This window comes from Carassius auratus, chromosome 3, assembly GCF_003368295.1.
Source record: "Carassius auratus strain Wakin chromosome 3, ASM336829v1, whole genome shotgun sequence".
Classification (NCBI taxonomy): domain Eukaryota; kingdom Metazoa; phylum Chordata; class Actinopteri; order Cypriniformes; family Cyprinidae; genus Carassius; species Carassius auratus.
In genome coordinates, this window is record NC_039245.1 from 15503128 (window position 1) to 15575006 (window position 71879).

The 71879-nt window shown below is 38.7% G+C and overlaps 5 protein-coding genes and 1 long non-coding RNA gene across 10 annotated transcripts in view; 4 read left to right on the plus strand and 2 right to left on the minus strand.

Moving 5' to 3' along the window:
• Window positions 1–3194: 3194 nt before the first annotated feature.
• LOC113054774 (ubinuclein-2-like) lies at window positions 3195–15719 on the minus strand. Of its 2 annotated transcripts, none has more exons than XM_026220585.1 (15): window positions 15154–15719; window positions 14030–14146; window positions 13809–13910; window positions 12258–12389; window positions 11733–11827; window positions 11066–11504; window positions 10553–10623; window positions 10239–10475; window positions 9175–9285; window positions 8867–9010; window positions 8740–8790; window positions 6076–7159; window positions 4962–5157; window positions 3973–4041; window positions 3195–3878 (listed from the first exon to the last, which is right to left on the minus strand). In XM_026220585.1, exons 1-15 carry the CDS (start codon window positions 15421–15423, stop codon window positions 3832–3834), a joined length of 3165 nt encoding a protein of 1054 aa, XP_026076370.1. In that variant the 5' UTR covers window positions 15424–15719; the 3' UTR covers window positions 3195–3831. The 2 variants fall into 2 exon arrangements, with proteins under 2 accessions (XP_026076370.1, XP_026076363.1); XM_026220578.1 differs by having other exon boundaries at window positions 11733–11830; window positions 15154–15718.
• Window positions 15720–17229: 1510 nt separating this feature from the next.
• On the minus strand, window positions 17230–21654 carry LOC113054992 (uncharacterized). Its single transcript, XM_026220882.1, has 2 exons — window positions 21564–21654; window positions 17230–20867 (listed from the first exon to the last, which is right to left on the minus strand). The coding sequence occupies exon 2, from the start codon at window positions 20739–20741 to the stop codon at window positions 19065–19067; it is 1677 nt and encodes a 558-aa protein (XP_026076667.1). The 5' UTR covers window positions 20742–20867; window positions 21564–21654; the 3' UTR covers window positions 17230–19064.
• A 5922-nt stretch (window positions 21655–27576) lies between these two features.
• LOC113055857 (uncharacterized) lies at window positions 27577–32662 on the plus strand. Of its 2 annotated transcripts, none has more exons than XR_003277588.1 (4): window positions 27577–27683; window positions 30425–30502; window positions 32088–32148; window positions 32235–32662. It is a non-coding gene; the product is annotated as an uncharacterized LOC113055857 (long non-coding RNA). The 2 variants fall into 2 exon arrangements; XR_003277591.1 differs by having other exon boundaries at window positions 32238–32662.
• A 258-nt stretch (window positions 32663–32920) lies between these two features.
• LOC113055676 (endonuclease G, mitochondrial-like) lies at window positions 32921–34614 on the plus strand (the record flags this gene model as incomplete). The annotated part of the gene is made up of 1 exon (XM_026222077.1): window positions 32921–34614. A coding segment is annotated over one exon (999 nt), but the record flags the coding sequence as incomplete, so codon positions are not given.
• Window positions 34615–35979: 1365 nt separating this feature from the next.
• Window positions 35980–52703, plus strand: LOC113054976 (mucolipin-1-like). The gene is made up of 13 exons (XM_026220843.1): window positions 35980–36726; window positions 37544–37794; window positions 38442–38609; window positions 38836–38992; window positions 40185–40266; window positions 40529–40625; window positions 40997–41096; window positions 41187–41293; window positions 42431–42580; window positions 42692–42793; window positions 43659–43781; window positions 48815–49021; window positions 50096–52703. Exons 1-13 carry the CDS (start codon window positions 36684–36686, stop codon window positions 50225–50227), a joined length of 1719 nt encoding a protein of 572 aa, XP_026076628.1. The 5' UTR covers window positions 35980–36683; the 3' UTR covers window positions 50228–52703.
• Window positions 52704–59715: 7012 nt separating this feature from the next.
• The window catches only part of LOC113055077 (mucin-5AC-like), a 16738-nt gene continuing 4574 nt past the window's right edge, over window positions 59716–71879 (plus strand). Inside the window, exons 1-4 of one of the 3 annotated variants that reach the window (XM_026221051.1) lie at window positions 59728–59864; window positions 59953–60026; window positions 69761–70409; window positions 70715–70796. In XM_026221051.1, the coding sequence (XP_026076836.1) occupies window positions 69863–70409; window positions 70715–70796 (629 nt within the window). In that variant the 5' untranslated portion in view covers window positions 59728–59864; window positions 59953–60026; window positions 69761–69862. Of the gene's footprint in view, window positions 60027–69760; window positions 70410–70714; window positions 70797–71879 lie in introns of all 3 variants that reach the window. The other 2 variants (XM_026221057.1, XM_026221043.1) reach the window with 2 other exon arrangements.

The following is a 71879-nucleotide window of genomic DNA, read 5'->3' on the forward strand; positions in this document are numbered from 1 at the left end:
ACTTAATACAAAAGCATGAGAAATGTTTCAGAACTTAAAATTAAACAAGAGACATTTCTATTTCTAGTTATTCTTATTTAAACATTTTTTTTTTTTTTACATTTCAATCTGCACTTTAGACAGCATTTGCTTTCTTTAAACAGGAAAATCTGGATTTAAACATGGTAAAAAGTTCAGGGTCAAGCACACATTACATTAACAGGGTTTATACAGAGATTCTTAAATTGAATTTATTACCTTTTTACCACCTATTTTACTACCATCACAATATTTTTACAACCAACACGGCTTCAAACTTCAACTGTAGCTGTGTTAAGTGTTAAGTAAAGTGACAAGTAAAGACATGAAATATCTTTCCAAAATGAATTAATAACATATTTAATCACAAATTAATGAGGCAATTATAACTTAATTTCAACGCTGGGAGGGAGAGATAGAGAAAGTCAGGAGAGGTTCTGTGTATGTGAGTGTGCATGTGTGTTTGGGCAAGTGAGTGAGCTACATTCGAGTAAGAGGGAACTCTACCATAGGACTTGGATTAATCAAGATATCACAACAGGCCTTGGTCCATAGGATTTACTCAATATGTCAAAGAGTAACAATTACATAAAAATTAGAAGACAGACTGGACCTTTAGAATGAACAGCTACACAATGTGTAATAATATAATATAAAATAATATAGTAAGTGCTGTAACAGTTTATAAAGACCTTGATGTTTGGACGCCAGAACCGTGTGTGTGTGTGTGTGTGTGTGTGTGTCCACCTGGATGTTCCCGTGTTTGGCTCCTGGGATGATCTGAATGCTCTCAAAGTGCCTCCCCAGGATGATGATGTCACAGCAGGGGTAGTACGCCTGTCCCACGAGCCCCGGACAAAACACACACAGTCTGACACTGATAATCACAGAGTTTTACATATCATCTGAATGTAATGTTTTGCTACATTTTCATTTATTTTTTTTAAATCGAGTAATCAGAGTTTTAAATGTTTTCATTTACGGTTAATAATCTCTGCTGCTGCTGTTACACTCACAGACACGAACAGCTTGAATCATCTGGACTTCTGAGTCAAATATTTTGGCAAAAATTTTTAGCATTTTTATTGTATATTATTTCTTAACATATCAGACAATATCTGCCTTCATTTTGCATGCATCTTGTTTATTCTCGCTTATAAACTTTTGTTTGCTCTTTTTGTTGTGTTGTTTTTTATCCTCATTTGTAAGTCGCTTTGGATAAAAGCGTCTGCTAAATGTTAATGTAAACTTTTCAAATTATGGCTTCGTTTCCTTACATGAATATCAAAATATTCAACTCAAATAAACACTTGTATGATGCAGTATATTAGAATTAGAATTTAATCGGGGGTCCTGAAATACCCTGAACAATGCACAGAGGTTAAGATGACCATTGCTACAAAAATAAAATAAAAATTGAAACTCTTCCTATTTTGTTTTAATTTTCCCTTACTAAATTATACAGTTACTGACTGTGGGATTACTAACAGGCTATTAACAAAAATCTGTCTCTAAACCTCTTTTCTCTTTATTAAAAGTTGATGTAGACAAGAACATGGTAGAATCAAATGCTTTGCAAATCCGCTCGAAAGACCTGATCTCAAATGATTCGGGGAACGCGCTTCGGAGTCCCGATCTGAATCAAATGTTTTGCAAACTCCGAAGCCCCGATCAAATGATTCCCGAAACGCGCTTCGGAGTCCCGATCTGAATCAAATGTTTAGCGGACTCGCTCCGAAGCCCCGATCAAATGATTCCCGAAACGCGCTTCGGAGTCCCGATCTGAATCAAATGTTTTGCAAACTCCGAAGCCCCGATCAAATGATTCAGGAAACGCGCTTCGGAGTCCCGATCTGAATCAAATGTTTTGCAAACTCCGAAGCCCCGATCAAATGATTCAGGAAACGCGCTTCGGAGTCCCGATCTGAATCAAATGTTTTGCGGACTCGCTCCGAAGCCCCGGTCAAATGATTCGCTAAACGCGCTTCGGAGTCCCGATCTGAATCAAATGTTTTGCAAACTCCAAAGCCCCGATCAAATGATTCACTAAACGCGCTTCGGAGTCCCGATCTGAATCAAATGTTTTGCGGACTCGCTCCGAAGCCCCGGTCAAATGATTCGCTAAACGCGCTTCGGAGTCCCGATCTGAATCAAATGTTTTGCGGACTCGCTCCGAAGCCCCGGTCAAATGATTCGCTAAACGCGCTTCGGAGTCCCGATCTGAATCAAATGTTTAGCGGACTCGCTCCGAAGCCCCGGTCAAATGATTCGCTAAACGCGCTTCGGAGTCCCGATCTGAATCAAATGTTTTGCAAACTCCGAAGCCCCGATCAAATGATTCGCTAAACGCGCTTCGGAGTCCCGATCTGAATCAAATGTTTTGCGGACTCGCTCCGAAGCCCCGGTCAAATGATTCGCTAAACGCGCTTCGGAGTCCCGATCTGAATCAAATGTTTTGCGGACTCGCTCCGAAGCCCCGGTCAAATGATTCGCTAAACGCGCTTCGGAGTCCCGATCTGAATCAAATGTTTTGCGGACTCGCTCCGAAGCCCCGGTCAAATGATTCGCTAAACGCGCTTCGGAGTCCCGATCTGAATCAAATGTTTTGCGGACTCGCTCCGAAGCCCCGGTCAAATGATTCACGAAACGCGCTTCGGAGTCCCGATCTGAATCAAATGTTTTGCAAACTCCGAAGCCCCGATCAAATGATTCGGGAAACGCGCTTCGGAGTCCCGATCTGAATCAAATGTTTTGCGGACTCGCTCCGAAGCCCCGGTCAAATGATTCACGAAACGCGCTTCGGAGTCCCGATCTGAATCAAATGTTTTGCAAACTCCGAAGCCCCGATCAAATGATTCGCTAAACGCGCTTCGGAGTCCCGAACTGAATCAAATGTGTTGCAAACTCCGAAGCCCCGATCAAATGATTCCCGAAACGACAATAACTTATATTAAAAGCTTATCGGCAACTATAGACATTAATCAAATATAGTATATTTTATTTGTATTGTTAGTATGTTATACATTTAATGTAGCACATGGTAGCAGTTATGCTACCAGTCGAGCAGGTTAGTGAAGTGGTGTTTTTAAACTTTAATCCAAACTAATAGTTACATTTAGGAGACATTTCAGAGGTCAAAACGCCAAATTCATAATAAGGTTATTAGTCAGCAAGTCTTCATGAGAGGTCATTTATTTAGATATTTTAAAGCAATATCAAACCCGTATAAAAAGTAAAACAAAATAAGAAATCTTTTTTTTTTTTTACTCATCACCAAAATAATTATAAAAAAAACTTTATGTAGGTCTGTGATCATGTCAGAAACCTTACAGACACACAAAGTTCGGACTAAGGCTTCTGCATTTTTATTTTGCTTTTGTCCTGCAAGTAAACAAATCCTGAAAATTCAAGTATATGACAATGCCCTTCAGCATTTGGTTTTCAGTTTGTTTGAAGGTTTTAAAGGGTGTTTTGTTGGTGAACAGTACCAGAGACACGGACCTACACCAGAGAGGGAGGAACACCGTCACTCACCCGCTCAGCAATATTAATACACACCCTACAAAACAAACACACCCTCACTTACAGAAGTCAAAACACACACACACACGTGTCTCCCTCTCCGTCACAGTGATCAGGTCTGTCTGTGTAAACATTGATTCATATGTACAACCCACGGATCATCATTCAGACAAACATAATTTATCAGCATCAATATTCAAATGCGTATAAAAATGGTTCAGTCTCATTGGCTGGCCAGCAGATCATGCATAAAAGTGGGTGGAGTCAGTCCTGGGTTAAGGTTCTGTGATGTCATAAGGTCTTCCTCTTCAAGTCTCCGCCCTGAGTTTGATTGACATCTGCACACAGATACAGAGAGAGAGAGAGTGATGAAGCACAGTGACTCGTCCCGACTGAAGACGAAGCAGCAGCAGACGCCCGCTCAGCGGTTACCTGAGAAAGCCAGCTGTAAGTGTGGAGGCAGAGCGGCCTGAGCCCCTGACATGAGACCCGTTAACACATCTGAGGAGAGACGGGACACAGACACACACCCCACGCATGAGACACAGATACAATGAGAGGAAACCGATGCATGATGAGCCACGTGATGAAGAGCACAACACACACACACACACACACACAACAGCAGCTAATGAGGACTCACTCGAGCCTGGCTAGCACATCAAAAGTAAATAATCAAAAGTAGTCTGAATTATGGACATCTGTGCAAGACTGAAGGAATGTTGCATTTACTGAGTCTTTATTTCATTAACGTACTGAGAGAGTGAATAAACTGTTGATAACTGGCAACTTTCTGTTAGTGGAAGCATATTATTCCTGATACACATTTGTCACTTAAAGACTACTAATGCACCATTAATTGATTTAATAATAAACAATTTTTATAAATAATATAATAATATATAAATTAATATAAAGTAAATTATTAAAAATATATATTTTTATACTATAATTATTTTCAATATAGATTACTAAAAGTCATAGCAGCAAAGGTTATTTTCATGGCAAACTCAAAACAGTAGAAATAATAATAATAATAATACAACTTCAATAAATAAATAAAGAATGGATATACAATAATTCAACAATATTTCCTTTAAATAATAAAATAAGTATAAAGTATATCAAATATTATATATATTTTTTTAAATAGATCTGTTCATTACATTTCTTAATAGATGTAATGCCTTATATAATTTAGTATGATTTATGATATAATATGACACTGGTTATTCTTCAGGGTTTAACACTGTATGAAGTCATGACACAAACGAGTCTCAGGAACATTACAGCACTGACACTGATCTCAGAGAAGTAAAGGATGTAAACAGCCTAAGATTATGTAGAATTCACCTTTCTGAGACTCATATATGACTAAAGATTAATAAGCGATCCCATGTTTACTGATGGGTTGGACTCACTCTGGGGAAGGGTGAACCCTGAGCTGCTGGGATTGGTTGAGCCTCCAGTGGTTGCTGTGGAAACCAGAGAGGAAGACAGATTCAGCAGGTTTGGAAACTGGAACGGGAGCGAGACGGGAACCAGACCTCCCAGCATCCCGAAGCCCATCGGCAGAGACGGACCGGCCGACCCGAGCAGAGCGCTGGAGGACGACACCTGCAGACGACGACGAGGAGGAGGAGGAGAGCATCAGCATCATCATCAGAACACACAGCAGACCTTCATCAAGACCCCCTCAAACATAACACTAAAAAACTAACTTAAAACACACCATGCCTATGGAGTCTGATGGGTTTAAGTGACAAAACTACATTTTAGCAATGGCTCGTATTAAAGAGATCAAGTAAATCATTACTAACTGAAGAAAATAATTCTAGGACTCTTCTATTAAAAAAAAATAAAAATGAAATAAAATGTAAATTAAATAAATTACTAATTAAAAATATCTTCAATGTTAATTAAAATAAAAAACAGCAATTAAACACAATTACAAAACTACTTATTCTACTAAAATGTAACCAAAAACTTTATTTTTTGGTTACACTTTATTTATCTTTATTTTAATTAGTCGTTTTAATTATTCGTGTAATTAATACAATTTCCATTAAATAATCAAAATTAATTTGATTGAATGAAAATTGAAAAATGTAAATGTTTAAACTAAAAAATTAAGCATGAAAAAAATATTAAATAATTGTTTTACATGTTTATTAAACATTAAAATTACTTATTTTATTTTAATGTACTATTTATTCTTTTTACAATAATTGGAAGATATTACAATTGTTATAATTAATATATAATATTAATAATTAATATAAATAATTGTATTGGTAAATTAAAATTATTTGATGTAAATCAGATTATATTTTAGTTATTTGTTACCAAGGATTAAGAGGTTCCTATAAGTACAATTATAATTATGCTAATAAACTTTCCTGAGAAAGAGATTTGGTGATGAAACAGACTTTGAGTTTGACAGAAGTAAATAATGTAATAAATAAATTATATATCTCATTTAAATTAAAAACTTAAAAGCCAAAAGGCTTTGTCTTTGATCATTAGGAGACAGACCTGTGAGAGTGGAGATGCTGTGGCTGAAGACACAGACGTGATTGTCTTCACCCCCTGATTAGCTCCTCCCACTTGTCTGTGTCGCTGACTGTGATTGGCTGTCCCTGCCACGGCTGACACACTGGTGGCCGGCTGCTTGGTGACCGCTGCGGCTGTTTTGGCGAGTCCAGAGACAGTGTTGCCCTGAGAGGAAGTCTTCTGCCCCGCGGGGGCGCTGTAACCACTGGAGACGAACCCCGCGTGGAAGCCCTTGGAGGCGTGCTGGTGCATGCTGGGTAATGTGGGCAGTCTGGAGACGACGGGCGAGGAGGTGGGTGTGAGTTTAAGGATGTTTGAGCTGGGGTTGTGGGGTGATTTGGTGAGCGTGGCTCGCATGGGCGTGATGAAGCCAGGTTTGGGCGACTCATGGTTTTTGGCTTGCGGCGTCATGTGGAAAGTCTGCATGGGTTTGACGTTTAAAAGCGACGCTGAAGAAGTGGCGGGAGCCGCACGCGATTGTGCCGGGGATGAGCTGGTATTGCTGGTTTTGATGAAGCCTGTCGGTAATGCGACCACAGTTTTTCCCGCCGGAATCTTCTGAGGGGCGTGAAGAGGTGATGCCGTTGGAGGGGGGCGGGGCTTCGCCGGAGACACACCCATCTTGGTGGGCGGGGTCACAGCTGGTCGCTGAGCGGGAATCACCGAATGTCTCTGAACCGGCGGCGGGACGCCTTTAACAGCTGGAGGTGCGGGCGAGGAGAGCACGCCGGGCGGAGGCAGAGGCGGAGGCGGGGTGCTGCACAGGTGCTGGGACGGTTTGGGCACCTCGGAGGACGGAGAGCTGTTGGACTGGACAAGGTTTTTAGCAGCGCTGCTCAGCATGGCCAGAGCGTGAGAGATGGAGTCCAGCGACGGGGACCTCAGGTCCTCATCCATAAAGTCTGACAGACAGATGGGGTCCGGCGGGGACCGCGCAGGAGGAACAGGGTCCACAGAGACGGGTGGAGGAGGGGTGGAGTCCACAGAGAGCGATGGGTGCTGGAGTACACCGCTGACCTGAGGCTTGGGCTTCACCTTCGGAGCCGCTAACATCCTCCTCTTTACTCTGAAACAGAGCGGTGCAATTCAATCAAGACCACCGTGATACACCATCACCTAGCTTACTTCTGTACTGGGACTATATTCTACATGAAACACTATTATTATTATTTTTTTAAAGGCAAGATATGTGTGTCATTCTTCAATTTGGAGAATTTCTTACAACATTATTACCTGTAAAGGCCTTTTTTTTTAATTGTAGGCCGATTTTCCAAACCTGAGAGACCCCACACACGGCGATAAAAAAATCACGGGTCTAACAGTTTTGTCCGTTCAGTGTGTGGTGTGCAGTCACACGGCAATATCAACACATCACACACGAACCGATTTGACTCCCGAGCATTCCCAGGTCAGACGGGGAATCTCGCAAAATCCCTCGAGATCAAACATGACTTCAGAGTAAACAATCATGACGGACGAAGAGGATGCAGTGGCCATAGTTTGTGCTTTGTTTTTAACGGAAAAAAAACATAAGAAAAACAAGAAAAGGCGATGGTCAAAGAGGTGGAGACAACGCGAGCATGGACTAAACTTGCTATATCATGATATGGAGGAAAGTTGTTGTTTTATCTCATAGAAATGTTGTTACGTACTACACAGATTAATAACCGTTGAAATAAACGTTCATATATTCGTTTCCATGTACTCTGGTGGACTGCAGTTGTGGATGTAGTTATGCCATCGACTTTATTTGTATTTGTTATATTATATACGCCGGCTGTTTTGATTTTGTTTCCCGGTACTATCACTGCCTCGTCACCTCGCTTTCTGATTGGCTACACGCCACAGTCCACAGGCTGCGTGATTGTTTGTCCTCGGGGGACACCACAAACGAGAAGAAATCGGGCAAAATAAATCCAACATGTTGGATATCCCCGATTTGAGATCGGAGCGGTCCCGACATTCTTCCGAGCAGAGGAGAGCAGTCTTAACACACCACACACGGCAGGAATATTTGTTCAGATTGTTTTACGATAATCGGAGCATCCTAAGATTGTCGGAAGGGGTGAATCGGGGCTAAAATCGGCCCAATTATCCTGCCGTGTGAACCAGCCTTAAAGTGATGTCCGCTTCACAAACAAATCAGTCTTTCAGGTGAACTAGTTAAACCAGTTCATCAAATCAGACCGAACCGTCTGAAACACTGATACACAAGTTACTCAATCAAAACTCACTTTGAGACGCCTGACAGTCACTGTGACTGCAAACCAGTCAACACATCAGCACACATTAGCCTATGATGAATGAACTCACTGTTTATATGTAAAACGGTGAGCTGATAAAACTAGTTTATTCACTTGATATGCTTTAGACATGTTAGTAGACATACAATCACGTATACGAGATGTGATTGTTCATTTGGATACATAAACTACTGAACTAATGAATCTGACAGAAATCCTATTTCCCTGTTGCCCGAGGCTCTGGATTACAGGTTATAATGCTGTAAATAATGTTTGATTTCTTGCATTGTGTGAACTATCCCTTTACCAAGCCGCTCACAATATATCTGCACAAAGTCGGTCGAAACAGCTCGTCTGTGTATAAAATAAGCAGTTCGTCAAAAGAACAGGACAAATGACTCACGTGTTTCCAGTGAGATGACTGTGAGCCATCCGGCTCTCTTTAATCAGCATCCTGAGACACACAGAGACCATCATGAGCCACATTCTCTACATTATCTGTGTTTGAGGGGCTTTGCACTGAAACCCACCTGGCCTGCATCCATCCTTTGGGCCAGAGCGGTTTGACCTCGGTCTCCATGAAGACCTTCAGGTAATCTTCAGGTGAGAGTGACCTCTGACCCTCCAGCTGGTAACAGCCCAGCTTCACCCGCACCAGACTACACAGCAGAGACCTGCACACACACACACACACACACACACACACACACACACACAGTTGTGAAGTAAGCGTCTTCACCTGATCCGCGGCGTCACACGAGCTTGAAGCGGTGTTTTGTCTGGAGTTGTTCCTGGAGGCTCTCTGTATTGACTGTTTCCTGATCTGTGTGAGCTTCACCTGAGTGTGTCGTCCCACACAAACTTCTTCCTGGGTCCCATCACTCTTTTACCGGGCTTCTCATCATCGTCGTCCTCGGAGCCGTTTCTGTCGCCGTCCTCCGTCTGCTGCCTGACAAACAAGCAATAAAAGAAGCCAAAATATTAAGATTTCTTCATTTAATTCATTTTTTTAGTCATTGAAGAACCAGGATTTCCAGAGCCTTGGATATTATATATATATATATCCGAGAATGAGTATATATCTAAATATTTAGTAAACAAACAAATAAATGAATACTAATTCTTCTCTTCATTTCCCCTTTTTTCTATCTGGCTTCCTAATCTAGTAGTTTAATAAACCTGGCATTGTATATTATGAATATTGTTTGTTTTTTGACATGGCTTTTGCAACTTTTTTTGTAGCGTCTGCTAAATACATAAATATATAATGTAAATCACAAACTGCGAAAGTCATTCAAAAATATTATTTCTAGTCTTAGAAAGTCCTTAAAAACAAGTGGGCATTTTTATAATTAATTTACTTTTTTCATTTTTTTTTTTTTTTTATAAACCATATTTCTAGTTACACCAACCTCTACAATATTTTAGCGGTAGAAATTAATGACAAATACATTCAATATATAATACATAAAATAAATATTTAAATTAAGCATTAAGACGTTCCTTTAAAATTTAAAGGAAAAAGTAATTAAAAAATAATAATAATAATTAGTTAACATGACCAATACTTTTACAGCATTTATTAATTTAATATTAATTAATGCATTATTTACTACTGCATTATTAAAATCAAAAGCTGTATTTGTTAACATTAGTGAATTAACATGAAGTAAAAATGAATATTGATCAGGTTAGTCCCTACATTAACTAATGGAGCCTCATGGTAAAGTGTTACCAGTGTTATTTTATCTTTGACTAATCACTTCTGTTCCTCTTTTGTAAGTCACTTCGGATAAAAGCATCTGCTAAACACATGAATATAAATCAAATGTAGATTGAGCAGAGCGTCTGCGCTCCTGAAATGTGAATGTGAATCGTGGTCAGGTGTGTCCAGGCTCTCACTTGGTGACTCTGGCCATGCAGTGCATGTTGTATCGGGCGATCTGCTCGGGCATGACGCTGCACACGGCCAGCTTCAGCTTGTGCAGCGGCGTCCGCAGACGGTCGTCCTGGATGTTCAGACTCAGCTTCTTCAGCCGCTTCAGCAGAGCCTCTTTATTACACGGCACGAAGGCCTCCAGATGAGTGTAGACGGAGGCTCGCACCGACACGGGCTGCTCCTGCACCTGCAGCTCGATGCTACACACACACACACACACAGTGAGACGCCAGATAAACACCAGAGAGAAACTACATCAGCGGCTGAATGAACTCACTCCAGCAGGATGTTGTTCATGTCCAGTGTGAAAAACTTCTTCCTGCCCTCCATATCAAACTGACGAGACGCCTGGGACAAAAACAAGCAGGGTTTTCAGGGTGACAAACAGGTTAAAAATGCATCAAAATATGGAAGGAGAAGACAAGGAAATGAAGAGTTGGTCTGTCAGCTAGGATCCTCCACTGTGTGAACAGATGGCACAGATACTGCAGCATGATCTGATCTACTGCTGTCCTTCATCTAACCTTTCCCTCTCGCTGTTCTCTCTATCAGGATGAGCTCTGCTCCTCCTACACCTCTATCTACCTCCAGACCTCCTCTCTCTGCTTCACAGTCTGCTGGAAAGAAAACACCACTCACACTCACACACACACTCACACACACACACACACACTCACTGCTGCTTTGGTGGCTCTGTGCACATGCAGACTACACTGTTTCTGAAAGCGTCACGGCTCATGATCTGAACACAGAGACTGATCCGTGCGTGTGAAGCTCAGCGCTCCCTCACCGTGCGCAGGTCCTCGATGCGTTTGAGGAGGGGAGCAGGAAGGCTGAGGGGAAGCGGAGGAGGCATCAGACCCGTCCTCTGCCCTCGACCCGCTCCTCCTGCTCTCTGACCGCTCTCACTCGCTCCAGGACTGGACGGCCCGGGAGAGTCCAGCAGGCTGAAGTCCAGGTCACCCATCAGCTCCTGCAGCACGTCGCTCTCTGTGGCTCCGCCCAGCAGTGACATCACCACCTGGTCAGAGGTCAGATCGGCCATGGTCAGGTCAGAGCTGGAGGCGGTGCTCGGTGGAGCGTGGATGAGCTTTACGGGGGCCGCAGGTGTCTTCCTTCGGATCTTATCTTTCTCACGCGTGAAGCGGCGGATCATGTCGGCCAGAGACAGAGTCTCCTTCATCAGCTTCTTCCTCTTCTTCTTCTCCGGACGGTTCAGAGCCGAAACACTGTCAGGAAGAGACACAAAAGGCTTTTATTTCATACATTCATAAAAAAAGACATGTATAATGTTACTGAAGATTTCAATTTCAATCGTACAAATGACAAATCTGCATCGTAAACAAACAAGTCAATGCATTATTGTAACACAGACTGAAAACATATTTCTCAAGACCTTCATGAACAAATGCAGAAAATGAAAATGTTTTAAAAGCACACGACTCATCCGAACTCACCCTGGTTTGGATACTTTGAATTTCCTGGGTTTCTTCTCCTCCAGACCGCCGTCCTGCTTCTTTTTCCGTCTCTTTATCATCCGCTCCTCTCCATCCTTCTGTCGATCAGAGCCCAGAACATCATCTCAGTCAAGCCGAGCGTCACAGATCACACAATAATCACCAGAGACAGACACTGAGAAGAACTGCATGACTCGATCAGACAGAGACACAACTAACACCGCAGTCTGAACTGTGATATTTAATGCACATCTTGTCAGTAAAGTGGTTCTGTAATCAGCCGTAATGTGCCTGCTTTCACATGCAGCAAGATGTGCATTAAATATAGCATGCCATTTATCGTGCCGCCCTAGTCACAGATGTGTATTTCATTATTTGATGCTTTAATAATCATACCAGGTCATGTTGCAGTTCAATGTTTTGATCACAGGTTCAACCCTATCATAAATTAGCACTGATGGACCATAGTTGTGTCTCTCTATATGATGTGTGTGAGGATGAGCAGCACGTGATGAAGAGGATCACCTTGAAGTGGCTGGCGTCTCTCCGTCCGTCCTCTCCCTCGGACTCAGACGCGGCTCTGAACTGCAGCGTGCCGGTGTTGATGTAGAAACCGCCCAGTTTAGTGGTCAGAGACGCAGGAACCAGCTCGTCGTACTGTACAGACATGACAAATGCTAAATTATTTGTAGTCCGGATTATTGTTCCTATGAGAAACAAACCATGGTGCACAATTGCACATTTGAAAGTGAACCTGCATCAGTGTGCAGAGTGAAATATATAATCCATACAGTCATAAATCTATCAGAAAAACACTTTAATACACATTTTCACATATGCATGTGGTCAGACTGGATTTCAAACACAAAGCAAGTGGACTAAGATGAGTGGCATCAAATTAGGGATGCTCGATTATGGCAAAAATCTCGATTATTTTGGTCAATATTGTAATCACAGTTATTTACCACTATTATGCGGGGGCCATATTACCAAAACTTTATATGAGTGATTTATTTAAAGACATTAATGCTTCTCAAATATGTATTTCCTGTAAATAAGGTTGCTATTACAACTACATTGTAGCGACCAGCAAACAAAGAAACTAATAATTAAACTGAAATTATTATCAATGTCTCGTTTCATTTTTAGTTTGGGTCTAGTTTTGTATTTATTGCAGTTTATATGAAAAGTTTTGTGTAGCGTAGTACAGAATACAGAAATGAATAATTAGGCCTTTCGCAATAATCAATATATTGACTTATTGCGCAATTTATGCACGTAACCTCAATAGTTTTTGGTACCACAATATATTGCCAATGAAATAGACTTGAAAAGGAAAAGAGACCAAGATAAGAAGGTCAGGGAAAATTTTGTAGATGGAAAATCTCCATACAAATTCTTTGTGCATTTTTTTTTTTGCACTTTTTGTTAGAACATTTACTATTTATTCAGGTTTTTTAAGGTATCTTAATATTTTGATACTTAATTTCCATGATATTAATATAAAAGATAAAAGTTGCATTATTATGCCGTTACATTATGATTATATATTCAGTGGCATATAATGGTCATTAAAATGACAATAATATCGCTTATCGCAATTATTTCTTGGGCAATATATCGCACAACAAAACGTTGTAATCGTGACAGGCTTATGAATAATCAAATGTAAAATAAAACCTAGCCCACTGTCACTTTAAGTGCCACACGGATCCAAATTACTGTTAAGGGTATTTTCATTCTCAACACTTGACGTTCGTTTATTACATGACCGACGAAGATATACATGAATAATCACCAAGCGCAGCATTTTGACATATTTTTGCATGTATTTTACCATTAAAGCAAAAGCGTTTTCAGCGTTGCAAAAATGGACAGATTGGTGCGCAATAATCGTTTTATCGCGATTATTGCATTTTCATAATCATTGGAGGCCAAAATATTTTTATTGCCCAATTTGGGGTTTTAAACACATGCATGATACTATCAGCACAACGCTGTGATTGAGAGCATTTCAGGAGACAGTCATTAGTGAATCTGTCCGTGAGGATCAACGAATCTCCCGCTCATACTCACCGCCTCAGAGTTGTCGATAAACGGATCCGTGTCATCGTAGCCGTAACCGATATCGATGAGATCCTGCATCCGGTCTCGTCTCTTCTTCTTAACAGTGCTTCCCTGAGACGATAACGCACGTGCCTCAATGTAAAGTCAGTAACACATCTCACACATTATAATATTTCTTTAACATGTCATGACTAGGATTGGGATTGGCCGTCATATGAAAGATTACATACATATTTGTTCTCAAATTTCCTGGCCAGTGCCTCGACTTCTTGCCGCTCTTTGTCTTCATCTGCAAACGGGTCGCTGGGGTCCAGAGCTGGAGTGAGACCCTGAGGAACCTTCCTCACCTTTAAGAGCAAACCAAAGGAACCCATGTATAGTTCCAAATACCAACAGATACTTTTATGGATATTTGTATAACTATAAGGATCTATCTGCATTCTGAGTACTTTTGAGATATTGAGCTTCAAGTTTTTTTTTTATTCCATATAGCAAAAGAGATATGGGGAGCAAGTCTCTTTCATACACGAATTATAAATGTACAATATCAAAATCCTCTCAGATTTGTTAATGGAGATTTGTGGAACAGGTAAAATGCAGACAGAACCTTCTAGTTCTAAAAACGTTCCGCTTGGAATTATAAAGTTCCATCTTGCAAAACATTAACTGAAGCATACATTTTCAAGAAATACAAACAGTTTACTTATAAATTGTAACTGTATAATAGTTTACTGTATAATTTTTAAAACATAAAATGAGTGCGGTTCAAGGTAGTACAATTGAACGCTTTCTATGACATTTATTTAATATTATTGGACAAATAATTTCGTTTTGTTTTTAATAAAGCATAAAAGGTGCTAATTATTTTGTCCACTGTAGATGTTAATTTTAGACATGGGTAAATGGTGGGTAATTAAACATCACTGCAGGAACAGACCAAGCAACTACTGTAAGAAATACTAAATTTGTCATTGTGCAAGACTGCAAGTGTGATGAATAAATGTATGTTCACATTTAGTCCAGATCTACAGTAAGATCATGTTTACACACACCTCTGCATTCAGTCCGGATTTCTCTCAACATGAGAACAGGAAGGCTGTCAGTCAACACACGACAAAACAAAGTAACCGGTGTTACTTGAAAAAGTAACGCAGATATTTTCTGGTAAAGGTTAAAATAATGCGTTACTTTACTAGTTACTTGAAAAAAAGTAATCTGATAACGTAACTCGTGTTTCTTGTAATGCGTTACCCCAAACACTGGTACTAAATAAATAAATAAGTTTTATCTAAAGTATGGCACAGTGCATGTAGGTCATGTTCGGCTCTCAGGGTTCGAGTTACCGCTAACCCACCTGCAGGCTGGACTGGACCAGCTCGCTGTAGTTGAACTCGGCTGATCGCTGCTCGCTCGGTTCTGACAGGTTCAGGTTCAGGCGGACGGTGGGTTTGGGTTCGCTGAGATCCGATGCCGGTTTCGCGGTACCGAACACCCCCCCTCCGGTGATACCGGCACTTGGTTGATTCTCCTCGTCCTCCCGTCGCCGCTTCTTTGACTCGGGCGCCGTCGGTGTGGTGCTGAATGAGGCGAGCGTGACGAACGGGACTTTTCTCGGGTCAGCCATTGGACCGACTCTCTCCGGTTCTGCGCGAGCCCGAACACACACAGGCGCGTGCGCGCTGCCGACTCTTAGCTTCAGCTAAAATTTAAAGCTTACACTGTTAAACAACACTCCACTGGCGGCACGGAACGAAATGAACTCCGTTTTGCGTCATACAATATTCTCTCACAGTGTTGGCGTTGCATCCGTCTCATTTAGTCGAGTGTGAAAGTAGTTTTTGTTTGTCTCTGTTGAATTTCGGCCATTTTCACTGGCAGTAAATATACAGGATGAGGCGGTGGGGTCACAGCGCATGCGCGATTCGAGCTCGACTGACACGCGACCAATCAGAAGTCTCGCAGCGCGCTAAGACCCGCCCACTGTTAATACTCCAGCGGAAGAGGGCGGGGCTGCTTCCGTGCGCGCTGACCGCGGGAGATTCAGAACCGCACAGCAGTGTGATTCATCCCAGTGAGTCGAGTCTTTTGATTCAGTTCACCAAAAGACTCGTTCGGAGACGCAGTTTATTGTTTGCTTATCGTTATCGTTATTTTATTATGATTTCTAACACCTTATTTTCTCTTTTCACGTCACTGCTTTTTATTGTGTTTATTGGAGGTTTAGCAATATTCTATGTTAACAAGTATGCAGTATGTAAAATACGTAGTCTTTCTTTATGTTACAACAGTAAGTGGCGACCAGTGACTGAGCGAGTCTATCTTCACTATGCAGCTATTAAACAATTAAAAGTGCATTTCTAACATGTAATTTTTTTTTCATCTATAGGTTTTTATTGCTATTCTTATATCAATCAGTAAAAAATTTAGGCCTGTATATAATTTATTATTTGTCTAAATTGCTCAGGTGGATTTATATTAAACATAGCTAACATTTAGTATTTTACATCAATGAACCCTTTTTCCATCTGAGATTTTATTTCTCAAATTTAAGACCTGCCATGGACCAGATTATTTTTTATGTTGTCCTGAAGTGGAAAACTGTGGAATTCAATAAGGTTTCCTTTTTTTCCCCTCATGACTGCAAATAGTCGCAGTAATTATTACCAGAGCTTCTCAGTGATTGTGCCATCTCAGTAATCATTATGGATTAATGATAATAAGTTAATGATTATAAGTGGTTCAGATCCTATTTAACTGATCGTAGTCATTATGTTTTTATGGATGGTCACAGATCTGAGGTCGGTCCTGTTAGTACTGGTGTCCCTCAGGGCTCACTACTTGGTCCCTTGCTTTTTAGCATTTATATGTTTCCTCTTGGGCAGTTGTTAAGATCTCTCGAACTGAACTACCATTTTGACGATATGCAGATTTGCATCCACTCTAATTCGGGCCAAAATGTGAATATTCCCATCTCTCACACCGTCTATACAAGATTAAGTTGTGGATGTCTGAAAATGTATTGTGTTTGAATGGTTCCAAAACAGAAGTTATGCTTCTTGTCTCTCTACCCATCACTGCTGAGCGCAGGCTTGGGAAGCCATACCATATCGATTCGAGTCGTTCAAACAGTAGGATGAAGTTACTCACTTATTAATTTTGGCATCACCGGACTGAAGAGTGTTGACTTCTTGTTTGGCCCCTCAATGGGAGTCTTCACAGCCCCCCGCGAGAGTGGCTAACAGAGCTAGACTGCTGATCTAAGTGCCCATAAACTGCCGTTTCAACCCACAGCACCATGCCCCCAGTCACGCTCAGGAGCTGTTACTAATAAACTGAATGTCATATACATTTTGTTGCTTTTACATGAAATAGTCCTACACATGAAGAACAAGACGGACATACAGGCATGTTTTCCATCCATTTTATTTATTATTACTTTACTTATTTTTACTTATATCAACAATCACCCAAACACATCATTTTATACTATACATTTAAAAACATGATATCAAAGATAAAATAAAAATAAAAATGTCACAACCAAAAGAATTTATAGATTTAAAGTGTAAATTATGATGTTTTTAAGCTTTCATCATTTACAGCTCAAAATACACAATAATTAGACTTACATTGCAAATATACAGACAGATGATAGAAGCTTTAATGTTGGGTGGAGAAAATCACTAAGTGCACAGTTTAAGAGTAATTGATGCAGAAGTACAGACATTTTCAAAGCCTTCACAAACCACTGTTCCTGCGCTGTGATCCACATACACTCCTACTCTACTGGACACCACAGGGAGTTTAGTCATGATGTTGCTGTGCCAGAATAAGCTATAGTCTGGACAGCAGTAAAGGCAAAATAACTAAAATAATAAGAGCACAATTATAGATCTGGAACTACTTTAAGTCTGTCTTCTGGTCCATATCCGTTGCTTAGGGAGGTGGGCTAAATATTGATTAATGTAACATAATAATACTGTACATAATCATATATGTTGCTATTGTATTGTGGAGTGACACTTTCATCAACTTTTCTATACCCCTCTAATTATATAATGGTAAATATTACAATAGCATAGCACAACAACAGTGATCAGCAATATGTATTAAGATTTGAAAAGCAAAGGTAAAAAAAAAATGGGCTGAACCTGAACTAGTCCTTGTATTGATTAAATGTGTGGTCAAAAACGTTATAAATCATCCTCCATTGTCTCCTCAGGCTGAAAGTATAAAGATCTGCCAGCAATAGGTGAAGCCGCTCCATCAAGACCCTCAATATACTTTTCAGCATCTTCTGGAGATTCAAACTAGTTTTTATGATCCTTTTAAGTGACATTCATTCAGCAATGCTGGGTAGATCAGAAAGTGTCCGTGCCTTCCTGGTGAAGCTTGGATCTTAAGGTTGAAAATGCCTTCCTTTTTTGTGCCGTCTTGTGACGGTAATCAGAATAAAGCTCCAGATTTATATGCTCCTTGAAGGATGGCTTACCTGTCAGGGTAGCAAAGAAGCCGAAATATCAATGATTATGGCCAAGGCGAGTTGGAGTTTGAGTATATGCGATGGGATCTCAATCGGGCATGAGTGCACCGAAAGATCGGGGATCCATTTAGGTAGCATTTTCTGTAGAAAACCATCAGGGTCATCTTCTTCTATTCCTGTTGGCAGATTGACCAGACGAACATTGGAGCAAAGTGACCAGTCTTCAAGGTCGAGTCTGCATTTTAATTGCATCTGCTCAAGTTGAGTCAAGCAGAAGTTTGTGTCTTTTTTTTTATTTGCGTAAAAACTGCCTCGAAGATTGTAAACTTTCGTTGTAATTGATGCCACACTTTTATTCAGGGAGTCCATTTCTTGTTTCAGTGATCGAAGAACAGAGCTGTTTTCATTAATAATATAGTCATTGAAGGGAGTAAGAGCCGTCTTTATTGCTTCTGTCAACATACAAGAAACCATTTGTTGATAGCCTCTTGCTGTGCTTTGATTGTGTGGATAACAGTTGAGGCAACATTTTCATAGATTATTTTGAGGCCTTTGCTTTCGGGAAGACTTAGATTTTTTGCTGGCCCCCTTCTCATATTAGAAGTGTCAAGTTGTCAAAAAGAGACAATATTTTCTTAGGTATGAAATAAATATCTTGAAATAGGAGGTTAAAACTAGTTTTGTGCAACCATTTTGCAGCTCGCGGCACCAGAAGTCCTCGAAAACAGGCCTTTGTCAACCAATACCATAATTATTAGTAATGAGCTTATTATCAGTATGAGTTAAACGCTTATGCAGACTTCTATGTCAGCATGTTGTTGTGTTTGATTCAGATCTTCTTCATTCAAGCTTATTTTTGTGTCTGTCTCTCTCAAAATGGGTCTGTGTTCTAAGAACACAAGTCTAGAGATATGTTCAATATCTTCAATGTCTACCCTGTGACCATCAAAGTCTCCAGTAGGTTCCTCATTGGGAATCATTGGCTCTCTTATTGTCCTATCCACATTCTCCACTATTATCACCTGAAAGAGGTGACTTGGCACTTCTTTTCCTCCCAACGTCCATCTATCACGTTGTAGGTAAAGAGGTCCAGTGTATACATGGACATTCTGGATCACAATATCCTTTGCCATACTTCGACATCTATTCTCCAGACTCTTCCAATTCCCTATGTTTAACGAATGATCCTGTGGTATAATGTTACTGTGCAAATAAGTGTCATTATATGCTTCCCAACACCACCTGTGATTGGCAGCTGCAGCCAGATGTCCTCTGTCATAGCCATTTCCAAAGGGTTCTTGCTTGCAGTTGTTATCTACAGTTTTCTTGTTCAGTATCTCATACACCCATTCAGCATTATTGGTGCTATTGTCAAAAGACATTCTTTTCCTTATAGATTTTCTTTTCCTTATATCAGTATTTTCTATATTTGAAGGAAATCCATCTATTAATCTATAGCGAGAACTGACTTCGTTACTATCTGTTGGTTCATCTTCAGCTATGACTGAGAGTGGGATACGTATGTAGATGGTTTCATCCAGCCTACTTTCTCCTTGACTTCCTAATGTTACACCAGTCCAGGACTGGCTGTAGGGAGCACCCGGATAAATCCCAGTGGCCTGAAACTGTGTCTGAGACAAGATATCATTGAATGTTTGCCGGTGATAGCTAGATGTTTGGTGATGTCCTCCAGAAATCTGCTGAGCTCCTCCAGCAGCTCCCTGTGTCTCAGGTTCAGCCTTTCTTTGACGTGGTATGTCTTCTGAGTCTCCTTTCATGCTTTGTGCTTTGCCACAAGTTGACCGAAGACCATTTTCTCTTCGCATATTCTCTTTATCACTCACATCTAAATACAACTGAACATTTTTTTGCTGCTGAGAAATGTTAACCAAAGTATCCCTGTGCTCATTCACCATTGCGTCATTCTTGTTTTCACTGTTATCTGGATTTACCTCAGTAGCTGAAGGAGCGACATCTGTGCCAGAAGCTGTACGTTTAGATACTTTAGATGTGTTTTCTCCTTCTCCAAGCGTCTCCGTAAGTCCTCCAGCAGCTCCCACTGTCTCCGGTTCAGCTTTGCTTTCAGATGATCGGTCTTCTGGGTTTGGTCTCGTTTCACAACCTCGTTCATTAGTTGTAACACGACGATTCTTCTGTGCTGCATTTCGTTTACACATATCACAAACAAAACTTTTTACCACCTGCAAAATTATTATACGAGCCCAGTGTTTTCTTCTGCTTGATTTTATATACATCTTTTTTGTTTCCTCCCAAGCTCGTTTGATATCATCTTCTGGCCAGCATTTATGTTTCTGCTCCTTTTTAATATCACATTTCTTTTCAATCGTTCTTTTAACTTCATGTAAGTGCTCAAACCCATTAAAAAATGATAACAAATCCTTAGCTATTTTATCTAAAGTGCCATCAGTTGGGTTTCTTTCCTTTTCCTTGAGATTCATCTTGATGCAATAGAGATTTAAGAACAAAGTTCAGGAATAAATCAGTCTTGACTCAGTCGGGAGTTATTATGTCTTCAGCACCTTTAACCAAGAGGTTTCTCTTTAGGTCTAATATAATGTGTACTTCTGGAAAGGAAAGAAAACATTTGTGTCATAATAGAAACAGAAGTATACTCACATTAACATAGCGAGATCTGTCATAAAAACTGATTTTATAATGTATTTTATAAATTGTTGTAGATTTTATAATTGTAATTATTATTATAACAGCTTTAAGACTTTTAAACACAAAAGCTAGTTGCTAATTGACTCCTACAAACTCCTTAAACTTATTAAGCACAAAATAATTTGACATTTCTAAAACAGATTTTTTTTTCTAGAACACTGTGTTAGTAAAAACAAAAGCCAGTTGTCAGTTGGTATCTACAATCCACCCAACTTTTTTATTATAAATTTATTGATAACTCTTAATCTATTAAGGGAGAAAGAATTGTAGTAATTATATGTGTAATTTTATAACGTCCTGCTGAAATGTGTGCTGTATGAGTGACTTTACAACAGTGAGCAGACACACTTTCACAGCCTGCGGTCTGAATGTGACGTTAGTGGAGTGTGGGAGAAACATGAATAACTTGTTTTGAGAGGCTAAGCTACGCTGTTCCTTGTTCTGTGTTTGAAAAAGTTTTATTTTGTTAATATGGAAATAGTATGTGGTCATGGAAATATTTAAGGATATTGAATTCTTATGACCATTTTGCTAGTTTTTCTTACTTCCTATTTAATGCTGTCAAAATAACATGGAGCATATGAAACATGTCTTACCTGTTATGTTGGAACAGCTTCCCCGATGGGTCTGAATGTGTGATTGATGTGTTTCTCTGAATCTCTGCACACTAAACACACCGGCTGTTTGTCCTCCAGCTATCTAAACTTCACTCTGGATTTCTGAACGATGGGTTTAAAAAATAAATCACCACAAAAATGACTCAGATCTGCGGTCTGTTCAGAAACGACCGTCTCAAAAATCTTTCTTGAAAGTGTTTCTGCTGCTTCTCTCTGATCGCTGACTCTTTGTGGAGACAAGGAGAAGAAAGTCCCTAAAACAAAAACTTCCTGAAAAGTGCTGAAAGAACGTAAAGCTTCCGCATCTTTGTCATCTTTCCTGTCTGTGTCTCGTGTTGTTCAAGTATTTGCTGCCTTATCTGGATCTGGATTAAAATATGAATTGACTGACAGTGAAAATATATGATATTCAAGCACAACGAAAATACAAGTAATTTAAAGTTTGTTCATCATTTAAACATAGTGGTCACGTTTGGCTCTCTGACAGTACGACACATTTTGAATTAAATATTATTTCCATGCATAAGATTGTTTGGTTATAAATGAACACAAGTCAGTTACAGATCGACTGCTGTGAACTGAATGCTGTTAGTTCACTTCAGTAAACCACCATTCAAATATTTTTTAGAAACAAAAACTCATTATAATTTTCTTTACACACTTTAGAATAATAGAAAAGTCAGTAAATGTTATATAATAATTCAAATTAGTTTATGTAAAGACATACATAAGCATACTACAGTAGGTGTGACCAGAAAGTAATGATAATTATATATATATAAAAAAATAATAATAATGATAATTATGAAGTATGAAGCGGTTAAGACATATATATCTTGTTTTGAGAGGCTTATTAAGAGTTTTTGTGCCATTTTGAATACAATTTTGACAACTTTGTATACCTTCTTTACAACAAATTATTTCTTTAATGTTTATTTTTACATTTATTTCTTCTGATTTTAGAAACCAAAATATTTTAACAAGCATTACATTTGAACTGCGTGTTTGTAGCATAGCGTACATGGACTTAACACTCTAGTATAGGGTCCAATCCCTTATGAATGAAAAAATATATTGCAGTATATTGGAAAATATCATGTAATATATTAGGCATATATTCTTATATATATTTATTTTTTTCCAATATATTGCAATATATTGAAAGTGGCAATCATTTGTATATTTTGCAATATATTATATAATATATGTATCCTGTTACATCCTAGGATGTATGTCATTGTTGCTGTTAATACTGTGTGTTAACTCTATGTAACTGTGCTTCATTGATGCTTGACATCCTGTTGGGAGTTGTAGTTTTTGTTGGTTTTCCTCTGTTCCTCCCTGTCCTCTCACAGAAGACCTAATTGATGTCACCTGTTCCTCGTCAGAGCTGTGGAGAGGAGTTTGTATTTAAACAGAGGGAACGGACACAACACCAGAGAGAGTTTGGCTTGTCTGTTTTCCCAGTTGGTGGTTTAAGCAGTGGTGCTGCTTTAAGAAAGCCTGTTGTATTTGATTACTATTGTGTGATCAGGGCCTGTAGTGTATCTTCAAGACAGCCTGTTGTACTGGCTGTAGTGATTAGAAATTGTTTTCTTTTTATTCTTTTGCCTGCAGACGCAGTAAGGAGGTGGGTGTCACTTTTATTTTATCAACTTATGCTTTTCTCCTGGTTTTGTGGAACAGTGAGGAAGTCAGGGAAGAGACATGTTGTTGATTTTGATGTTTTGTTTGCTAGGTAAGTTAGATTACTTCGTTTTCAGTTGTCATCCCCTTTTTGTTTGTTATTTTGGCCTTAACCCCCTCCTGAAGCTACAAGCGTCTTATTCATTCTTTTTGAATTACCCATATTGTTAAACCTCTAATTTTCCCTTACCTTTAATGCTGTACAAAGACTTTACATTGTAAATAAAATCTTGAAGAGTTTCCATGAGTTTGAGTGCTGGGATTACGGATAGTCAACTCTCTCTCACTATTTTGTTTGCAAGTTCACCGACACAATTGTTCATTTTTCATAAATAGCATATGTTACTCCCCTTGTCACCCCTAGACACAGAGGGGGACGTAACATATTTCTCCCGGACGAGCACCCAAATAGGTTACGTCCCCCTCTGTGTCTAGGTTACGTTCCCTCTGTTTAAATACAAGCTCCTCTCCACAGCTCTGACGAGGAACAGGTGACATCAATTAGGTCTTCTGTGAGAGGACAGGGAGGAACAGAGGAAAACCAACAAAAACTACAACTCCCAACAGGATGTCAAGCATCAATGAAGCACAGTTACATAGAGTTAACACACAGTATTAACAGCAACAATAACATACATCTTAGGATGTAACAGCAGTCCATCATTGCATGCTGTTATGTCAGAAATATATTTGAATTAAGCTGTCCGTATTTAAAGAATGTCTATGTGCAAATTAGATTGGATAAGTGGATCAAAGATATATATATATATATATATATATATATATATATATATATATATTTTTTTTAAATTTAGCTTAACTGTTTCTCTTCTCATATAAGCAAACACAAAACGCATAAAAAATACATGACTAAATTGTGTAAAAATACATTCATAAGAAACTGGTTAATAAATCTATAACTTCCAGTTAATTATTTTGCATTTCTATTGCACTCTTGTTCCAGGCCCCAGCTGTGCAATCTTCACGGGTCAATGTATAAACAACCCGCACCTGACCTATGTTTTCAACCCGCTTGCTACTCGGACCGCAAAAAAAAAAAAAAAAGATTCCTGACCCGCATTTTTTTTTTTTTTTAAGTAGTAAATGCGTAGCCCCTTTATATTAATTTAATTACTTAAAAAGGCTTTAGCCTACAGGTTAATAAGCGTTGACCGGTTGTTGAGCGCACACATAAGGCTTGCCACAAAGAAATTAGTAAAGTAATTACCGGTAAAGTAATGATTATGATGTGTCTAAATTAGCAAGGAGACATTTAATTGTTTAGTAACAAACTGGTGTTTTCTGTGTCGCTGCTAAGATGACGGACTCACCATGAACGCCAGAGAGAAATGCACACATTTCATATGGATTACATATTCAGAGAGTAGGCTATTTATTTTGATTTTAATATTTTCATTTAAAAGTAGAGATTTCTACGGCATGATAAATGCTCGTCACTTCTGCTGCCCAAACTTTGTCAGACAGTGGGTCATTTGGTTTATTGTAAAACGATTGCACTGATTTGCATGTTTCTTGATGATGTGTTTTTTTTTTTCTGTGGTCCTCAAATGTACCATGTCTCTTCACTTCGTATTCTCCACCATGTCCCACAGAAAAACTGCTTTTGCATAAAATGCAAAAAGCTTTCTCTGCTTTGCCATCTACAGGTCTTAACCAAGAGTATGTAGCGGTCCATTTGCTATTAAAAGTGCATCTTCTCTTTTTCGTGGCCACACTGGCCATGGCTGCTTAAAGGTACAGGTTGTAGGGTCACTAGAGGGCGCACTACCAAAACAATAACAATCGCGTGGTTTGATGATGCTAAGAAGGAGCGTGGAATGATGGGATTTGTTGTCTTCTACCCAACCGCTGAGGGCCATCAATCAGACAAAAAGATAAATCATGGATTTATCACTAGTTCAATGGTTTGCACGAGTAGATTACATACAAAGTCAATGCAAAGACACGATCAGATGATGGATCAGACGTGATGCCCCGCGTTTGGCGTATATGCCCCATAATATTAATCTTGTTGATCATTATAATAGCATGTGTTTTCAGTAAAGATATGAATCAAAACAACTCACCTGTCGAGTAAAACACAAGTGAGATCGGCATCTCTTTCTAGTTGAAGTTTGTCGCGAAGCTGCTTCCGCATTTGTCCACGACACTGTTGTCATGTGGTTTCTGCGTCAGTAAAGGCGGTAACAAAGGGTAACTAATGTCATTGACAGGCGACTGCACTGCCCTGTGTCACTGTTTAGAATGGGAATTTTCTCATGATTTACAAGTCGTTTGTTTGCACTTTATTTTACAGTACGTGTACTAACATGTACTTATAGTGTACTTACAGTGTATTTATCTAAGAAATTTCTGGTAATACAGGGTAACTACATTGGTTAGGGTTAGGTTTAGGGGGAGGTTCAGGGTCAGTACCTAGTTATTACATAGTTATTGTAATTACTATAATAAATACATAGTATGTACATGAAGAACAGGACTGTAAAATAAAGTGCTACCAGTAGTTGAAAACATTAGAGATATTGTTTGTAATCAAGCTGGACAATATATATAACACTAGACTAGTGTTTTTTTGATATTTTACTGAAAATATCTTACAAATTGTACCTTTAAGAGGCCGTTCACATATTGTGCCTAAAAACACGTGGAAAACGCTTGGCACACTGCTTTTTGATTTTTTTTCCCAAAGCCTTCGGGCGCCCCTGGGGCGTCTGCCGTTGCTAAGCAACCATGACGTGCTCTCTCCATGAAGACGCGGAAATTTCAGCAAAGGATAAATGGATTTGCAGCACTAAAATCGCTTGCAGTAGCTCTGCCACTAAATTAATAAAAAAATGGCAATCCATATACAGCTATGATCAGCTGTTCCTTCATCTTGGCAGAGTTTTCAACATTGTTACGGAAAAAGTGAGGAAGCTACATGACCTGCAGTGCGCTTGTGGCATTCTGAAAGTTGAGATGTTTTTAACTCGATGTGGTGCGGACGCGCCTGGAAAAAAACAGCGTATGGACGCATCCGTGTATTTATTAGGCAGGGTCGAATGAAAAAGCGGGACAGATGCTCAATTTGCGTGAGGCGGGACAAAGGGTAAAATTGCTGTACAGTACAATGTAAAGCGGGACAGGTGGTCACTCTATAATCGTGCCAGTTATTCAGCCAATAAAGTGTAGGCCTATGTATTTAAAAATTGTGTGTAGTACTATATAAATTACAAAGGTTTATTTGGCGTCTTTATTTCAAATGACTCGACCGACCACGACCCGAATATCATTAAAAATATTTTTGGATGACTCGTAACTGCGCATCACTTATAACTTACAGCAAGTCAACAAATTTTAAGTTTTACAGTACAGTTACGGTTGAGGTGATTATGTGGAAATAGTCTGCAGTCTTCTTCTGATTTCGCAGATCCAGACCAAGACACAGAATATGGGGTGATGTGTTTTAGGCACAGGAGCTGATGATGAAGAAAAAAAAATAAAGATCATGAATCATGAATGCAACCCTGTTAAAGACAAAGTTCTCCACCCCTACCCCGACCCTTCTTGAAAGTCACGTGATTTACTAGAAAGAGAGAGCAGAAATCTGATACACCCCCTGGGATACTAACATAGACAGTAAAAGAAATGGACACAGCGACCCCATTGGAACTCAATTGAGACAAATGAAGCCCAGTTTTAGCGTTTTTTAGCACTTCCGTTTCTGACGCGCAGACTCAAACGAAGCTTGACAACGTCAGCAACCTGTCTGACAGATGTAAATCTTCTAGTAGCTGTGTGTGCAAACTGCCATCGTTAATCTTGCAGAGACGGCGAGCTTGAGCGGGGAGTTCTTTGTCGTGAGTGAGCAGGAGTAAGTATTCTGATTAATTATTTTGTATAGTATTTTAAAATGTAACGCCAGTACGCCATATTAAGTTAATTGCCTACGAGCTTCTCCTCCTGTCTGTACGGTAATGCGACAGAGAGCCGAGTGGTTATGACGCAATCGTTAGCCTATTTTTTACAAAAACTGTTTATACGGGGCCATAATGTAACATAGAAGGTAATGGAGCCCTTTATATATTGTCGTGTATCTTTAGAAATAAATAATGGACAAACAGAGTCTTTAAACGCCTCAGATGTAAAGTTATTCGCTGTCAAAGTGACGCCAAAATGAATGGGAGTCAATGGGAATGCTAACGCAAGTGAAGTTCTGCTAAAAGATGGCAGCCCCCACCCGACCTCAACTTCCGGTCGAGTTCCTTGCCCCTTGGATACTAATGATTTCTGATTGGCTGCCATGCATCTTGCGAAACACCAGTAAAATGATTTAAGCCAACAATACAGTGGCAATACAGCAAAAGAATTCAAGAAAACAACTCACAACCTTCGGAATACATCGTTCCTCAGGTTTGACTTTTTTTCCCAATTTTATTTAGTTATTAAAACCCAACTATCCCTTTTTGATTAATGGGATATTCTGGGAATATTAGGTTTTTATCAGACCTCCCCAGAACAGAGCTTAGAGACTCTACAGGTTAGTCAGAATGTATGTTTTATGTCTAAGTAAGGAATAATTGACTCCGGGCCGTTGAATTATAAAAAAAATAATGCACACCCAGAGGCACACCACGACGTTTAAATTATTTTTCGTAAGGGTAAAAATAATTACACCTCGGGTGTGCATTATTGTTCTAATAATTCAACGGCCCGGAGTCATTTCGCTTATACTATGGTTACTACACCTTAAGACATCGATTCGATGATTTATTTAAAGGGATTCTTCCGGTTTTTGTATTTAAATCAGTATAGTAAACATTGCACTATATGTAAACATTGCAACGTCTCTGGGTGGGCGGGGCTTAGCTGGATGCAAAAAGAGGCGCGGACGCAATATTGACAAGCGTAAACTACTTATACGCAGGGCCGTGCACAGGGGGGTGGCCCGGTGGCCAGAGCCACTGCCCCTCTGCCCTCATCGACTGAGGTGCCCCTTTTCCCCACCGCTACGCTCAAAGCATTCCGTTGATTCTGCGAATCCGCTCCAGGTTTTCCCGCTCGCTCCGCACTCTGCAGCATCACTCTGCGGCGCTTGTGAACACGACAGTTCACGAAAGCTGTCGCTTTAACAGGTAGGCTATGCAAGACAGTGGTTGAATCTGCGAAATTAGTCATGTGTGGTTTTTTTTTTTTTTTTTTTTGTATTTATGTCGGTAATGTTTTGTGCTCTTGGTCTTCTACTAGTGCTAACAACTTGTACAACATATCTACGTTCTAAGAAGCTGCTTGTCTAATCAAATTATAATTGTACTCTCGATCAGATCAGATCTAATACAAATAACTACATTTTCTGTTGTTGGCACACTTTGTAGACAAGACAACCATAAAAAAACAACAATAAAGGATTCTGAATATGCAAGAGTTTTATAACAAGAAAGATAGACATTAAATTATTTGAATGGAAGAGTAATTATATTACAAGAACATACATTTAATTAGCACTAAAGCCTAACAATTGTATTTAAAATATGATTGTAACAGGTTTGTTATTCATTCTCTATTTTAAGATGAAAATGCCTCAGAATCAATTCAACGGAGTAAAAGTGAGGGTCTTGGAACTGAGCCAGAGACAGAAAAAGTTCAGAATGAGAAAGAAAGGCAATACAATGAGACAGAGAGGAAAGAGACAGATGCAGAACAGGAAGAAATGGAGAGTGAGGCAGCCAGAAGACTTTGAGCTTTTGCTTCAGTTACAAAATCCATCAGATCCTGCTCATGTAAAGAAATACAATGTAACATACAATGTGGCCTTCACAAAATTTTCAAATTCAGTAGGACCCTGTCGTCCAATTTTGCTGTTCCCAAAAAAATGATCAAGGACGTTCGTTTCAGGGACAGTGGTATGAAGAACACCCCTGGTTAGAGTATTCTCCTGAGAATGATGCTATGTACTCTTTCAGCTGTACACTGTAAGAAGAATACTGTGAAATTTACAGTAACTTGCTGGCAGCAATTAGCTAGTAAGTTGCTGTAGTTCATTTCACAGTATGCTTACTGTAAACTTAACTGCAGTAACTTTACAAATACTGTAAACTTTTTTATAGGCTTTTCATGAATGATGAAAAATGTATTTGAGCGTGTACTGTCTTCTTTTTTAATTGTACATTTTGTAATAACTGGATAATTTGTGTTAACAAGCAACCACCCCCTTAGTGCCCCTTTTTTTGGTTTAGGCCACTGCCCCTCAAAATGTCTGTGCACGGCCCTGCTTATACGGTATGGTAAACTAGCATGTTTTAGGGGGGATTTATTCATAACTTTGTCGAATTGTACTACCCACTGTTTTAGTGGGAGGTAGGAAAATCTGACAGAGTAGGACAAATCGACAGGACAAACATGGATGCAGAAGAAGGTTCTGAACTGTCTGAATATGTACAGTGAGTCACTGACTCTCTCTGAGGGACCGTGACAGCTATTTTTGGAAGCAGGCTACCTGACCCCTATGCCATACGTCCATATGAATTAGTTTCGGGTGGATTGGGGAATTTTGTCAAGGCTTATTGTGTAATGTATCCTATGGCTGGGCTAACCATGATTTGCAATGTGTATTATTTTAAGAGACCATTCAAAGGATGACACCCCTATCGCTGTATGTTTGTTAAACATTTAAACTAGATGCGCTGAAGGTTGGCGACTTTTCACCTATAAAACAGAAACTTGCGGATTTGTACTAGATAAAACCAACACACCAGTAACGTTACATAGATTATTTTACTGGATATGAAGTCTGCACTGCAAACACGAGCATTATTTATGACCGTCTCCGTCCAGTCTGTAAAGTGGTTTCTAGTTTTGAACCAAAAGTGCTGTTCCTTCAATCAGGCAGCTAAAAACAAAACAAGACGACAATTTAAAGTCAAAACCTCAAACTTTTAGCGCGTCTGCTATTAGTTCCTTGTGTTTTGCCTCCAGCTAGAGCGGTGACGTCAATGCGATGTGTTAGGTCTATTGTGAGTAGGACTATTTATTCCACATCTCATCCAATGCATCTTTTGCTAGTAACAAAACGTCGTTTTAAAGCTGGGTACGAGGCTTGAGTCCTTGATAGTATTCTAATGCAGTTATTAATGAAGTGCATTTCAATTCCACAGATTTCTCTGGATCATTTACTGGGCCCTATACCGAAGTTCACAACATTTTCTATGTATTTCAACAAGAAGACAAGCAAGGTAAGGACTTTAATTCAGTTCTGTTATGGAATAAAACTGCTTTTCTCTAATCCACTTTTTATATATAAAATCTATGGCTTAGTAGTTTCACATGGAATATTGCTTAAAATAAAATAAAAAAGTATGCTCTGCTACAAAAAGATTATTCTCTCTTCTATGTTTTGGTTTCCAAATACTTATTTGATTTTAAATGTAAAAATAAACAAGAGCATATAAATTAAAATTAAATTAAATGTATGCATTTAGCAGATGCTTTTATCCAAAGTGACTTACAGTGCATTCAGGCTATCAGTTTTTACCTATCATGTGTTCCCGGGGAATCGAACCCACAACCTTGGGTTTGATAACGCAATGCTCTACAAATTGAGCTACAGGAACACTTATTTATATATATATATATATATATATATATATATATATATATATATATATATATAATATAATTTTATTTAATTTTTTATTTTTTTGTAAACAAAACTCATTTACAGTCCCTCACAGTCACCCAGTTGTTTCAGTTTCAACAGATGTCAACAAAACAATCAGTTCTCAGTGGTTTTATAAATACACTTACTGTACCAGGCACACACATACACACACACACACACACACACACACACACACTCAGACTGATGGTGACAAGAACTTTGTTTCTGATTTGATTCTATACTAATAGAATGGACGGTTCGTAGATAAGGAGCCTGAGATCAAAATTATGAAGTTATTTTTTAAGGCAGGACACTTCATGTACTGTTGAATTTTAAGATTTTGCTCTAATGAAAAGGAAATTTCCAAAATACACACCAAGATGTGCTTAAGCCAACTACCTTCGTCTGTTTGCTTCTGTAGATTTCTTATAAATTAACCAAAACAAGCTGTCTGCACATTTCAGGGATTTCTTGAAGAAGAGTCTTTATAGCCTATATGAAAATAAATTGAATTATTTAATTTTTATACATTTTAAGAGTTGTGCATATTGTATGAGCCAAAAAGTAAAGTCTTATGATGCTGCTAAAAATAACATTATTTGGTGTAATGAAATGTGTTTATGTGGTTTAAAGTAAAACAAAACAAAAAACACATTATTTTCCACACCCTGTACATCATTGTTTCTTCTCTATGCCCCGCCTTCTGAAACGCGTCGATTTGTACAAGGCTCATCGTTCTAAAAAGCGTGGTGTGCTGTGATTGGCCAGTTACCCAGTGCGTTGTGATTGGCTGAATACCTCAAGCGTGTGTGATCTGAGAAATGACAAGCAACAAACGGCTGGAGTGAGTGCTGACGGGCTGGATCAGCTCTAGGCATGACATGGCAACAGAGAGAATACAAGTCATGCCTTCTCTCTTTGTGTGAACATCTTGGTGGCATTATGCTAATTTTCCCACATAGTGACAGAGATGTGGGGGCCGTTTCGGAGGGCATGGACGAGCCTTAAACTTTACAGATCTTCTTTATGCTCCAAGAGCTTGTAACACTCTGAAGAGAAAGGAAAAATTGAAGTTGCATCATATGACCCCTTTGATAAAAGTTTTGAAGTTGTTTTGTTTGAAAATAACATTTTAAAATGTGTGTTTGTGTGTGTTGTAGAACAGAGGTGAAGTCCTATCAGAGCAGTAGCAGTTCCTGACAGATCACACAATCTGCTGATGTGAGTATCTTTTTGTTTCTAACACCTGTTCTAAGAATTGTATTGTTTAAGTCCTGGAAAATAAGGATTATTTTTCTTCCTCCCAGAAGTGTAGGCATTATATTAGCCAAGAAGAAGAGAAGATCCTTTATTGAAGACGTTGAAAAAGTAATATCAGATTGCTTCATATCTTATCTTTGCTTTTAAGACACTCTTATTGCACCAAAATGAAAGTTGATGAAATCAACCTGATGAAAACCACTCTTGAGAAAGGGGGGAGAAACCCACCAAATGAAACCTTAGATAACATATTTAATAAATTGTTAGTGTATATTGAAGGGTCTCCTCACTTAAATAAAACGAATAAAAATATTGAGAAGAAATATAACATTAAAAGGGAGCATGATGATTGCTGGCCAGAGGATGATATCAAACGAGCTTGGGGAAAAACGCAGAGAATGGATAAAACCTCATTAAAAAGAAAACGCTGGTCTCTTGCGATAATGATGCAGGTGATAAAAAGAAGACAGAATTTCAATGAATCTAAAGGAAAAGAGGCACAGTCTGATCAGAGCAATGTTGAAAATGTATCACGTACTTGTGTAGAGGAGAGTGTGGATGGCACACCTGACCCCATGAAAGACACTTTAAGACACAAAGGGTCAGTACCAAAAAATCTACTTCAAAGTGGCAATGAAAAAGCACATGAAACACAGATAAAGGAATGCGCAAACAAACCTAATTCTCAAAATGCCTACATACGCATCCCACTCTCAGTCATGTTTAAAAATGAGTCATCCTCCCGGGAAAGGTGAAAAGTGAAGCAAAAGACAGACCTACCTATAAATTAATCGACAGTATTCCTTTCCTTAGAGAAGTAAGGAAAAAGAAGTCTTACGTTATGTTATACAACAGTCAAACCAGAAATGCTACATGGGTGTATGAGATATTGAACAAAAGTACTTTAGCCGGTACTCAATCTCGTAAAAGGGATTTAAAATTTAAAGATGAACTATTTGAGCCACTTTACGAAGCAGCTAACATAGAAGAATGTGATGAAAGTGAATATGAACAGGGTCATCTTGCATCTGCTGCCAATCACAAATGGTGTCAGGAAGCCTATGAGGACACTTTTATTCTCAGCAACATAGCACCACAGGTTCCTTATTTAAACCAAAACTTATGGAAAGAGTTGGAGAATCATTGTCAAGCGAAAATAAACAATTCAAGTGATATCCGTAATGTCCATGTGTATTCTGGACCAATTTACCCACAATGTGATAAAAGAAAAAAGGCAGAGAGAGTGAAGAGTTGGAGAAAGAAAATAGTACCTACTCACTTCTTTAAAGTGATAATTATCGAGCATGAAAATGGGACGGTAGAGCTGGAATGCTATAAGATGCCCAATGAGGAACCAAAAAACAAAAACAAAAAAGAAAAAGACAAAAACAAACAAGAACAAGACAAAAACAAACAATCAAAAGACAAAAACAAACAAGAAAAAGACAAAAACAAACAATCAAAAGACAAAAACAGACATTCAAAAGACAAAAACAAACAAGAAAAAGACAAAAACAAAATTGTGCTAAAAGATTACATTGTGCCAATTAAAGAAATTGAAGCTGAATCCGGGCTGACGTTCACAGAAAGCAGCTGCACTGAGGGAGAGGTAGACATTACAAGGAAAGTGAAATTGGTGGGGGGAAATGGAAATGAAGGGTCATGTAGTGCTGAGATTAAGGTCACAATATGTACCCCGCTTACTAATCACAATGATTTTGTCTACATGTGACAAGTGTACAGTAATTTACTGCATTACCAAATGACACTGAAACACAGCGAGATGTTTGATTTACTCTTACGAGTGCGTCCATATGTGCTAATATGCTAATGCTTTCTCAAGATGTTCTTAAGGCTTATGCTTAAATGCTTACGATAAGTTTAGAGTAGAAATATATAATTATGCTTATGTATTTCTTTCTTTCTTCACAAAACTACATTCTGCATTATTATTGTTGTTATTATTTATATAAATGGATGAAATAGTTCAGAAAAGCAGTCAGCAACCAACTCTCTAATATTGTGTAAAATCATCCCATGTTTAAATATTATAAGGTTTTTGATGTGATGTACAGTGTTACTTTGGGGGCTCTGTTAAAGAAACTAAAATATAATGTAGTTTCACATTTTTCAGTTACTACATAACTCCCATTCTTCTATTATCATTATTATTTTATATTTTTGATGACTTTTCTATTGTTCTGGAAGACTAAATGAGTAGGTGTTTCTAAATATGTATCTTAATGAACTAACATTTAATGAATCTGTGTTTTGATATTTGCTCATGTTTACATCATATTTTGTTATCTACTCTCTGATACTGAATTGTAATTGTTTAATGGATGTGAACACCTTCATATTAAACTATGCACTGGAACAAGATCAGCTAAAATAAAACAAAAATGTTAATAAACTGAATCAAGACACTTTGTTTTAATGCCATTTATTTATTGATGTGTTTAAAGATCACAGAGTTTCTCCAGGGTCTTTTTTATGATCAAATCTTTTTCTAAATGATTTCTTCACATGCTGAAGTCACAGTGTGGTGCTGTTTCAGTGTTTGGAGACGCGAGCAGCTCTTACAGAGACCCCAAACCAGTTTCTGTCTCTCCATCTGTTCTGCATCATCCTGCAAGCCAACGGAAATAAATGCATGTAATAGTCTGCCATGAGCACATGCATGCATTACTCATCTGAAATCTAGAAGCAGCTCTAATGAAACGCTGCACTGAATTTCTAGAATGAAACTGTGGCAGGATCTGAAGCATCTCAGCTCTCGTGAGGACAGACAATACAAAGCACAGTTAAAGGTGCACATACCCTTGTTTTCATATTTAGCATACAGAACATAACTCCACGTTTAATCCCCGATTATTAATGTGAATATATTATATATGAACTGTCTGACCAAACAAATTGTTTAATTATGCAAAAAAAAAAAATCTGAACAACGTATTTAGACTTTATCTAATGCAATTATGCACACACTTTAATAAAGCAAAATCAGTTTTTGTCACAAGTGAATACGTTCGACTTAAGACATAACACATAATACATTCTTTTCGCCACCTGCTGGCGTATTTCGTGTAATATGAAAAAAAAAGTTCACTGAACGAAAATGTTTGTTTTAGTGACCCGCCCCGCAAATAAAGTGCCATAATCTGTCTATCTGTCTATCTGTCTGTCTGTCTGTCTGTCTGTCTGTCTTTATGTTCACTTCAATACATACATGCACAATTTATAAAAAGTATATTTATATATTGATTGTTTCAGGTGTCGCTCTTGATCAAGTCTGATGAAGCTGTCAGTGCCAGAGATAAACAACTGGATAGAAAGTAGAAGCTGGGTGTTTTGGGGTGGATTCTTGATTCTCGCTCTTAGAAATACATCTGTCAGCTGTGATGATGTGTCAATGCTGTGTGAATGATGATTGTATTGAGAGCACTTAATACTGAAATCGAAATGAAGTGTATTTATGGTGTTTATAATCAAAATGTTTACAGTTTATACATCAGATATTTCCTGTTCGTTCCTATCATTTTCTGGGGTGTTTGGCTGTAAGCTGACTATATGTGACACTGGACCACAAAAGATATAAATTTCAATTTTTCAAAATTTTGATTTGCTCAAGCTAAATAAATACTCTTTCCATTGATGTATAGTTTGTTAGGATCAAACAATATTTGGCCAGTATATTATATTATCTGAGAGTGAAATGTAGAACATTCAAACATAACCTAGAGGAAACATTTGCAAATATTCAACATTTCTTTATTTCTTTATTTCTTTATTTATTTATCCTAGACTGATAAAATGAACAATATCACGTTTGGTTTTTTCCTGAATCTTGACAATCTGTGTAATTGTGTACAATAAAAGTGGCCAACAATCAAAGAGAGGAATCAGTGCTGAAAATCAACCAGTGAAATCTCAACACAAGATCCTTATAAACAGTGTTGGGAAAGTTACTCTGGAAATGTATAGGTTACAGATGATAAGTTACCCTGTTTAAAATGTAATAAGCATGTATCCTAAATAAGACACAGTTCTATCTGTCCCCTGTCTCATATTTTTGAGCAGTCAATGCAATTTGGGAAAGAAAGAAATCAAATCTGTACGTGTGTGAAAATATTTTTCTCAGTACCTGTAACACATTACAGTTACATTAACACTGTTTATTAATGCTTTCAAGATAAAACGCAACGATTTTATAGTAAATGTCTATTGTAATAAAGACACACTGCGATATTTCCATATGCATATACAGCATGATGCATGCTGTGTGCTTGCGAAGACCTCACGCACGTCTCGAAAGGGGCGCTGCGGGACTTTTATTTTGACAGCGCCTGTGCTCAGATCGCATGACGTCAGTGTTGTGTTCTGCTTGTGCTGCAGCGATGCGCCTCATCCGCGTCCGTTATTATTTCATAAACACATCGATCATATTGTTATGATATATCTACCAATATCTGCTTTTGCTTATTGATGGTCTTAATATGGCGAGCTCTTTCACCAGAGCTCCACCTCAAGGGGACACAGGTTTGATATTATATTATTAATCTGCCTTATTTTCTTTACATCTCAATAAAATGACTGAAACTGATGTGTGTTTTTAAATATTTATGTTTGAGGTTTAATTATCCGCTTAATCCTATGTAACTATCCTGATTGTCCAAACATAATCTGAACATTTAACATTGAATAAACCTATTCAGTAATAGCATCACATGTTTATTATAATAATAATGCGTAATAATACCATAGTTAATGCTGATAGAAAGTAAATATCCATGTAAATCCTTTAATTAAAAATATAATTTATTATTCTAGATGCATCACTCATCCTATAAATATTTGTAGTGCTGACAAACGATTAATCGCATCCAAAACAAAATTATTTGTTTACATAATATATGTGTGTGTAATGTGTTTATTGTGTATATATACTGTAAAAACATACATGCATGCATATATTTAAGAAAAAAATGTTTTGGTTTATATATAAAATATTAATATTTATATACAATGTAAATTATATATGAATATAAATATATATAAATGTAAATATGGATTTAAATATGTGAATTATTTACACAATAAATATAAACAGTACACACACATCTATTATGTAAAAAAAACTTTTATTCTGGATATGATTAATGTGATTAATTGTTTGACAGTATACATTTTTAATTATATCAAAATACCGTAGTAAGAGTACATGTGTTAACTGTTAATAGGGCAAAAACGAGTCACCATTGTGATTTTTCAGGTTGTAAATGATAGTATTCAAACCTCCAGCCCAGATGTTTAACCACTAATTGACCTCCTTGTTCATCTGTGTGTGTCTCTTCAGAGACGGAGCGTCTGCTGTCCCCTGTGGTGGGATACGGCTCCGGCGATCTGAATGGCGGGGGTCACGCCGGCCCTCCCAAACTGGACATGAGTGTGTCAGGCTCACGTCTGCGGGCCGAGGAAGAGGAGGAGGCCCTGAGGAGGAAGCTGAAGTACTTCTTCATGAGCCCGTGTGATAAATACCACGCTAAAGGCCGCAAACCCTTCAAACTGGCCCTTCAGCTGCTCAAGATCATCATAGTCACTGTACAGGTGCATTAAACCACTGAGATCAGCCATGATTTTTATTACATTATTCCTCATTTAGCACACATCCAAAGTGACATGCTCCTCTAAAATCATGCTTTTTTATTGTAAAACCCTGATATTATAATACTTGATTGTTTTCAAACAGTGAAAGAGTCTTTCAGTGTTGAGGTCAACCGATATGTGTTTTTCAGAGACTATACCGATTATTACAGATCAAGCAGACCGGTAACGGATATTTTGAACCGATATGTGTAAAAATGAAAGTTAAAATCAAAATTAAAAATAACAACGGCTCTGACAAAGACATTCTTAAAATGCTTTTAAATTATTTTATCGGTTAATCGGTTTTGAAACTGACAGATACCGATAACCGTAAAAACTATAAAATCGGCCAAGCCGATTATCGGTCGACCCCTATTTCAGAAACATTTACTGACATTTTTAACACTATGTTTTACTGTATGTAGAAAAATTACTATTGTTCCAGCTTTTCTAAAATTATATCGGTAACTGAAACCTTGCTGCTCCAAGATGACTGCAGTATCACTCAGTGTAATAGATAAACACCTGCATCTTTAAATGCACACAATAAATGTTTCTTACAGGCCTGTGCATGAATTAATGGCTCTGTGCGTCTCTGTCTGTGTCAGCTGGTGTTGTTCGGGCTCAGTAATCAGATGGTGGTGGAGTTTAAGGAGGAGAACACAGACTCCTTCAAGCATCTGTTCCTCAGAGACTATGTGGATGATTCGGAGGAGCCGCTGTGCATCCACACACAGAGAGACGTCTATGATCACATCCAGTACGCAATAGAGCAGGTACTGACCCACTGAAGAGATTTTCTTAGGAGCTGGGTAAAAAGTAGTCTGAATACATTACCTAATATGCTTTATCTAATAGACTACATTTCAAACTACAATTACTGACATGTTTTTTGTAATCAGTAATGGACTACAATTTGTAAGGAGTCTAGCCAGTGGTGTGTAGACTGCAGAAGTAGTTCACCTCTCTCTCTCTCTCTCTCTCTCTCTGTCTATCTGTCAGTATCTGGCTCTGCCGCAGACGTCGGTCGGCAGGTATGCGTATGTTCGAGGTTCGGCTCTGAACGACAGCGCCCTCTATCTGTGCCAGCGCTACTACAGGAAGGGCACTATCGACCCGGTTAACGACACGTTTGACATCGACCCTCATGTTGTCACTGGTGGGCAGGGAATCCTTTTCTGTATATCACTAGAATCTATAGCTCTGTCATGCTGTCTGCGGTTCACACAGCTTTAGTTTGACATTAGTATGTTATCAGGATAACAACACAAAACTCAGAGCATTTAAATATGCATTGTTAATTATATTGAACTATTTTGGTTGATGCATTTCATTATTGGATGGAATATAGTTTTATTTATTTAAGGCAAAAATGTATTGCATTACATTTGCATTCAGATCTAGCTCACTGCAAATAATGATTTGCTTAGTATAATGATTTGCTTAGTATTTTTGTCTCGAAAAAAATATCTTTAAAAAAAAATCTGTCACAGTGGAGTAAGAAAAATAAACTTAAATGAAAAATGAAAGCATTTTCCCCCTTTATTTTATTATGTAATATTTTGTTTATTATTATAATTTGTTATATTTTTCTTACCAATGTTCGTTGTTTTTAAGCATAAACACTTAATATTTTATAACATATTAAGTCTTTAAAATTTATCAAAATTGATAAATCTGCCTAAAACAAGAAAAAAATATTTATTTAATACTTATAATTTCTTTATTATAACTTATTTATACTAAGTTTTTTTTTTCTGAAAAATGTAATTTTGCTTCTATAGTAAATGTATCTTCTTTTAAGACTTTTTAGATAACTATAATGGAAAACACAACAAAAATACTATGAAAACATAAAGTAAAATAATTTCTGCAGTGGCAGTAATTTTCCTTTATGCAGTGATGGAGGACAGTCATTTTGCTTAGTAAAATACGGAACAATACAGTTGTAAAGTTGGTCATAACTCTCTAGACTAGTGCACCTTCTCGATTCAATTAAACTGGATCCCGGGAGTCTTCTCCACAAAGGATACATGTGATGCTGCCTTATAATCATCTGTAATAACTATAATCAAGCCAATCCATCTTAAGAGAGCAGAATAAATATGCTGGAATGTTGTTGATTAGCAGTGATTCCCACAGATGCTCCCTAAGAAGTCGTCTCACTAGGGTTCAGAGCAGATGTTTCCTGAGCAGACAGCAGGAGTTGTTGTTTTTTTCTGTTCAACAAACTGAAACTGATGTTCGAAAGATTCTAAACTCCATGGATCCTCTGTTCTGATTCCACTGTTGCCTGGCAACACAAAGCTGCTGTCCGTTTGAGTCGTTTCTGTTTGTGTGTGTTGGTTTAGACTGCATCGGTGTAGATCCACCACCAGACTCCTCCAGTCCATCACAGAACCACCACAGGAACTTCACCCTCAACTTCCAAAAGTGAGACATAAAACACATGTTAATATAACAATCTACAGTAAAGGAGGACATACTAAACACTACTGCTTACATATGAAATATGATAATTACTTTTAATCTGTTGTTTTTAACTTGAAATCATCCCTAAAAAGAAGATTTCGCTTTGGCTTTCTCTCAGTAACTCTCTAACACTGTTCTTAATCCCTGATCTGTGCAAATGTGACACTTTTTGTCTAACCGTTGCTGGAGTTCCTCTCTTTCTCGTCTTTCTGTCTCTCCTCAGGTTGATTAATGTGACTATCCAGTTCCAGCTGAAGGCGATAAACATCCAGACGATAATCAATAATGAGATTCCCGACTGCTACACCTTCTCCATCACGGTACGCACAGATTTCACTGCACGCTAAACTCAGTTTACAGAATCCAATAACATTTCATGAAATTATATTATATTTATATTGTCATTCATAAGTTTGGAATCTTTACGATTTGGAATGATTTTGGAACAAGTCTCTTTTTCTCAACAAGGATGCATTTATTTGTCCAACTGTGAGATATTATTCTAATCTAAAATAACTGTTTCTGTGTAAATATAATTTATTCCTGTGATCAAAATTGTATTTTCAGCATCATTCCTCCAGTCTTCAGTGTCAGTGAATAATTTCTGATTGTTATCAAGGCTGAAAACAGTTGTGTGTTGTTTTTAAACAAATAAATGTAGATTTTCAGGAATGTGGCACCTGTGTTTCAGATCCTGTTTGATAATAAGGCTCACAGTGGTAAAGTGAAGCTGAGTTTGCTCAACGAGGCGTCTATTAAAGAGTGCAGAGACCCCAATGTTTCAGGACACGGTGAGACGCCACCGGACACTCATGTGTGTGTCTGCTGTCCTGCTGAAGCTGAACCCGTCTCTCTCTCTCTCTCTGTGTGTGTGTGTCCAGCGGACAGTTACGCGCGCGTGGCGTTCGATGTGATGGTGGCGGTGGTCTGCGCTCTGTCTCTGGTGTTGTGTGGACGCTCCATCCTCAGAGGAATCATCCTGCAGCACGTAAGTGTGATTAATACAATGCAGAAAACACGGATGGAATCCAGACGTGCAGTTTACTGTGTAACTTTGAATGATCAATTCAATTCAATTCAAGTTTATTTGTATAGCACTTTTTACGATACAAATCATTGCAAAGCAACTTTACAGAAAATTCAGTTTCTACAATATTTAGTAGAAGCTTATAAGTGGTGATCAGTTTATGTGCATATGGCAGAACATTTCAGAAAAATTAATACAAGACGTAGTCAACCTGACGATGAACATTATTTATAGCCATTATTATATGATGCAATTTTACTTGTAGAAATATTTGTTAGTTCGGTATGTTGTTTCAGGGTTAGCATCATCTTAAGAAATGTTTCAGAATTTGGGAAATTTTGAATGGTAGGGTTGTACACTTAATAGAGATATCGACCAGTGTCTGCCAGAAATGTATTACTCTTACTATACAGTAGAATGTACATCTCAATGTAACACTAATGCTCATAATACTTATAATAGAAAAAATAATACAGTTATTTTGAAAACTTTATTTTTTATGTAATAATTACACTTTACACATTTGAACAGATTAACAAAGATTAATTAAATTGGGGGGGGGGTACATTTCATAGTGCTCTATTACTGTAAAAGATAATAATGATAATAATGTAAAAAAAGATTTTTCTTTACATAAATTAAATTGATTAGGCATTTTTATTATAGAATTTGGTGAAAAAAAATACAATATATAAAATGGAATAATCCATATTTCACAGGGCTGTAAATATTTTTTTGTTTCTGTTTTTATTTAGTGACTTGTTCAATTGTAGAAGTTTCATGATTTTGGTAAATAATAAGACATGATTTTTATATTACTAAAATTTTATTTAACCATTAAAACGTCCAGAAAAATTAAAAAGAAATAACAGAATTTGGGAAGAAAATAAAATGCCCTATAAATAAACTATTAATATTTTTTTAGTGTACAAGTTTCATTATTTCATTATTTGCTTTTTGATGACTGTTGTTTTTACTGTTAAAATGGAGACCAGAAAAATATATAATCAAGTGAAATTAAAATGGAATTTGGAAAAGAATAAAACAGAATTTGGGGAAAATTGGGATTTCATAGGTGATTTTCGTCTGTGTTGGCAGGAGTTTGTGTGTTATTTCCGTCGGTCTTTGGGCCGGTCGCTGAGCTTGGGCGAGCGTCTGGAGTTCATCAACGGCTGGTATCTGCTGCTCATCATCAGCGACATTCTCACTATCATCGCCTCCTTCATCAAGATCGCCATCGAGACCAAGGTGACGCACACACACACACACACACACACGCACACGTATCCTGGAGTGCTGAAGCTCTTGCTGTGCTTGAGAAATGCTGTGAGCTGATTGGTGCTTGTGTTGGTGCTGCAGAACCTGTCGTCGTATGACGTCTGCAGTATTTTGATGGGAACCTCCACTCTGCTGGTGTGGGTCGGCGTGATACGATACTTCAGCTTCTTTCAGAAATACAACGTGAGCCAGAATTGGTTATTCCTCTCAAATTCGTTGTTTATTTTGTGTGAACATTTCATTCCATTTCACCTGTCACATTTCACCCCAAAATTGAGAGGAAGATATTTTACACATTTTGTATAAAGAAAATACACATGTAAAGATTTAAATTGTAGTAACAGGTGAATTTAAATCAGTGTTATTTTAGTATCACTGAGATATTATAGTTTTTATTATCATATTGTCTTTTTTAGTTTTAGTAATTATATTGTGTGTGTTTTTACATTTTTATTTGCTTTTATTTCAGTTTCGATTTAGTTAATCAGTTAGTTTAGTACTAAATTAACTAAATAAAAATGAGAAATGTTTTAGTTTTAGTTAACTATAATAAATCAGCAATTTTACCCTTACAGTGTAAAAACAAAGCATTCTAGTTTCTGTAATCTGTCTGAATGTTTTGCTTTATGTAGTTCTTGTTGATGACTTTACTGAAATATAGTAATTTTTCTGCTGTATTATTATTATTTATATTCAAATAGGATAAATCAAATTCAGCACAAATATAACTGTGATGTTACCTGCTATTGTAGTCAACAAACTTTAAAAACTATTTATTTATTTAATCATGTTTTGTTATTTAAATAAAAACTTTACTATTTAAATGGGGGAATTTATGTAATTTAATTGCCAATGTAAAAACCCGCTAAACACTTTTTTTGAATGAATGAATTAATTAGTCAATTCTTCCATTTTTCTTCTGATTTTGTCTGGAAATACAGACAGACTTTGTGAGATTCATATTTCCTCTTTCTTTAGTTTTTTTTTAAACAAATATGACTGTGAATATTACAAAGACTTTGATGTGAATCATCTGTTTTGATCTCAGATTCTGATTGTGACTCTACGAGCCGCGTTTCCAAACGTGATCCGGTTCTGCTGCTGTGCTGCTGCCATTTACATGGGCTACTGTTTCTGCGGCTGGATTGTACTAGGACCCTACCACGCTAAAGTATGATATATATACGTCAGTATATTACCACGCTAAAGTATGATTTACTTCAATATATTACCAAGCTAAAGTATGATATACTTCAATATATTACCACGCTAGGGTATGATATACTTCAGTATATTACCACGCTAAAGTATGATATACTTCAGTATATTACCACGCTAGAGTATGATATACTTCAGTATATTACCACGCTAAAGTATGATATATATACGTCAGTATATCACCACGCTAAAGTATGATTTACTTCAATATATTACCAAGCTAAAGTATGATTTACTTCAGTATATTACCACGCTAGAGTATGATATAATAATAATAATAATAATAATAATACATCAAACTTGTATAGCGCTTTTTTGGACACTCAAAGACGCTTCACATGGGGAAACAAACAAAACAAAACAAAACAAAACAACAAGGGTTTAGGGAAAAGCTAGTTTGAACAGGTGGGTTTTGAGTACTGATTTGAAGTTTGGCAGTGAGTCCGAGTTTCTGATGGATGTAGGGAGTGAGTTCCAGAGGGTGGGGGCAGTGATAGCGAAGGCTCGATCCCCCAAAGTCCGTCGGTTAGTGCGGACGATCGGAGCAAGGCGGTTTGTGTCAGCTGAACGGAGGTGGCGGGTGGGTTGGTGCTGTTCCAGGAGCTCAGTGAGGTAGAGTGGGGCCAGGTTATGGAGGGACTTATAGGTGAGGAGAAGGAGCTTATATTGAATGCGATAGTGAACAGGTAGCCAATGGAGCTGACGGAGAACGGGGGTGATGTGTTCTCTTGACCGGGTGTGGGTTAGGAGGCGGGCAGCTGAGTTTTGGATGTATTGCAGTTTTTGTAGTTGATTGGTAGGAAGTCCGTATAGAAGGCTATTGCAATAGTCAAGTCTTGAAGTTATGAATGCATGAATGAGAATTTCAGCTGTTGCCAAGGTAAGGGAGGGGCGAAAGCGGGCAATATTGCGGAGGTGGAAAAAGGATAGTTTAGTGATATGGTTGATGTGTGTTCGGTATGAGAGGGTGGGGTCCATTATGATGCCAAGGTTTCGGACAGAGAGGGAGGGGGTGACAATATGTCCGTCGATAAGGAGAGTAAAGTTCTGAATAGAGGAGAGGAGAGATTTTGGGCCCGTGATAAGGAGTTCTGTTTTACTGCTGTTGAGTTTAAGAAAATTATTGTCCATCCAGGCTTTAATGTCAGAAATGCAATCGGTGATGGTGGAGAGAATAGCCGGGGAGATGGATTTGGTGGAAAAGTAGATTTGGGTATCATCTGCGTAGCAGTGAAAATGGAGTCCATGGTTGCGGATGATCTGACCGAGGGGAAGCATGTAGATGGTGAAGAGGAGGGGGCCGAGAACGGAACCTTGGGGGACGCCATGGGTGACAGGGGAGGTGTGGGAGTTGCAGTTATTAACAGAGACAAAATGGTGACGATCAGAGAGGTAAGATGTGAGCCAGCGAAGTGCTGTACCAGAGATGCCAATAGATTGAAGACGATGGAGAAGGACAGTATGGTCAATAGTGTCAAATGCAGCGGAGAGGTCGAGGAGAAGGAGGATGGATATGAAACCAAAGTCGGCAGCAATGAGGAGATCATTTGTGACTTTAAGAAGGGCTGTTTCTGTGCTGTGGTGTGGACGGAATCCGGATTGAAATGTTTCGAAGAGTTGAGAGGAGTGGAGATATTGATGGAGTTGTGTGTTTACGGCGCGTTCCAGGATTTTTGAAAGTAACGGAATATTGGAGATGGGTCTGAAGTTATCCAGATTGTCAGGGTTGAGGCCAGGTTTTTTCAGGAGGGGTGTGATGAATGCAAGTTTTAGCGGGGATGGAACAGATCCAGACGTAAGGGAAGTGTTGATGATGATGGTGATGAGAGGAATAAGGGTTTCTTGACAGCTTTTGAAGAGAGGAGAAGGGATCGGGTCAAGCTGGCAGTTTGAGAATTTCATGGTCGAAAGGAGTTTGGAGGTGTCAGAGGGAGACAGTGGAGAGAAGGAGGAAAAGCTGTGGTGTGTGAGCGGAGGGAGTTGATATTCAGAAGGAGGAGAAGCGGAGGAAGTGGATGCTAGTGAACAGTGTATTGTATGGATTTTGGTATGGTAGGATGACAGAAAGTTATTGCATTTGTCTATAGTGAATGTGGAGGTTATATTGTCCTTGGGTTTGGTCAGTTTTGCAAATGTGGAGAATAATGTGCGGGGGTTAGAAGAATTTGAGTGGATGAGTTGTGAGTAGAAATTGGACCGGGCAGTTTTGAGAGCAGAATTGTATGTGGTTATGGCGTGTTTGTAGGCTTGTGCATGGACAGTGAGACCGGATTTTTTATGGATCCTTTCAAGTTGTCTTTTTTGTCTTTTGAGAATGTGAAGATCTGGGGTGTACCAAGGAGCAGAGGTGGAGAAGGAGACTGAGGCAGTTTTAAGAGGGGCTATTTGGTTGAGGCAGGTGGAGAGTGTGTGGTTGTAGAAATTGACTAGATCAGAGGCAATCGGATCGGAGGGAAGTGAAGAAGTAGAGATGGCATGGGATATGGATGAGTTGAGAGAGATGGGACTAATAGATTTCAGGTTTCGAAATGTAATTGTTCTTGTGTGTTTGATGGTAGGAGAGGGGGTAATGACATCCAAGGTGATGGCCAGATGATCAGAAATTGTGAGGTCAGTCAATGAAAGGTTATGTATGGTGAGGGAGGGTGTGGAACAGACCAGGTCCAAGATATGTCCATGATTATGTGTGGGTGAGGTGACATGCTGGGTAAGGTTGAGGCAGTTTAAAATGTCCAAAAAGTCAGATGTGAATTTTGCTGTCGGAGAGTCGATATGAATGTTGAAGTCACCAATGAGGAGAACGGACGGAGAAATGGAAGACAGCTGAGTTACGAAGTCTGTGAAATCAGAAAGAAATGATGGACAAAGTTTGGGAGGGCGGTAGATGACTGCAGCAGTGAGTGATTGGGAACCAGGAAGTCTGAAAGCCAAGTGTTCAAATGAGGATACAGCCGGGATGGGGATGGGGCGGATGGAGATATCGCTGCGGTGAATAACTGCGATGCCACCACCTCGCCGGTCCAGACGGGGGTTGTCAATGAAGGAGTATCCAGGTGGGGTGGTCTGATTTAATGCAAAGTAATCCATAGGTTTATGCCAGGTTTCGGTAAGACAGAGAAAATCCAGTTTATTGTCAGTAATGAATTCACAGAGGAGCAGGCTTTTATTGTTGAGTGATCTTGTATTGAATAGCGCTGTCTTAAGAGGCTTTTGTTTTGAAATCCAAATGGCGGAAGTTGAGACGGGCAGGAGGTTAGATGAAGTCGCGTGAAGAGTGCGCGGATGACGTATGCGGATGTTGTTGTTGCGCCATATACTTCAGTATATTACCACGCTAAAGTGTGATATACTTCAGTATATTACCACGCTAGAGTATGATATACTTCAGTATATTACCACGCTAGAGTATGATTTACTTCAGTATATTACCACGCTAGAGTATGATATACTTCAGTATATTACCACGCTAGAGTGTGATATACTTCAGTATATTACCACGCTAAAGTGTGATATACTTCAGTATATTACCACGCTAAAGTATGATATACTTCAGTATATTACCAAGCTAAAGTATGATTTACTTCAGTATATTACCACGCTAGAGTATGATATACTTCAGTATATTACCACGCTAAAGTATGATTTACTTCAGTATATTACCACGCTAGAGTGTGATATACTTCAGTATATTACCACGCTAAAGTATGATTTACTTCAGTATATTACCACGCTAAAGTATGATATACTTCAGTATATTACCACGCTAAAGTATGATATACTTCAGTATATTACCAAGCTAAAGTATGATATACGTCAGTATATCACCACGCTAAAGTATGATTTACTTCAATATATTACCAAGCTAAAGTATGATTTACTTCAGTATATTACCACGCTAGAGTATGATATACTTCAGTATATTACCACGCTAAAGTGTGAAATACTTCAGTATATTACCACGCTAAAGTATGAAATACTTCAGTATATTACCACGCTAAAGTATGATATACTTCAGTATATTACCACGCTAAAGTATGATATACGTCAGTATATTACCACGCTAAAGTATGATATACTTCAGTATATTACCACGCTAAAGTATGATATACCTCAGTATATTACCACGCTAAAGTATGATATACTTCAGTATATTACCACGCTAAAGTATGATTTACTTCAGTATATTACCACGCTAAAGTATGATATACTTCAGTATATTACCAGGCTAAAGTATGATATACCTCAGTATATTACCACGCTAAAGTATGATATACCTCAGTATATTACCACGCTAAAGTATGATATACCTCAGTATATTACCACACTAAAGTATGATTTACTTCAGTATATTACCACGCTAAAGTATGATATACCTCAGTATATTACCACACTAAAGTATGATTTACTTCAGTATATTACCACGCTAAAGTGTGATATACTTCAGTATATTACCACGCTAAAGTATGATTTACTTCAGTATATTATCACGCTAAAGTGTGAAATACTTCAGTATATTACCACGCTAAAGTATGAAATACTTCAGTATATTATCACGCTAAAGTATGATATACTTCAGTATATTACCACGCTAAAGTATGATATACTTCAGTATATTACCACGCTAAAGTATGAAATACTTCAGTATATTATCATGCTAAAGTATGATATACGTCAGTATATTACCACGCTACAGTATGATTTACTTCAGTATATTACCACGCTAAAGTATGATTTACTTCAGTATATTACCACGCTAAAGTATGATATACTTGAGTATATTTAGATTTGAGTACCAATGGTACCACGAGGAGATAAAGAGAGGTGGGCTCTTTTCACTTTTTTTGCCTGTAGCTCAAAATTTGCCTGTGTGCATTCACACTCATTTTGTCAGCATGGATCTCAAATTACCAGGCTACAGTCCAAAGGGTTTCTTTACTAGCCATATGCTGACATGTCCATGTCTTGTGATCTCTGTCTCTCTCTCAGTTCCGCTCTCTTTCTACGGTGTCGGAGTGTCTGTTTTCTCTTATTAATGGAGACGACATGTTTGCCACGTTCTCGGAGGTGGAGCAGAGCGGGACGCTGGTGTGGGTGTTCAGTCAGCTCTATCTCTACAGCTTCATCTCGCTCTTCATCTACATGGTTCTGTCGCTCTTCATCGCACTCATCACTGGAGCATACGACAGCATCACTGTGAGTCCAGAGCAGTGCTGTCATCGCTGACTCAAAAATGAAAATAAATACTTTATTTTGAACTGAGATCAAATAAAAACAATAGTAAATATTGAAAATTTCTGTTTTGTTTGTTAAATTAAAGTTTTATTTAACCTGAAATGAAACTTAACTTAAATAGTCATTTAAATAATAGATAAACTATTAATAGATTCTGACTTTTATCGCACTTTTGAGAGAAAAACTGTATATTCAAGATACAACCTCTGAGAGCGAGAGAAAATATAAACATTGGGAGATAAAAATTCACAATTGCAAGAAAAAAGTCTGAACTGTGAGATAAAAAGTTGCAATTACCTTTTTTTAATAACTTAGATGTAAACTGAATTCAGTGAAAAAGAATCATGACATGTTAAATCAAATTTTGCAAAAAAAAAAAAAAAAAAGTCAGAATTGCGAGATTTAAACTCAGAATTCTAGGAAAGAAGTCAGATTTTGAAATGTTAAAAAAATCAGAATAGCAAGATATAAACTGTTAGTTGTGAAGTTAGGATTGTTTATATTCAGCATTTCTGACTTTTTTGTTGTTGTTGCCAGAAATAAACTCAAAATTGTGCGATACAAACTTTCTGAGAAGACTCTGAATAGTGAGACATAAACATGCAATTGTAAGAAAACAGTTCTCGTAGTTACTTTGTTTCATTTTTATTCCATAGTAAAATTTCCAGATTTTTAGAACTCTTGAAATAGTTCTGAGCAAAAAAGTCAATATTGTTAGAGAAACTGAAATGTAAACTCAGAATACTTTGTAAACTTTTTAACGTTTAAATCACACAGAAGCCTGTTTCCGCTGCAAAATAAAAAAAATAAAAAAGGTAATTGTTACTTTATCTCACAATTCAGACATCTCAGAATTGCAAAATAAAGTCACAATTACCTTGTTTTTTTGTTTTTTTTTTCATGGCGGAAACAGGCTTGTGTGTGATTTTTAGACAGCATGTCTCGCAAAAACACTAAACGTTTACAACCCATCAGATTAGTGAACATCATGGTTTTCTCTCTGTATGTGTGTGTGTGTGTGTGTTTTGTGTTCAGCAACAAACCCAGGACGTCCCGCAGGTGTCTGAACTGCACCGGTTCATCGCCGAATGCACCGACACACCCACCTCTGGAAACTTCCACAGCCCAGAGCCGTCGACCTGCTCGCTCTTCTGCTGCTTCAACTAGAGAGACTGGGTTTGTGAAGGGGATTCTGGGTAAAGCGTTGTATCTCAGGCACAAGGGAGAGGAAGGGACGTGCTCTTCTTTATGTGTTTGTTTGCAGGTAAAGCTGTTGCAGCTGCACTGATAGAGCCGATCTCAGCATGCAGCTTTTAAACACGTTATAATTAATGAGCTGAATGTGTTTTGCATATTCATGAGCATCTTGGCTTAGTGATCAGGACTTGATGCTCTAGACCAGCTAAAGGGAACTGCTCCCTCTAGAGGCGTGGAGGAGTTACAGCACACAAAATTACAGAAAAACATTACGTTTCAGGTGAATCTCAAAACCAAATGTGCAGGTGATATTTCACCTCAAAATTGAGAAATTATATTTTGCTTAAAGAAAACAAAGCCTTTTTATTAACATCATGATGTTTAGCATCTTATTTTAGGATGAAATATGACCTGCACATGTTCTTTTAGTGAGTTTAGTGAGTTACAGCACACAAACACAGATGAAAACACACTTTTCCAGCATTATAGTTCAGGGGCTTTAGTGAATCTCACAACAAAATGTCCAGGTCACATTTCATCCCAAATAAATAAATAAATAAATAAATAATTGCTTAAAAGAAAATGAATCCTGTTTTAGCAGCATTATGATGTTTTGCTTTGTGAGATTATTTTCATGACAGTTAAAAAGGTTTTTGATTTTCTTTTGTGGTTATCATCTAGTTTGTGTTACTGTAATACAGTAATATCTACTTTTCAGTTTAAATCTGCATACATTTTAAACGCTGATTCAGCAAATACATGAAATATAAATATAAAACAGAACAGGTTTTGTGGTCTTATATGCAAAACAATATAATTTGTATCTGATTTATTTTAGGTTGATGTATGCAATATATTTTTTTTTACATTTTCATGCAACATTTAATCCTAAAATTGAAGGCAAAAAATGAATAATATTTTGCTTGAAGAAAAGTAAGGAGGACCCTTAAAATGTTATGCTTTGTGAGATTATTTTCAGGACAATTAAATATTTGAATTGTAATTGATATTACTTTATTACAGTTAAAGTTATTTTTAATTTTTAATCTGCTTAGATTTAAGATTCAGACTGAAGTAAAATAATTCCCCAACATACAAATAATTTGAGAGAAAATGTGTCATCAAAATAATGTCACAATTGAACAAATATTAATTCTAATTTATAATAAAAATACTGCAACAAAAATAGGTCCCGTTCTCTCATATGCAAAAATATTTCTTGTTTTTCATTAATTCTGAAATAAGACCTGCACATTTTCTTGACTGAATTCATGAGATTCGCCTGAATATTTGTATTCCATTCATATGCATTCATACTGTGTATTTTATCATTGTATTCTTTTATCTCATTTTTAGAGAATATTCTGTGTCTACACTATATTATATATCGCTTAGGTTTCAAATCCATGTTAGGATATTAGTGCTTTGTTGGCAGAGGAGCGTCACACAGATGTTTGTGTGTGTGTGTGTGTGTGTGTGTGAGTGTGTGAGTGTTTTTTTGTGTGAATTGTGTGTGTGTGTGGGGGGGGGGTGTTTTTAACATGAAGCATAGCTTGCAGGTTTATTTGGACATTAATATTAATGTGGACGGTGTATCGTACTTGTCCCTGGTGCATTTGCTCCTTTCAGAGCCGTCTCACACACACACACACACACACACACACACACACACACTGATGTTTGAGAAGCCTCGGGTGTCTTGAGAGTTTTTCTCTGCATATTGACGCAGGGCTCAGTCCATCAGGGAGTTACAGAGATGCTTTGAGTGTCTTCTGTGTGTTTTTGGTCCACAGCAAGCTGATATCTGTCTATTAATCATTAGTAGTTATTTCTAAACCTTCACCGTGAGGGACCAGACACCAGCTGATTCCTGGATGTTATTTCTGAGCTTTCTCTGTACTATATTAATGATGTTAGTGGTGGACTTTCAGTGTAATATCAGATCTGTTCATGCGTGACTTCATCTAGTGCTCAGGAACAGAGACAATCTGATAAGATTTGGTGTTTTGTGCTGGTTTTACTCTGATGTAACTGTTTCTTCCCAGAATGCCTTTCTGGTGTAGTGTCATACTGCTGGGGATTTTGGGGATGTTTTAAAGAGGTGTGGGATTTAAAATACTTGACATACTGTTTTATCTTAATATTTTCATTTGTGTCTAACTGTAAGCTGAGATGCATTTGGTTTGTTCATTTGTGTCATAAGTGGCATTATTTTTTTATTTATTTTTACCAAAGGGAATATTTGTTTTATTTTATTTTTTTACAAGGCATCGTTTTGCACATTGTTTAAGTTTGTAAATTATTTGCAGTGATTATTCTGAATGTGTATCTGTCGTTTTGTGTACAAGACAGAGTTGCTTTGCGTTAAACTGGTTGATATATATATATGCTCTCACATTTTAACACAACTCTCAGCTCTTAAAGTCACAAATAAAATCCATGAATGTCAACATCAAACATCCTCTCTCTGTTTTCTCGACTGAATCACTGAAGATTTTTCTGAGCCCTTTATTCTTCATCTATTAGGATTGTTTTATTTCTTGAAATGCAATGGTATATTAACATCAAACAATAATTATCTAAACAAAAATAGACAATAGTGGTGATAATTAAAAAAATGCAGAGCATGCTTCAGAATTTCTCCTTTTGCATTCCTTTGAAGAATGAAGGATAAATGAAACGACATGACTTTAACTAAAAAATAGCATTTTGATTAAATTTTCACAATTTTGAGGAACAGTGTAATGCATGTTTCAGAGATTGACTTAGCTAGAAAAAAGTATTTCCAATTGTATTTAAAGACTTCCTCATTAATGCAGGGTTCCAAAGATTCTGGGAATTCAGTTTTTTCAAAGACAGAAAACAGTTGTTGACGTGTTTAAATTAAAATAAGAAAAGTCGGCTTAGTTTATTTTAAAACTTCTTTTGACTTCTTTTAAATAAATGCAATTTCAAGAGCTATAACATCTCTTTTACATCTTGCTTTTCTGACTCTTTATGTTTTATAATCCTGAGTTTAAATGCACAGTCCTGATTTAGTTATTTTTTTCAGAGTTCAGATCTCACAAATCTTACTTTTTCCTTCTCATTTACAAATTTACATCTCGTAATTCTGATGACTTTTTCTCTGAGATTCTCCCTCTGATTTTTTTAATTGCATCCTCCAATTTTGCATTTTTTCTAGCAATTCTGAGTTTACATCTTGCAATCCTGAGACCCCCCACACACCTCAATGAGTTTGCATCTCTTGAGAAAAAAAAATGCAATTGTAAGATTTAAACATGCAATTCTGAGAAAAGGTCAGATTTTTTGATGTTTTACCCCTGGACCTGGTTGAGACTCACTGATCTCTAGTTAAAGTGCGTGCACGGACTCTGATTGTCCTGTAGATGGCTCAGTGAACATCATGAGATGTGTCTCCGCTGCGCTTGATTCACTAATGTCTGGAGAGAGAAAAGAGACCACATTTGGAGGAGGGGTTGTGAATCTAGAGCCAGACTACTGAAGAAAACAGACACAATCAAAATGACATTGATAAATGAAAGCTGGCGAGCCATTCGAATGCCTCTACTCTTCAGTCACAATACAAGTGCCAGGAACACACATCTACATTTCAAATAGAAACACAAACTAAAGACAAATCCCAACTGGGAAGAAACCTTCACAACATTAACACAAGAACAACAGTATTTGACATTTGAGAAGGTGAGCACACCTTTAGTGACACATGTATTATTCAGTGCAGGATGGAGCCACAGGAAGCACAATCGACCATCAGATGGACCGATAGACTGAAGACTTCAGCCCGAGGGACACAAGAGAGCTCGTGTCCTGTGTTAAAGGTGGCCTCGCACCTGTCCGTCTGCCACCTGAGGCCTGAATATTTCATGTGTACGCCGTTGTGTCGCAGGCGTTTTACTGTGCTCATGATATGAAGAGCGATACTGAGGAGGCTTTTAAAGGCAGGTGAAGGATCATGACAAACATGGAACAAAAAGTGAGAAGAGTGAAAAAAAAACAATCCAGTTTTCTCAGTATTCACATATGCTTGGTCCTAAAAAGATTGAAAGTGATTTGAGTGAGAATGCATGAATAACTTTTGTCTATTTTATACTTCCAGGAGTTGAATCTGCCGACCTGAGAGCACAAGAAGCGCCTGCATTACGAGAGAAAGTGCCACACGTCACTTCAGGACATGTCCGGGTGATGAAATCTGTTCAGTTTTAATCACTTCACGAGCACGCTTTACTGTTCACAGAGATCTCCACCTCATTCCTATAGGACCTATAGTAGCCTAATTATATTTGATAAAATACATGAGGTGAAAAATTAAGTAAACTTTGAAAGACTTCTTTGATTATGAGGCATGTTTTATTGTAATTAAATGAAATTAGGCATTGGACATCTAATACATTTGGTATATGAAGATTTCTCCATGGAAATAAAAACATTTAAAAATGAGTATAGCTATATGACTATATAAATAATAAATATGACAATTTCGGTGTACCTAGGTATAAATACATAAGTTAATCATTAAACTCGCTAAAGTCCAGTGGCTCACTCACAGGGGCGGATCTAGAAAAATATTGATGGGGTGGCGAGAAGGGGGCAGGAATTTTTGAGGGGTGGCAACATATGGCAGACGTATATATACTGAATTTAGTCACAGTTATCACAGTTTGATGATAAATATATGTGCACACTTCAAAAGGACACATGCTATCATTTACAAACTTAATCTCATACAATCAATGTCTTGCATCTGGTTGTAACCAGAGTTTCTGTGTTTCTTAATAAACTATTATTAGTAGCTATTAAGCCTACTTGAAGTATATCATATTCTGCTGTGCAATAGTACTATATTTCTGTTTGAATTTCTTCAAGCTATACCGAAATTTTTTTCGACAGGTTGTCATGAAGACATTGCAGTTTCTGTCAGTCTGTGTATACGATACGAATGAATGATGATAGTTTTATCAAATGAAATGGTGAAATCCTCTCATAGCGCGCTGGCGTGCATATGTGTAGCCTACATCATGTGTCAATATAGTGAAGAGCTGAAAACACCACGCGTGCTTCAGTGTGTGTGTGAGTGTGTGTGTGTGTGTGTGTGCAGTAGAGCACACATTCCCAGAGACGTGTATAACAACACCTTCAGGGCCGCTGCTGGCCAAATGTGTGTCCTGAGCAGGATTGTATTGTTGTGCCCCCCTTCCTCAAATATGATGATGAACAAAAACACCTACTATAGGGCTGAAAAAAGCACTTTAATCAAATAAAAAACTAAATGAATAAATTGTATTATTTACTAATCACACTTGTTGCTATCGACATTTACCTGTGGCTATAACTTTATTATGACTCTAATTTATTTCATAAATTAGAGTCATAATAAAGGTCGCAGAAAGAAAAAGCTCTTGTCTTCATGACAACAATATCTATACTTCATTTTGAGCATAAATATAAAGCCTACTGATAAAGGACACCGTCAAGATTATTGACGGCAAAATAGACTATGTTTGACAGGTGCAATATTTGAAAATTGAAAATTATTAATAAAATTTTTTTATTAGCTACATTTATATCTGAATATATGTCAGAGTTTGGAGTGGGTTCGCCAATCATTTGACTCAGTTCGGGAGTTCGGAGCGGGATCGCAAATGAGTCAGTTCGGAAGTTCAAATCGGGTTCGCGAATCATTTGAGTTAGTTCGGGAGTTCGGAGCGGGATCGCAAATCATTTGAGTCATTTCGGGAGTTCGGAGCGGGATCGCGAATCATTTGAGTCAGTTTGGGGATCGCAAATCATTTGAGTCAGTTCGGGAGTTCGGAGCGGGATCGCGAATCATTTTTGAATCAGTTCGGTAGTTCGTAGCGGGATCGCGAATCATTTGAGTCATTGATTTGGATCGCGAATCATTTGAGTCAGTTTGGGAGTTCGTAGCGGGTTCGCGAATCATTTGAATCAATTCGGGAGTTCGTAGCGGGTTTGCGAATCATTTGAGTCAGTTTGGGGATCGCAAATAATTTGAATCAGTTCGGGAATTCGGAGCGGGATCACGAATCAAGAAATATTTGTGCTCGTAAATTTTCAAATTGGCCATAACCTTTAGTTCGTTGCTGCCAACTGGGGTGGCAGCAGGGGTGGCAAGGCTTTCTTTTAGGGTGGCATTTGCCTATGCCACCCCGGTAGATCTGCCCCTGCAGAGTCACTTAGAAGGAGAGTATTGAAAACTCATTAAAACAATGGATATAAAATAATGTTTTCCTTTGTATTTACAGTACATAAGCCTTCTCAGAAATTAATTGTACCTAATGTACTGAGACATCATAATGTAATTAACGCAGAGGTATCATGTAATTTAATCATTTTATTTCCCTGCTGTTTGGAGGCTGTTTCGGGCGTGACGCGTGCACGAGCGTGTGCTTCATTAGCGTACACAAGCTGAATGTTAATCAGGTGCAGTGTCGGTATGTTCCTGTCTCCAGGGTAACCGCGCTCCCGCACGCCTGTGCCAACCTGTTTTATACAGTCCACGGTGCCAACTCATCGGTGTGTTCACGCGCACGCGCAGAAACGCTGAACGCGGGATTTGCATGCGCTGACATCTCCACCCGTGCAGAAGAGGCCGTGGGTTTTGTGTGTGTGTGTGTGTGTGTGTGTGTGCGTGTGTGTGTGTGTGCATGAATGCCGACACACTCACCTGGGTGCTTGCTTTGAGCGTGTTTCTGGTGTTTCACAGAGTGCTTTGCGTTTCTTCTTGTTTTGCTGCTCGAGGACAGTATCAATGCTGTTAGGACTTTTCTCTGTGATATTTATTGAGTTGCCTGAATGTTAGGCCTAGCATAAAGAATAGAGCAACATTGACCAAACACCTTATCTGTGCCCAGCTTGGTTCAAGAAGTATTTTAGTGTCTTCTTCTCCGTAACCATTAAAATAAATAAATAAAAACGTTCTGAGTCATTAACCAAACCTCCCAGGTCATGGGAGATGAATCACTGAGCAAAAATGTTGAAACAAAAAGACAAATGTGGGCCTTTAAATTATTTATGAACATTGTTAATATGGTACAGTTCTACTTTACTTTTATTTAAGGGCCGTTTACACCAATATTGGTCTATGGTACTAGCAATGGTGAGCTTTGGTTAGGTCTATCATCAGCACACTGCTGCCACTGAAGATCAGGTGCGCTGTGATTGGCTCTTAATGTTTTAATCCTTCATCAGTGGAGACAAAGGGACTCTGAAGGACATTGTTCCTCTGTTGTTATCTTTAGACTTGTGCTGTGGTCTCCAATAGGTCTGTAGGTTGCCTAATGCTAATCGACATAATGACTGAACAATTATACAGTAATAAGCAGTATTCGGATGGTAATCGTGTTTCATGTGAATGTCTGTAAACATACATGTACATCTACACTGAAAATGAATGACTTCTGGTCTGTTTGACCTGACCCTGTCCCATATCGCACTCTAAACCCTTGTGGTTCTTCGTCCGAGTCCACACTTTTGTGACGTAATGCTGCTTTGACTGTCGGGTAGAAGTCTGCTGCGAAGCGCCCATAGACAGTAAAATAAAGAAGTGTCTAACACGGCTCCGGGGGATGAAAAAAAAGGCCTCCTGTAGCCAATCGATGTGATTTTGTTTTAGGTAGTGTTTGTTCCAGTCGTGTTTCTAGCTCAGGCTTGTGTTTTTGTGCGAGTGCCAGTGTTGTCGATTCATTTTGCACAGCTACAGGGCTGAACGCTGGCATCGGGGAAAAAACAATCAGATAAATAGCATAGGAAGTGAGTGACGGCTCAAAAGCCCAGCCCCTTCCTGCCGGTTCTGCACCGTCCCCTGCCTCCAGGGTCAGGATATTTCCTCCCTTTGTGTGCACTCCTGAAGGGGCCCAAAACATCCGTCAGCCAACACACTCACGTTGGAGCGCACGGAGGTAAATGTCACCCTTTATTTTTCCTGGATGCTCTGCTGTTGCTAAGCATGAGGTCATCGCACCACTCCAAAAGCTTTATGATATCATAGTTAGAGTCGAAAGCGGAGGTTCTACCCATCTGCACTAAATCTGGCCTGGTTCTTGGAACCTTGGTGCAATAAATATTCTGTAATATTTCTATCTGGGTGTGTACAGGAGCCTGTTGAGATTGAAATGTATCTGTATTCAAATCAGGAGGATGGAAATTAAACAGAAAAAAGAAAGAAAACATGAGCTAGTACAGTACCAGGAACTGCCATAAACATCTCTATTCAGTAATGCAATGATATTGGTGCAGATGCAACTGATGTTATTTGACAGACTCATGGTAGAATAAATACAACAGGAGTTTTTTGTGTGCTTTGCCTCTCAGAGATGCATGTGCTTCTGCTAGAGGAACGCTTACATTCAGCTTTGTTTGTCTGAAAAGGAGAGCGCTCGCGAGACAGAGAGGCAGACAGACACGCCGAAAGCCCACCCTGCGTCCCACCGTCTCCACAGCGCTGGAGAGAAAGGAAGACAAAGACTTGTATGAGAGCGGCAGCAGTCTAGAGGCTCTCCAGCGTGTCTGGAAAAACCGGCTTACAAGCACACACTACTAAACCACATGTAAGATAGGACAACATGCATGCAAACCGTCCACTGTACAGAGCAGTTTAATGTCACAGGTGTCTATAAGCTGTAAGCCAAATAAATCTGTCTTAAATCTGATCCGGATTTTTCTTTGTGTTTAAATGCACACCTGAATGCAAAACATCCTATTGAGGTTTAAAATATTATCTGATTTGGCATGTGGTTCTCAACAGGTGGGTTGCAAACAGAAAATATTGAGGGCAAAAATACTTAGTGTTAATAAAAAAAAATTAACAATATTATCATAAATTGTCATGAAAGCAAAGTAAACAGTTGTGTCAGCTTTTAAAAGAGGAGGCAAAAATGCTGCCAAAATAGATGCCAGGTCTCTTTTTAACCTGTCTTTAAATAATTCTGAATAAAGCAGGGACACATTTGCACTGGTCAGAATATTATATACAAGGTGTAATCTGTGTTCTGCTAAACTCAATATTATTTTACTGTCATTCACATACTATTATAGATTTCATTATTTTGTAATATAGACTCATAATATATATATATATATATTTTTAATGTTGCCTGTCAACCAAGTGGAATGCGTTTGCATTTTCTTTTGTAATATTTAAATTATTTCAGTTTAAGTTTAAGATACACAAATGTTGAGTGTTTAAGTTTTAGTCGGCCCTGTCTGTGTCTCTCTTGCTCTGTTTGCACAAGTGAAAGTGAAAAGAAACGGCGGGAACGCGGGCGTTGGGGGTGGGCACGTGGGGGCAGGGGACGGGGTCCGATGCGACAGAAGAGAAGAGAAGAGGGACAGCGCGTAAAAAAGAAAGGAGACTGTGCGATGACATCATCCCTCATTTGCATAAATCTCTGCCTGAGAGCTGATTGGTCACGGGTGGGAGAAACCGAAGCCGCTCGCGCTTTTCATCCTTTTCAGTGCTCACTCTCGCTCGTCCGTGTGTGTGTGTGCGCGTGCGTGCGCGGATCGCCGAGCGCCGTTTCATTCTCTGCTGCCAGGAGACACGCATCTCTTTACTCGCCGGTAGACGGTCAGTCTGCTCTAAAACATTCCCCGTCAGAGCTCCAGTCTACCTGCTTTCATCTCAACAAACGTTGCCGGTTTTTCTCGATCCACAGTGCTTACCGGCAAAAACCGGGAGGAGACGCGAGTACCGACTGGGCGTTGCTGGAGGAAAAGCGCTATAGATTTGGTAAGATTATCTGCGTGTCAATCCTAAAATAGTCAACGATACATTTAAAAGCGTTTTTCACTGTCACAACTAACTAAACTAAAACATTAAGAGTCAGTTTAAGAAATGTTTTTCATTCAACAGCGTGATTCACGACTGCATGCATTGATATGTAAATGATTAAGTTCTCGTTCACACCGGTCATTATAATAGAAGTACAAATGAGATCATCAGATGGAAATGCCCCTGAAGCGATCAGGTTTCACACCGGTTTGATTTATACGCGTTAATCTAGCACACGCAACCGGTTTAGTTAGTTTGGCGTTTTCACTGCTTGTTAACCGGCACTTTGTCTCCTTTTAATCCGTGTTGCCTTGTTCATCCTTTGAGTCCGTTTCAATGGTGGATGTTTGGGCGGTGACTGCAAACCCACTCGTAACGGAGACCGATTTTAAACACGGGCAGTCGTTCAATGCGCTGACATATGAAAGAGAAGGAATGGGAATACCGGTTTTCCTCATGTTGTGTTTTGTGTGTGTTTCCCAGCAGTGAAACTTCCCGCTAGTGCGTTCACTCGAGTCTTTTGTTCTGCGCCTCCTCCACACACCCGGACACCCCACATTCAACACACTCACCCGCCCGGGCCCGTCATATACACACACCCACTCGGGCCATTCAGGACTGACCCGGGCTATTGTTCACTACGCGTATATTGTACTGGATTGGAAAATTAACCAATGATAAAAAGCTAAATCAAATACAGTCCCCTACTCATTCTATATCTATATAAAAACTATTTAAATATGCAATTGTCTGTTGTGTGTGTGTGTGTGTGTGTGTTAACCACATTAGATGTGTATCAGACCTTATAATGATACCGCAGGAATTAATTAAACGACCCAACCTGCCAGAACATACGCCCTTTGGTGCAGTTCATCTGTCCATATCTGGGAGAAACAGACCAGCAGTTCGATATCATTCAGTGGTCTACTGTGAATTATTGATGTTTCTCCACACACACAAAAAAAAAAGAGTGACAAGGGCAATTAATCTGACCGGATTTTTAGTAATGTACTTAGAGAGGATCCCGGGTGAACTCTATTCAAAGGGCCTATGGGGTCATATTGATAAGTTTTAATTTTGTAGGTAGTTTCTTCTGGTGGTTTAGGGACAATAGAAATCAACAGGGTGGTTTCTTGGCTCTGCTCCCTGCATGTGCGACTGGAGTCAAACCGATGCGTTTCGCAGCAGGTGCGGCTTGGTTTAGCTTCTGCTAAATCTTGGCTTTGGAAGTCAGTTCATCCTATTGTCTTGCTCCATAGTTCCCTTCTCTCTTCTGGCCAAACAAAAGGTTTAAGACGGATGCCTCAACCCCCTGCAGCCACCATCTCACCGCTCCACAGAGGCTTCATCAGATCTGTTTCTTCTGCTTTTGTTTGGGATATTATGTATTATTATGGGAATAATTAAATATTCGTTATATATATAGAGAGAGAGAGAGAGAGAGAGTAATACAGACTGTTTTAAGCTGTTGGTGTATATAAATTGTGAATATGCGAGTCACTGCTAAACAAAGCAAACAAATCTCTCTAATTAAATCAGATCCATTTTTGACTTTCATTGTTCTGTCATATCTTGAGACAATGCTGTGGCTGTCTAACTCCAGCCCACAGGGATGAGGCTCTTGAAGGAAGGCATTGCCAGCAATTACAAATGTGTCATGGCATGATGGGTAGTGACTGCATGAGGAATGGGGGTGGGACTCGCTAGAGAAGAAATTACAGCAAATGACATCAGAAAGTCTTATTTATGATTATCTGAAGTGACATAAGTGAATGTGACTTTGCATTATTTGCCCTACTAACATTTGCATGCTCACTGAAATAATGGTTCTCTATTGGCATCAATGGTTCTGTGATAAACCTTTGTCATCCATGGCACCTTTTCATTGGACAAAAAGTTATTTATAGTGAAAAAAGTTGCTTTAGATTCTTGACACTTCTTCTGTTGCATCGCTAAAAACAACATTTTGAACCTTCACTTTTAAAAGTGTTGTGAAAACTCGTTGTTGTCCCAAGATGAATTACAGTGGTTTCCTTGTGTCATCTGTCATTTTCTGATAAGTCTCTCATATTGAAGCGCTCCCTCGTCCAGTAAAGATAGCTCCCTAGAGGCCGAGCAGTTGTCGCAGTGGACAGTTGGCTCTGTCAGGATGGGATATTGTGTTGCAGTTGTGGTCATTTGAAGGGATTGTTGCGTTCCGAGTTCTTTTTTTGGAGTGTGTTTTGTGGTTACACTTCTGCTTTCTGTAAACACGACTGCTGTGCAGTTGTAGCACTCTTGCTGAGTTAATTTCAGTTTGGAAAAGCATTTGCATTCTGGTTGAGTATCCTTTGTTCCAGTATTGGCAGATGTCACTCAGTGAATGGTGTCTGTGAGGGGATCACAGATTGCATTTGGGTTCTGCGGTTTACTGATGGATTGGATGGATATTGATCTGCTGTTTTATTAAGGTTAAAGTGCACATGCTGTAAAAATCCCTCTAGTGTCTCAATTCCATATTAAAAGAATCTGTCCTGAAAATTTTGGTGTCTTGATGCAGTTAACAACTCCAACCTTCATATTTTCTCTAAACATCAACTTCAAGGTGTTCATAAAATCTGCAGTTTGTCAGCAATTTTTGAGGCATCCAAACTCCCAATGGAAGTAAAAATAAATCCAATTTTCTGATGAAAATCACTGTGCGTACTGCATAGCTATGCAGTTGCTTTGTGGTTTTGAATGTGGTGTTTGCTAGAATGTTTTGATGGTTGCTTATTGGCCATCCAAAGTCATTGTATCATTCTGGCCATTTTGGACCTGGCCCAGATCCTTTCCTTCAAAGTAAGTCAATGGGTCTTTAAAATAAATAATAGAGTGTAGACAAAAATAGCACAGTAATCTCACTTGTTTCAAATTTCAGAAGGGATCTCAATGTCTCAAACTCAGATTCACTCGCCAGGAACCTAAATATTTCTCATATTTCATATATATAACTTCAATATAACTTCTGTCCATATTTTTGCCTCTATAATTCTTACAGTATTTCAGAAATGATGAATTTTGAAAATTTGAGACATGAAATACTCTGAAAGTCCAACCTCTGAGAAATATAAATGCACTCTGGGAAATTATTATTAAGTAGACTCTTCATCTAAAGCAGCTTACAGTATTTCAACACAGTGACAGTCTGTTTTGAGCACCTGGGGGTTGAATACTTTCACTCAAAGCCACAGCAGTAGAAGGGAAATCACTTCTGCAGGAGTGCAAACCAAGCCTTAGATTACCAGTCTAGATTAGGGCTGCACGATTATGACACAAATCTAAATGGTTGATTATTCCCTTGAAATTGTAATTGCGATTATTAATGATGATTATCCCAATTTACATTGAATGATGTTTACACCATCGTTTGATGCAACTGCATGCCGGATATTTAGATGAAAATAAACGAGATAAAAAACTCTTAACTGAAAAAACTTTTAGTGCTTTTCAATAGTTTTGGTAGGATTGGTTTCTTCTTTAAAATATATATAAAAAAGTAAAAATATGAATGGTATTATAATTCTATAAATCTAAATCTAATAAAAAAATATAAATCTTATGCACACAGAATAACATAAGTGGACTTTAAACGATTAATTGCCGTTTTGAACGATTACATAACTGTGGCATCCATAAATGTTATCGCAATTAGAAATTCGATTAATTGTGAAGCCTCAACCATAGCCATCTAATATCAATGTTTGGTTGTATATTAGTTAAACAGCCGTATGTATATTCGTGCTTCGCCAACAGGCGCATTATGGACATTTTCTGTTGAGTCAGAACAGAGGCTCAGAGTCCATTTAGAAGGTGATGGTCAGCTGTGAGCATAAGGATAATCCTCTTATAGGTACAGTCAATTCCTCTGCAGTCTGTGTGTGTGTGTGTGTGTGTGTGTCACTTCCTCATGTTCGTGAAGGGCATGTTTATTGTCTGCTGCAGATGACATTTATGTCCATGCTGTCACAAACAAACACAGACTCAGATGTCATTGACTGAACCCCACAAGCTGGTTTTTATCAACTCCTATGTAACTTTTTTATTTATTTTTTCTTGCTTTTTGGGGCTCCCAGTAGATAGTAGAATCAAGTAGCTCCTTGAATTACAAATTAGTTAAAAAGGCCCCTTTACACCCAAAACCTACCAATATCAGTGTGCCCACATGCTTTGCTAATGCACTGCTCAACTCTCCCGTCTGTGAGTGACCCCTGCACTTTCTCTCAATGATCAATATCCGTCTTCTCTCATCTGGTCTCACCATTTCTCCTCTTACTCTCTTGGCCAGGTGGCATAGCATGCTGGCTGGTGCCCGTATCTAGCCCATGTCCTGTGTGCGTCCTGTTCTGTGGGTGTCCGTCGGAGGATTGCGCAGGATTAGCATCATGCTTTGTCCTGAGTTAACGAGCTCTGTCATGTGTTAATCTCCTCGTCCCCAGGGGACCGTGTTGGTCTGCCGCTGGTTGTGATGTTTCCTGCTGCTGGTATCAGTTCCTTCAGTCATGTAACCCTACTCTGACACTGCTTAACTGCATTTAAGCAAATTATGGTGTCGTTTTAGGGGCCGTTTACACTGGATTTGCTATTGTGTTCACAAACCTCTATTCCCACTTCTGCTCCTGGAGATCTATCTTTCTTCACAGTTCAGATCAAGCTCTGATCAAACACACCTGATCCAGCTTATAAAGATCTTCAGAAGAACTTAATAGTAACAGACAGGTGTGCTGGACCAGACCTAGTCATTCATTACAGACAAAAAAAACTGCAGAAAGGCGAATGTTTTACAAGAGAGTGTATAATTGTTTTGAGGAAATGCAAAGTGATTGGAGGAAAGATGAAGTATTATGAGCAAACTGAAAATTTCCTGGGGAAAGGAAAAGGTTTTTGGAGCAATTGTGAAATTTTATTGAGAGAAGGCAAATATTTTGCAAGATAGTGCAAAGTTTCTTGGGGCAAGGCAACATTTTCTTGGGGGAAAGGTGAAAATTTTGGAAGACGGTGAAAAAGTTTTGCGAGGGAATGCAAAGGTACTTGCGGAAAGGCAAAAATTTTGTAAGCCAACTTCAAAGTTTTATTGGGGAGGGCAAATGTTTTGCAAAAGAGGGCAAAGTTTCTTAGGAGAAAGCAAAAACATTGCAAGAGAGCTCAATGTTTTTTGGGGGAAGGCAACATTTGTGTGAGTGAACACAAATTTTCTTTGGGGAAGGCAAACATTTCGCATGAAAGTGCAATAGCTTTTTCAGTCACTATAAGGCAGAACACAAGTACGCATCCAGTGCAAATGGCCTCTAAGCGTTCTTGTGTAGGTCACTTATCTTTTGCATCCCAGAGAGCTGTCAAGTGTCTCACTTCCTGGAGTAGCATATGTTTCAGAAAACTTATGTAAATCTTCCTTACAGTACAAGGATTACCTCCTTGTCACCTCTGGATGCTGTCCAGGCATCTGCCACACATGCTGTTGGTGCCTCAGGCAGAAAACAATTCTTCTATCACAGCTAGTTTTGTCTCAGTTCACCACTGGTTTTGTTTCAATCATCCCCCTAAGGGTAATGGTCTCAGAATGGTTTCTTACAGTCTAACGTCACTACCTTTACTTACTCGTTCTGCATGCGTCCCTTACAAACACTTTGTTTTTGTGAGTTGGATAGAGCAGCTTCCAGACCTTTGGCCAAGGGTGTTTTGGGAATGTGCTGGCCATGATTGCAATCTCGACAGTGGGGGCAGTAAAGTGGCTTTTGTCAGCTTGGACAGCAGCGGTCCTGTCATGTGCCTCCGTGTGTGTCTATCCTCTTTTCACTCCTCCGCAAGGGCTGCCACCCCAACAATCCCTTCTTTGGTGACTTGTTTCATGGAATGCTCCTCGGGCCGTCCGACTTCATCTCGGCATGTGTGTGCTGTATAATGGGCCGTTCAGAGGGTCATGTGATCGGTATAGGGGACCAGTATGAACACACAGATGTGTTTAAGACTCCGTCCGCTGTTGAAATGCATTTGACATTCACCACTTATATGCCCTGCAAATCAATGTATAGTTGTATTCGGTTACTCACTGATGTGGTTTTTAATGGATTCTGTTAGCTTATGGACCTGAGGTAAAGTTTATTCTATCTTTATTCTTAGGGTTCAGAATCAGGTGCTTGAATTTAAATTTGATTGCCTGTTTCTCTCTCAAACTTGTTGAACTTTTACTCTTCAGAGCAACACAGTAGTGTGTTTCTTCCTCAACCAGCAAACTGGGAATCCCGGTGGCCCTTTGAGGTGGTGGTCATCTCTCAATAGATCCAGTGTTCCCTTGTTTTAGAGCGAGAGATGGGGGTGGAGGGAAACTTCTGCAACCTCCGGAGGGTACAAACAAAAGGGGGGTTTGGAAGGGTGTATAAAGATGCTGCACTCAAGATATTTAGGTCAGAATGTAAGATTTATGTATTTGAAGCGCATTTAAAATTTCATTTCATTACAGAATAAAAAATAAAAAAATGAGTTAAAATTATGCATATGTCAGACATATTTAATATTTTTTTGGTTGTGCATTATCTCTGAGGAGGCATAATGGGGTATTGGCAAGACAGACATAATATGTGAAAGCCTAAACTGTGACAAATTACCGCTGATTAGTCAGTACTCTGACCAAACGCCAAATCAGAGGCCAACAACAGCTTCCCTAGTGTATGCAAACGGCCTGGGATGAGCCATGAGATTCATGCAGCATCTCTGTGGTGTGCAAATTTGCATTTCCTCCAGGCACAGTCTCTCCATTGATCGCACTTTGTAGGGAAAAAGCTATTTCTTATTGTGAGCCATTGAGTTTGTGCAGTTTGTTTTCTTGTTCTCCATTCATTAGACATGTCAGTTTTGCCGCAACTGGATAAAGCTAAGATGGCAATAGCCTGTTAGCCCCTGCTGTGCCACTGTGGTTAGAAGCATGCTTTGCACACGGGGGACTTTTTAAGGCAAAATGCAGCACTTAGATATGCATTTATGCATGCACAAGGCCGTGTTGAGCTTGCACTTCGGATAAGGGGGCCAAAGTGCATTTTATTGCTACAATGACCCAATTAACACGGGTGATCTGGGGTTCTGTGACGGGACAATTTAAAGACTGATGCAATGCGCTGGAGACTTGCCAAAATACTGCTTCTAGAAGGTGTGCAGCATGTCTGCAGTGTTTGTTTACATCATATGTGGGTCTTTGGAGGATGAGCGCTTTGCAGAGTCATCCCTTCAGGACAGTAGGCTCCTGCACTGGGATTGGTTACAATAATTGGATGAGGCATTATCATTCTGTCCCAGAGAGTGACGGAGTGCCAGTAAGAGGGTTTGAAAGTATGATGGGTCTTATGTTTGTAAGGTCTACACCTACCTTTTGTGGTTATATATATACACACACACACACACACACACACATAGGTTTCCCAAAGCAGTAGTTCTCCAAGTAGGTTTATTTTAGACATTTTTAGCATTTCTGCTGTAATGACAAAACTGGTGGATTTCAAACACAAACTGAGAATATTGACTATTGAATATTAATGTTATATTAAATAACCTCAATTAGTCAGTTCATTTTGTGATCCAGAGGTTGCAGGAACTGTCTGTTTTTCAATAAAAACAAGCGTTACAGAGGGATAATAAAAGAAACATGATTTAAGTGAAAATAAAATAAGGTTGTTTTGCCCCGTCCACTTGCCTCAAACTTTTATTTAATTTTCATATTCTTTGTTTCATACTTGCCTGTTGACATCAGCCACTCTGTAGAATAGAGCTCATCAGAAGTCAGCAGAGGTCAGATCTCCCCCCCAGAATAAGATTTACAGCATAGGCTTTTGACCCCCTGGGGTCACTGTTGTTTACATACAGAGGAAGCAGTCCATAACCCTCAGTTGTATCATTAAGGTCATAATGCCGTGTGACGGTGTGTGTGTTTCCTTCTCGGAACAAGGCTGTTCTACCCTTATAATCTCATCAGCTGTCTGTCTCCTGACATTCTCACAGACTGATTCTCATCTATCATTCTAAACAGGATCAATCGCAGAAGAAAAAAAAAGAGTCAGGAGGGGTAAAGCGGATTCTACAAAGCCTGTATTTCTAGAGGAGTTGTCTTCTATAAGGGAAAATAGCCCTCGAGGTCTCTGAAGTGGAAGTGATGTTGCATGAGGTTGTGTTTGCCTAAAAGACTAAAATCTTTGGTAGTCTTCATCACTAACTTCAATCTGACCATATAATTAAATCTTATGACTGCATAATATAAAACTTAACAGGTAGTGTTTCCCAGATTGTGGCTCAGATTCTTCCTTCTCTAAGAGCGTACTCACATTGGGCTTGTTTGTTTCAGACATTGGCACATTTTCTCCCTTAGTTTTGATTCATTTAGGCACATAAAAACATGAAAACTGTACTTGAATCCTCACCAATATAATCAGCCACTATTACCTGAATATGGTGTCTCAGCCTGACTGAAAATGACTGGTTAAGTTGTGGTGAGAAAGCAATCTCACCCAAAAGACTGATGGCCCAAGCTGTATCATAATTCATAATAGGGATGGGTTATATAAAAACAATTACAATTAAACAAATAGTAACAATTGAAGTCTCTGTTTCAGAATGGAGCAAATGATCTGCAGGTCTGATAAAAACCTAAATTTCTAGAGTTCCCCCATTTGGCACAAATTCTATTGTTCATTCACCATGGTAACAGTTATTTGCAAGTCAATGTGGTCATTGTTAATATTCTCAATTGCACAATTCCTATCACTAACCAATAACCATAGATTGATCTCTAAGACAATATATCTTCTCATATCTGGCAGCATTTATGGAATGGGTTCTTTCCCCTGGGCCTTCTCTCTCTTTACCATCACTCTCTCTGTCCCCCTCCCCCAGTTTCTCTAATTTAAGATGCTCAGCTGCCTGGACCATCTGTGTTAGGGTTTTGCAATGGGCAGAATAAGTCATAGGGCTGGAGGAATTAATGTCGACCTCAGAAAGAATCAGGGAGATTCTGCAGCTCTGGATTATAATGTGGACGATGTGTCCTGTGACACTGACGTCCACTTTATGAGTGAGCATTTTCAGTGTTTGTTGACTTACTCCATTGTTTTGTTTTTTCTCATGCTTTCTTGAGCCAAGCCACTTCCTCTCTTTGGCCTCTTCCACTGTATGAACTTTGCTTAAATCATGCAAACAACATCTGCTTCAGTAAAGCATTGTGGGTAATGCATCTGGCATGGCTTCTTTGCTAGTAGTTAGCAATTAGAAATTCCCCCAAAGGGTTTTGAAAACCCAGAGAATGTTTTACATAGTACCAAAATAATCTTATGATAGATGTCTTTTCAAGTGTAAAACTGCATTTGAATCTGTAAAACTGTATTAATGACAGCTGTAATCTTATACCAACCATCATTCCTAATAGCTGGCAACTACGTCTTATGTGGCTTTAATTCATTTTGGTTACAGTTTAAACAGATCTGAGCTCTGAATCAGCTGTTGTTTTCCCTCTGCACAGCACGCTCTTGACTTCATTCCTAATCTCGTTCTTTAACATTCTTTGAGCATTTGCAGTTTAACCAGACCTGATTCTTTATCTGATCGTTCTCTTAGGTCTGCAGACTTCTCTCTTGTTCATACTTGTTGTCCGAAGTCTCGGCTCAAACTACAACTCTTATTGCTCTTGTTTTCAGGTAAACCACAGCCATCTGATAGCTGTAGACTTCAACTAGTGGACTGAGTCCTAGGTTCCTGATTTCTCTTTTGTTGAGACGGACCTCCAGGACTAGGACAAGATGAAACCAGATGGTGTTGACACAGCAACAATGGAAGCATTAAACACAGGTCCTGCGGTCGAAGTGGTGCCAGGGGGCGAAGCTCAGGACCAGACTTTGCCTGCAGCGCAAACAGAAGGTGAACCACAGCAAAAAGAAGCAACCAACAAGTCTGGGGATCCCAAAGCCAAGACAAAGGCTCCTGCCAAAACAAAGACACCCACCTCTGGAACCAAGACATCTACAACAGGCTCCCGTCCCACCACTGGCCAAAGCCATCTGATAAATGGGGCACAGAAGTCACAAGCTAATGGTGTCCCCAAAAAGACGACCACAGCAGGCCTGGAGAAGAAAACCTCAACCACTGCTGCCACTAAAAAACCAGTCAGCTCTACTTCTGCATCCACAACCAAGACCCCAAACAAGGTGACTGAGAAAAAGCCTGTGGGGACGGCAAGACCTGCCAGTGCTCCAGCCAGTGGTGTGAAGACGACAGGGGCAGCACAGCCCATAAAGAAAGCCCCTGCTGCACCAGCTAATGGTCTGAAGTCTAAACCAAAAACTACAGGTAGGTCATCTGATCTTATTGATTACAGCAGTGGTTCCCAGCCAGATTCAATATGGGTCCCCCAGCATTAGCTCAGTGTAGGCCAGGGTCTCCAACTCCTTTAGACTTCAAACCCTTTTCCAGCACGCTTGTATTTTTAATGTGTGTTCGATTGGGGGTTGGAGACCCCTGATATAGGCTATATTTAAGTTGCATTTTCAGGAGAGAATGTCTGATGTAGCATATTATCAAAATTTCAAATAAACTGTCTGTACTTTTCTTGTTTTAATACTCTTAAAAACCCTTCACATCATCCTTCACTCCAGCTCCAGCTCCAGCTGCAAGACCCGCTACTGCATCCACCACTAAGACCAGCATCACTGGCTCTCCTGTCCCCAAAACAACCAGGTGAGCATCTCATAGGGTGGGAATGTCACAAACAGAAGCTCATAGACTGGGTATCTTAATGAGAATTCTGCAATGTGGGCCATTTCAGTAGCTCATTGTCCTTTCCAATGTCCTTAATGCATTGCTTATGCAGCCTCACGTTGCAGTCCATACTCCTCATTCGCTAAAGCATTAGGCATGAATTCTAAGTCTGAAAGGGAAAGCATTTCATTTGCTGGAAAATGAACTGGCACAGTCCTAAAATTCCTGATTATAAAAGAAATGTGAAGAGGAAGTTTACACTTTCCCCAGTGAGTTTAAGACTCTCAAAGGAGCTGATTTGAGTTGCCTGCAATCAGCCATGAACAGTGAAGGAGTTTTTTGTTGCTTGTTTATGGAGGCGATGAGGGACATTATGAGGCCTGCAAAGGAGCTCAGACTCATGATGTTATGTTAGAGTAGGGGAACATTTTTTGTGTTCATTTATAATATTTAGTCCCACAACCATACATTTTTGCTTATCTCTTGAGATTTTGACTGACATAGATTACCTTCTTTCCTTTAGCTTCTCTTAAAAGTACAATATGTTTCTTCCAGTGCAGACATGAGTTTTTATTTTGCTAGTTATTTTGACCCACTTGGTATCTTCGACCTGACAAATATTAAATGCTACTTTGTGTACAGTTGAGCAGCATAACAAAACAGTTGTCTTAATTATCAATATCTTAATATTAAATTAACATTTGTTTCACAGTCCAGTAATATATGACTCAGTTTTGGGTGTGGCGTATTTTTTCTTCACATTTGTGTGCATGTGAAGAGTGTAGTGTGCATATAAGCATCCAACCATGTGTGTGTCCCGTCTAGAGCAGTAGAAGTTGTACTGAAGGGAATTCTGCATCTGTTTAACCTACTGGATTTTGAATGAATAAAACATACATGTAGCATTAATGGTGCATGTTTGCCACCTCAAATTTAATTTAAATCTATTGAAGTCGCTACTTGTGGCACCAAATGGAATGGCAAAAATGATATTATATATGTGTGTGAGTCCTACTTTGGATACTAGCTTCATTAGAGTAGTGCGGACATGACAGAACTGGC

What these genes read in the sequence shown, in the direction of transcription:
- LOC113054774 (XM_026220578.1), bottom strand. Translation starts at nt 15,423, where the DNA reads ATGGCTGACCCGAGAAAAGTCCCGTTCGTCACGCTCGCCTCATTCAGC. An exon ending in ATGAACAACATCCTGCTGGA is followed by an intron (nt 10,476 to 10,552) that starts GTGAGTTCATTC and finishes GTGTGTGTGTAG; the next exon opens with CATCGAGCTGCAGGTGCAGG. An exon ending in CAGCATCTCCACTCTCACAG is followed by an intron (nt 5,158 to 6,075) that starts GTCTGTCTCCTA and finishes CGTCGTCTGCAG; the next exon opens with GTGTCGTCCTCCAGCGCTCT.
- LOC113054992 (XM_026220882.1), bottom strand. Translation starts at nt 20,741, where the DNA reads ATGAATCTCAAGGAAAAGGAAAGAAACCCAACTGATGGCACTTTAGAT.
- LOC113054976 (XM_026220843.1), top strand. Translation starts at nt 36,684, where the DNA reads ATGGCGAGCTCTTTCACCAGAGCTCCACCTCAAGGGGACACAG. An exon ending in TCCAGTACGCAATAGAGCAG is followed by an intron (nt 38,610 to 38,835) that starts GTACTGACCCAC and finishes TCTATCTGTCAG; the next exon opens with TATCTGGCTCTGCCGCAGAC. An exon ending in GAGGAATCATCCTGCAGCAC is followed by an intron (nt 41,294 to 42,430) that starts GTAAGTGTGATT and finishes CTGTGTTGGCAG; the next exon opens with GAGTTTGTGTGTTATTTCCG.